The sequence below is a fragment of the Rutidosis leptorrhynchoides genome, chromosome 4 (assembly GCF_046630445.1).
Source record: "Rutidosis leptorrhynchoides isolate AG116_Rl617_1_P2 chromosome 4, CSIRO_AGI_Rlap_v1, whole genome shotgun sequence".
Lineage (NCBI taxonomy): Eukaryota > Viridiplantae > Streptophyta > Magnoliopsida > Asterales > Asteraceae > Rutidosis > Rutidosis leptorrhynchoides.
Genome location: NC_092336.1, coordinates 226,375,249 through 226,447,337, shown reverse-complemented (window position 1 = coordinate 226,447,337; position 72,089 = coordinate 226,375,249).

Here is a 72,089-nt window from a genome sequence, read left to right as displayed (position 1 = left end):
CTTGATAATAAGCATGTGCGACATTTTGTAAAACTGAGCATAGTCGTCTTTATGTATATTTGTTGACTTATTAAGAATGGGTAGATATATTCACCTCACTTTTAGATAAATTCACTACGCATATATATTAATGAGTTGTACAATGCAACTTTTTAATGTATGTATGTTGTGAATTTATCAGAAACAGTGGTGAATTTATCATTAACCATTAAAAAGTTTTCTTTTTGATTATCTTGGTGATTGTTAAATACTTAATAATTAAATGATACACTAACTTCTTTTTTAAATCAAACTTACACACTCAAGGTGGTGGATATATTTTTGTAGGGGTTCACTCGAAAACTAAATTTCTTTTAACATCGAAATATTATAACCACCTCCCTATTGAGTAAATAGGAAGGGGAGAAACACCAAAACACACCTTATGTCGGCAATTTCCATCCCACGAATGCAAAACTTGAGCCGAGTGGGTAACCTATCGAGTGCAACCCTCCACAAAAAAGATGTTCACCTTACGAGGCAAAGTTTTCGACCACGTCCCTGAAGGTAAGTTTAACTTATCAATGTATCTCCTTGTATAACCCACATTAAATAACCCACTGTCAGATACATTCCATTTCCAAGAATCTTGTTCATTAGATAATCTGACATCATGAATATCAACAAACAAACTATCCAACTGTTTAGACGATCTAGAGGCATGAAAGTCACGTATCCAGTCCCACGTCCAAACGCCTTCGAACAGCCTATCAGGAATAACACATTCTTTTGTAGCTTCCAAATGAAAAGGCTGAGGGTACTTGTGTTGAAACGAAACCTCTCCTTTCCATATATCCAACAAAAATCTTATAGAACTACCGTTCCTAACCTTTAACTGAAGTGAATTATGAGGCAATAAACCTTTATGAACAGCAGAGGTAAACAACTTTACATTTGAAAACCATACTCCTGAACCAGTGCTTCTGTCATCGTATAAACCTATTGTGGGCCTATGAACAGCATAAACAACCTGCACCCATATAGCATTCGAGTTCGATTTGAATCACCATAACCATTTACAAAGGAGAGATTAGTTAAATGCTCTTAAACTACCAATATTGAGCCCGACTTATTCAAAAAAGCCAAGATATTTTCCCATCGAACACAATGCATTTTTATATTATCTTCCGTTCTACCAAAAAACACTAGCACGAATGCCTTCCAACTCCCTAATAATTGTTTCCAGGTGTAAGTAACTAGAGGGGGGTGAATACTTACTTAGTGTAATTTTTAAAACTTTTTCCGATTTAGAACTTGAGATTACTATAGTGTGATTTGAATAGTTTGTTCACAAGTATAATAAATAAGTAGATAAAGGATAAGAGAACAAACATGGAGATTTATAGTGTTTCGGGAAGATGTTAACTAATCTTCCTTAATCCACTCCTCAATTCTAACTAATTGAGAGTTAATTTCACTACTATGCCCCAAACTCGGTAGAGTGTCCGGATACAACACTAGCTCCTTGATAAGCTACAACTTATGAACCTTTACATTTCGTTGAAGAATTCACAAACACCAAATGCTCTTACCACAAGATCCTAATGCTATCACTAAGTGAAACATCACTTATCTTCTAGATCCCTTTAAGAAGATAATCTACAAGTAAAATCACAACTAAGTTTACACACACTCTTGCTTGAATCACTCTAAATTGATTAGAATGAGATTTGAATGATATCAGTTAATATATTGAAATGTAAGTGCAAGAGGTGAGTCTTCAAGTGCTCTAAGGTTCGCTTTTATAGGCAAGAGAAATTCAAACCTGGATAACTGTGGCTCACCCCACGGTCGACCATGGGTCGACCGTGCAGCCCTGTTCTCTGAATTTTATAGCTGTTTAAGATCTTTTACTTTGAATTTTTCCCTAATTAGATGGCTGTAATTAGATGCCAAAAACATCTGAAAAGACCTGCATTACCCCTTTTATCTTGGAGGCATTTTTTGAAGTTGAACTTGGCTTGAAAGAGGTAAGTCACTTTGTACTAGAAGGATGTCATTGATTTCCTTTTGAGGTAAATGCAGAATTTTGATCCCATGACAACCATATGCTTCCAAACTTCAAGTCACAAGTCTTCAACTCTTTTGTCACTACTAGTTTTGCAAGTATGTGCTCTTATTGGTTACTTGCAGGATTCTAATTTATACTACCTTGTTTTTATGTGAAGAATTTTGGGAGTTTACACTAAACTCTTATTAAACACATAATTAATACTTAATGGTTAATGAAGTAGAGAGCATCTCCTTAATTAGGACTTAATAACCATCTTTAAGTTCTGCTATTTTTAATTAGATTTATAAAAATATACTTTGAAAAAGAACTTTTAGCCATACTTGAATGTTTAACATTTATCATAAGCTAAAAGTATCATTAAGGTGTCATTAAGTGTGATTAACCAAGATTAGTGTTTTAGTGACCAAAACTCATTTGAATATGAAGAAGGCAACTATTCTAAGTATGTTTAAACAAGTTTTGTAAATTATAGATGCCCCAAAGTATTTAAACATTTTTCGATCAAAAATCAGCAATGGGTTTCTGCGGTCGACCCACGGCTGACCGTGGAGTCGACCGTGTACCTTGTTTCGAAGAACAAAGGTACATGGTATCCACACTCTGGCCTACGGTCGACCGTGGACCGACCGTGATCCTTCAGTGTGTTTTCAAATGACTCTTTTGACTTATCAGTTTTGTGTATTGGTCATTTGCTAGAGATAGTGTAGGCTTATGAACATGTGTTGTTCTATACCTTGGTGTAAGCACACGAGACTTTGTGTCATCATAAAAACAAAGTGTTTAACATTTGAATATTAATATTGGATTAGTAACCAAAATTCACCCTCTTTTTGGTGATGACAAACCTATGTAAGTGTGCTTAAGCATATAATACAACACATGTGTTAACATCACTTACCACCATACACTTTCTCCCCCTTTTGTCGAAGCAAAAAAGTTAGCTCCCATTGGAACTAAGCGCGCCCTAGAGTAATGCTCCCCCTTGAATTAAACGTGACAGTTGATGATATAGCTCCCCATTGAAATGTGCAATATAAAACTCATAGAAAAGATCATTAGTACACATAATTCATAATAATAATGCATTACACATCTCAAGCATAAGTCTTAATCATGAACTAGATTTAACATAACAACCCGCCCTTAAGACAATTCTAACCAACATTTTTAAAGATAATTAGCATTGGTGCTGACGGCGTTCGAGATACCCGAGTCCTCAGAGTCGGAAGAGAGGATAGTGATAGGAGTGGCGATCCAAAAGGTAAGTGGAATGGTTGACACTGAGCGAGGAATCTCTAGAGGAGTTATCATCTCTAGGTGGCGGAAGATGCGATTTAAGTGAATGGAATAAGGAAGCGGATGATTAGGAAGATTTCAAAAAGTTTCCATTCATTGAGTTACAACAAAGGCTAGGTTTATGGCCACATTTGAACGAAAGGACCATAGGATGGCTACCTCGGTTCCCAAGAGATGATCAACCGAATTCTCCCTACAAAAGATATTGTGTCGAATGACGGTTAGAAGGAGTTGAAGATCATGTCGGATCTCGGAATCTTGACTACTGATAATGCTAAAAACAAACATATATTTCATAGCATTATCTCTCAAGAAAGACAAGCTTTTAGTTGCAATTGTTCTATTTACAAATGATATTCGTTTAAATAATAAGAGGTGAAGATAAAAGACAGATTCGACGAATTGAAGACGCAAACGACCAAAAAGCTCAAAAGTACAAAGTACAATCAAAGTGGTTCCAATTATTGATGAGAAACGTCTCAAAATTACAAAAGTACAAGACGCAAAATGCAAAGTACAAGATATTATATTGTGCGCAAGGACGTTCGAAAAACCGGAACCGGGACCAAAGTCAACTCTCAACGCTCGATGCAACAGACTAAAAATTACAAGTTAAGTATGCACATAAATAAAATATAATATTTAAATAATTCTTATAATTATTTATATATTAAATTATTATTTATAAACATCGGCAAGCAAGAAAACAAAGGCATGTGAACTTCACTAGCTGGCCATGCGATCGCATGGCCTGGAAGAGTTAATTCCATGCGATCGCATGGCTGAAAAATCCAGCCCAGGTCCTATAAATTCAACGTGTTTTGGCCAAAATAAACACATCTTTTTCTTCTTCCTTCATACGTAAACATATATATATATATATATATATATATATATATATATATATATATATATATATATATATATATATATATATATATATATTATAATTTTAATTTTAATTCTAATTATAAGGGTATGTTAGCGAATGTTGTAAGGGTGTAAGTCGAAATTCTGTCCGTGTAACGCTACGCTATTTTTAATCACTGTAAGTTATGATTAATGTTATTTTTAATTTAATGTCTCATAGCTAAGTTATTATTATGCTTATTTAATACCGAAATAATCATGATGTTGGGCTAAAATATTTAAAATTGGGTAATTGGGCTTTGTACCATAATTGGGGTTTGGACAAAAGAACGACACTTGTGGAAATTAGACTATGGGTTATTAATGGGCTTTATATTTATTTAATTAAATGATAGTTTGTTAATTTAATATGAAGATTTACAATTGGACGTACCTATAAATAACTACATACACTCGATCGGACACGATGGGCGGGATATTTATATGTACGAATAATCGTTCATTTAACCGGAAACGGGAATGGATTAATAGTCTATGGAATTATTAAAACAGGGGTGAAATTATGTACAAGGACACTTGGCATAATTGATAACAAAGTATTAAAACCTTGGATTACACGCAGTCGATATCCTGGTGTAATTATTAAACAAAGTATTAAGACCTTGTTATAGTTTAAGTCCCCAATTAGTTGGAATATTTGACTTCGGATATAAGGATAATTTGACGAGGACACTCTCACTTTTTATTTATGACTGATGGACTGTTATGGACAAAAACCAGACGGGCATATTAAATAATCCAGGACAAAGGACAATTAACCCATGGGAATAAACTAAAATCAACACGTCAAACATCATGATTATGGAAGTTTAAATAAGTATAATTCTTTTATTTTCATATTTAATTGCACTTCTAATTATCGCACTTTTATTTATTGTCATTGTATTTAATTGCACTTTTAATTATCGTACTTTTTAATTATCGCACATTTATTTATCGCAATTTCATTATCGTTATTTATTTTACGCTTTAAATTAAGTCTTTTATTTATTTAATATTTTACATTAGGTTTTAACTGCGACTAAAGTTTTAAAAATCGACAAACCGGTCATTAAACGGTAAAAACCCGCTTTTTATAATAATAATATTACTTATATATATATATATATATATATATATATATATATATATATATATATATTTGTTTTTTTATAAATTAAAACTAATATAGCGTTAAGCTTGTTTAAGTGTATCCCTGTGGAACGAACCGGTCTTACTAAAAACTACACTACTGTACGATTAGGTACACTGCCTATAAGTGTTGTAGCAAGGTTTAGGTATATCCATTCTATAAATAAATAAATATCTTGTATAAAATTGTATCATATTTAATAGTATTTCGTTATAAAAATAATACTATTTCCTAGTACACCTCGCACACATCAAGTATTTTTGGCGCCGCTGCCGGGGACAATTCTGCTTAAACGCCGGAAGCGCAACGCTATATATAAAAAAAAAGATTTTTATTAATTTTTAGTTTACTTTTATAAAAATACGTTTTTGTAAAAATACGTTTTAAATATACAAAAATATAAAAGAAAAACAATATATATATATATATATATATATATATATATATATATATATATATATATATATATATATATATATATATATATATATATATATATATATATATATATATATATATATATATATATATATATTTAAGAGTTTGTTACATATATATATATATATAAAATTATAAAGTTTCTTTATTTTTATTTTAGTTTTTAAAATTAAATTTTTATTTAAGTTATATAAATATTATATATATATTTAAAACAGAAAACTGAAAAAGAAAAATATAAAAAAAAAACTCCCGGCCCGATCACTGTAGCAGCCCAGCATTTGGCCCGGATCCAAGGCCCATGTGATCGCATGGCTCCGGAACAGAAAACTCATACGATCGCATGAGTTGACTGGACAGGCCTGATACCTTAGCTGTATCGAATTAGGGTTTTAATTAATATTAATTATTAATATAAACCCTAATTAGGTTTTTAGTTTTTAATTATTAGTTTAGTTTTTATTATTAATTTGTATTTTTAGTTTAATTAGTTTTATTAAATTATAAAATTAATACTTTTATAAAATAAATAATATAAAAATAATATTTTTATAAAAATTATACTTTTTACAACTTTAAGTATATTTTTATATTTTGTACCTTTTTATTCGTTTTAGCGTAATATTTGTATTTTTCGCTCGTTTTTAGTTTCAAGTCATAGTTTTTGCAATAGTTATTTTTACTTCTAGATTTTTAGGCTTTGCCGTAAATCCCTTAAGTGCTTTTTCTTTAGACTAAGATTTAAGTGCTTTAGAATTTTGCGATGCCGTTTTTATATTTTAGTACCTTTTTAAGTTATTGCCATTTGGGATATAGAATTTCTTTTAAGCTTTAATATTTTTAGACGCAACTTTTAATTTTTAGTTTTTAGTTCCTTTTTAAGTTTCGACGCGCTACATTCTTATTTTTATTTTTCGACTTTTTATTTTTTGACATTTTTCGACGCGCTCTTTTTCTTTCTTATTTCTCGACATTCTAGTTTTTAGGACATAGAATTTTTCTATTTCTTCTCTCCAAATTTCTTTAAACTTTAACGAAAAATTATTTTAAGTGGTTAAATTGATAGACATCAAAATTTTCTGATTCGTAGTAATAGTTGGATTTGTACGTGGACCGGGTTATTGGAGCCAAACAGTACTCAATTATATTGAGACCAAACAAATCCTGCCCCTCTGCTGCATCTTTTGGCTATTCGAAACGTGGGCAAAATCAGAAAAGTCTATTAATTTGATAACTTATATAATTTTTCTTATTTTTATAACTAATAGGATATTCAGTGAATGCACCGAGCAAAACGTTCACCACCTTTTGTACGTTCACCACCTGTAACTCGATCAAGACATCTAACAAATATTGTCGCCGTTGATTTTTCTTTAGAATCGTCATCCAGTCGACCAATTACTCCAATTCAAATTTCCGATAATCCATTTTTTGAACCCGACCTCGCAATTGAGAATCCGGAGAATATTCAGGGACGATTCATAGATCCTGAACCACTAATCTTTCCTCCGGAACCACCAATCATTCAAACGGAGATTGTCGAGGAACGAACCATTAAATCAGAATCCTCTAGTGATTCCGATTCAACAAATTCAATTATGGAGAATCTGGAACCTCTAAGTATGGAAGACCGAATGAGAGCTAAACGCACTGGCCAAGGTCACGCAATTACTCAACCTGACATTAATGCGCCAGATTATGAAATCAAAGGATAAATTCTACACATGGTAACTAATCAATGCCAATTTAGTGGTGCGCCGAAGGAAGATCCAAATGAACATCTTTGTACTTTTAATAGGATCTGTACTCTATTTAAAATAAGAGAAGTGGAGGATGAACATATATATCTCATGTTATTTTCCTGGACTTTAAAGGGAGAAGCCAAAGATTGGTTAGAATCGTTACCTGAAGGGGCGATTGATACATAGGATGTTTTAGTTGAAAAATTTCTTAAACAATTATTTCCGGCATCTAAAGCCGTGATACTTCAAGGAGAAATTGTTACGTTTACACAAAAGCCAAATGAAACTCTATATGAGGCGTGGACCAGATTTGGAAAATTATTAAGAGGATGTCCGAAACATGGTTTAGACACCTGTCAAATAGTACAAATATTCTACCAAGGATGCGACATCACTACAAGAAAAGACATCGATATAGCAGCTGGTGGTTCCATTATGAAGAAAACCGCAACTGATGCTTATAAAATTATTGATAACACTGCTTCCCACTCACATGAGTGGCACCAAGAAAAAGATATCATTAGATCATCTAAAGCAGCTAGAGCCGATTCTAGCCATGACTTAGATTTTATTTCCGCAAAGATAGATGCTGTTGAGAGACGAATGGAAAAGATGACTAAAGATATTCACTCAATACAAATTAATTGTGAGCAGTGTGGAGGACCACATTTGACAAAAGATTGTCTCAGTATTGAACTAACAATGGAACAAAGAGAGAATGTTTCATACATAAACCAAAGGCCTGGAAATAATTATCAGAATAATTATCAACCGCCAAGACCAAACTACAATCAAAACCAGAATTATAACCGAAATGTTCCATACAACAACCAACAAGGTCCTATCAATCAACAAGTATCTAACAATACTTACAATCAGCAAAGACCTATTTTTCAAAACAAACCACCACAAACCGATGATAAAAAGCCAAATTTAGAAGATATGATGTCGAAGTTAGTTGAATCTCAAACACAGTTTTTCACATCTCAGAAACAAACCAATGAACAAAATGCTCAAACATTTAGAAATCAACAAGCTTCTATTCAAAATCTGGAACAAGAAGTGAGCAACCTAGCAAGGTTGATAGGCGAAAGAAAACCGGGTAGTCTACCTAGTGATACTAATGCTAACCCCCGGAATGAAACAGCTAAAGCCATTACCACAAGAAGTGGTATTACACTTAAACCACCTGAAATACCTATAATTTCTGATGAAGCTATTCCTACTCTACAAGAACCACAATCTGATCAAGATAAGAAAAAAGAACCGGTAGTTGAAAAGGTTAATGAAGATAACACAGTTATGGTTAAACCTTATGTTAAACCATACCAACCACCACTTCCTTACCCTAGTAAAATGAGAAAAGAAAGACTTGAAGCCGAGCAATCCAAATTCTTGGATATGTTTAAACAAATAAATGTAAATCTTCCTTTCATTAATGTGATTTCAGGAATGCCTAGATATGCTAAATTTATGAAAGATCTAATCACAAATAGAAAGAAAATGGAAGAACTCTCGGCTGTTACTATGAATGCTAATTGTTCTGCAGTGCTGTTGAATAAGATACCAGAAAAATTATCAGATCCAGGAAGTTTCACAATTCCATATTTTCTGGGTAGTCTTAGTTCAATAGAAGCATTGGCAGACTTAGGTGCTAGTATAAATCTAATGCCGTATTCACTATACACTATACTAGACCTTGGAGAATTGAAACCAACAAGAATAAGCATACAACTAGCCGATAGATCAATAAAATATCCTAGAGGGATAATGGAAAACATGCTAGTTAAAGTTGGTACTTTAGTATTTCCAGTAGATTTTGTTGTTCTGGACATGGAAGAAGATTATCAAGTTCCTCTCATATTTGGAAGACCATTCTTAAACACGGCTAAAGCAATGATAGACGTGTTCGGTAAGAAACTGACCCTAAGTATAGAGGACGAGAGTGTTACCTTTTCAGTTGATAGAGCAATGCAACAACCGCAATCTGCGGATGATACATGTTATTATATTCAAACTATAGATTCACATGCAGAATTATTAGAAGAATTTACAGAATTACAAGGAACAGGAGAATGTTCTTTAGGAGAAGGAACTGAACCAATTAATGAAACTGAAATGTTAGCTACACTTATGGCTAACGGATATGAACCAACAACAGAAGAAATTCAAATGCTAAAAGAAGAAGACAGATATCGATATAAATCATCGATAGAAGAACCACCGACATTAGAGTTAAAGCCACTTCCAAACTATTTGGAATACGCTTATTTACATGGTGAGTCTGAATTACCTGTAATAATTTCGTCTTCTCTTACTGAAAATGAAAAATCACAACTCATTTCTGTGCTAAAAGCTCATAAACCAGCTATTGCATGGAAAATTCATGATATTAAAGGAATAAGTCCTTCGTATTGCACACATAAAATCCTTATGGAAGAAGGTCATAAAACGTATATGTAACGCCAACGAAGACTAAATCCTAATATGCAAGATGTTGTTAAGAAAGAAATAATTAAACTGCTTGATGCAGGTTTAATTTATCCAATCTCTGATAGTCCATGGGTAAGCCCAGTTCAATGCGTACCTAAGAAGGGTGGCATGACTGTCATCACAAATGAGAAAAATGAGCTTATTTGTACTAGGACTATAACAAGATGGCGTGTTTGTATTGATTATAGAAAATTAAATGACGCCACCAGAAAGATCACTTTCCCTTACCTTTTATTGATCAAATGTTGGAAGATTAGCCGGAAATAGTTACTATTGTTTTCTTGATGGTTTTTCCGGATATTTTCAAATTCCAATAGCACCCGAGGACCAAGAGAAAACCACATTCATGTGCCCTTATGGTACTTTTGCTTACAAACGCATGCCATTTGGACTTTGCAACGCCCCTGCAACCTTTCAAAGGTGCATGATGGCGATCTTTCACGACATGATAGAAGAATGCATGGAAGTTTTCATGGACGACTTTTCAGTCTTCGGTGATACATTTGAAACATGTCTATTTAATCTTGAACGAATGCTTATTAGATGCGAACAATCAAATCTAGGACTTAATTGGGAGAAATGCCATTTCATGGTTAAAGAAGGCATCGTTCTTGGACATAAAATTTCAAAGGAAGGAATTGAAGTAGATAGAGCTAAAGTAGATGTAATTGCTAAACTTCCACATCCCACCAATGTTAGAGGAGTTAGGAGTTTTCTAGGGCATGCCGGTTTTTACCGACGTTTCATAAAAGATTTTTCTAAAATTGCCACTCCTATGAATAAACTCCAAGAAAAGGATGCTCCATTTATCTTTTCAGATGAATGTATCAAATCTTTTAATATTCTTAAAGAAAAACTCACTAATGCGCCGATCATGATAACTCCAAATTGGAATCTACCGTTTGAACTTATGTGCGATGCAAGTGATTTTGCAATGGGAGCCGTTTTAGGACAAAGGACTGAAAAACAATTTCAACCTATATATTATGCTAGTAAGACGTTACAAGGAGCACAAAAAAGTATACAACTACTGAAAAAGAACTCCTTGCTATTGTCTTTGCTTTTGACAAATTTCGTTCATATCTCGTTCTAGCAAAAACGGTGGTCTATACCGACCATTCTGCTCTTAGATACCTATTTTCGAAACAAAATGCTAAACCAAGATTAATCCGTTGGATCTTACTCTTACAAGAGATCGATATTGAAATCCGAGATAAAAAGGGAGCAGAAAATCTCGCCGCTGATCATCTTTCTCGTCTTGAAAATCCCGAATTAGAAGTTCTAAATGAATCGGCCATACAAGACAACTTTCCTGATGAATATCTATTGAAGATAGATTATAATAAAATTCCATGGTTTACAGACTATGCAAACTACTTAGTATGTGGATTCCTTGAAAAAGGATTATCGTACCAAAAACGAAAGAAATTCTTTAGTGATATAAAACACTATTTCTGGGAAGATCCACATTTGTTTAAAAGTTGTCCCGATGGAATAATACGCCGATGTGTATTCGGAGATGAAGCTAGTCAAATCTTAAACCATTGTCACACAGGACCAACATGAGGGCATTATGGGCCTCAACTTACAGCAAGAAAAGTTTACGATGCTGAATTCTATTGGCCTACAATTTTCAAAGACGCACACCTTCTTTGCAAATCCTGTGATACTTGTCAAAGGGCCGGAAAAATAAGTCAACGTGATGAAATGCCACAAAATGTCATTCAAGTATGTGAAGTATTTGACATTTGGGGTATTGACTTTATGGGTCCATTTCCAAAATCTCATAATAATCTCTACATTCTCGTTGCCATTGATTATGTATCTAAATGGGCGGAAGCACAAGCTCTCCCAACTAACGATGCACGAGTTGTAATCAATTTTTTAAAACGTCTTTTTGCAAGGTTCGGAACACCGAAAGCTTTAATAAGTGATCGGGGTACTCATTTTTGTAATAATCAACTTGAGAAAGTTCTCAAAAGATATGGAGTAACTCATAAAATCTCCACCGCATATCATCCACAAACAAGTGGACAAGTTGAAAATACCAACCGAGCTTTAAAACGTATTCTAGAAAAAACCGTAGGATCAAATCCGAAGGAATGGTCCATTAAATTGGAGGATGCGCTCTGGGCTTTTAGAACAGCCTACAAAACTCCAATTGGAACCACACCTTTTAAACTCGTTTACGGAAAAGCATGTCATCTTCCAGTAGAAATTGAACACAAAGCATTTTGGGCTTTGAAGACATGTAATCTTGATTTACATAAAGACAGACATCTACGATTAAGTCAGCTAAATGAATTAGAAGAATTAAGACTTGAAGCATACGCAAATTCGTTAATCTATAAGGAAAGAACGAAGAAATGGCATGATAAAAGAATCAGAAGTTCAAAAGAATTTAAAGAAGGAGATAGAGTTCTTCTTTTCAATTCACGATTCAAGCTATTTCCTGGAAAATTGAAATCAAGATGGTCTGGACCATTCATAGTCAAAAGAGTTTTTCCATACGGAACAATAGAGTTAATAAATTCAAATGGGATTGAAATTAAAGTTAATGGTTATAGAGTTAAACATTACATAGATAGTCCAATGGAAGTCGACAACGAAGTTAATCACAATTTCGACACCACAGCTAACTAAGTGTGGGGAGAATCAAGTGTTTAAAGGATAATATGTATTTCTGTTAGAGTTAGATGTTCTGTTTTCGTGTAGTTTCCGAGAATGGAACCCGAATGGTCTTTCCCTAGCAGACCCTAAAGAACTAGTCTTCTCCCCCCATTCTGATTTTTTTTTTAGGTTTTACGAGATGAAGACTTCCTGTGAACTAAACCATGGTCTAATGCTACACGCTTTGATCACTAAACGTAATAATGACACCCTTCCAAGTGAAATAATATCATTAATCAGAGGTAAATTGGACGGAGTAAGAAAAGAATCCAGGAACGAAAATAATAAGTTACAATTTGGTAAAGGAAAATCAAAATTCGCAGCGAAAAGAAGAGCACGACACCTTGAAAGATGTCACAAATGCTGAAAATGGTCACAGAAGGTAAATGTTCAAATAATCAAACCTATTCAAATACCGAATTTGTTACGCTATGCAGAGATGGACCATTCATATGTTTAAAAGAAAAAACGTTGAATGCTCGAGGTTACGCCTATGTTGCTATGGAAAACCAATTAGTCCGACTATCTTATGAGTGAGCTAGAGCATATCACTAAGAAATCTATCTCACATGTAAGTATGTACAGTTTTCATTTTTATTTTTATTTTTAACCTTTTGATAATAAACGCTAAATTGTTCGCTATAAAGTATTAAATTGGTATTCAATAAAATTAGGTCTTGCGACCGAAATTATTGATATCATACAAAAATTTATTACATCACTGCGAAATTTACCGTTTATTCTTAAGGTATAAATATCTTTAATCAATCAACCCAAAATATTTCAAAAATTCGGTATGAGTTAAACTAGGTTATGAAACCGAAATTACTTTACCGAAAAGAGGGGCGTATATTTTTGATAATATTTGATTGATTAAAGTGGGATAAAAGACCAAAAAGATTTTTAATTTTATTTTTACCATGATTTTAAAATTAATATTTTAAAATTAAATTAATATTGTAAACTTCTTTTTAAAAAAAAAATTATTAATATATTTAAAATTGTAAATATTTGAAAAATTAATATTTTTAATATAAGTTTGTATGTATAAAAACAAAAATATAAATTTAAGTTTGGTGTGAATTTTTAATATAAATTTTTAATTTTATGCATTTTAAATTTAAGTTTGGTGTGAATTTAAAAACAAAAATTTACTTTATTTCGCTAAGTTAAAAATATGATTTTTAAAATTCGTCGTGAGTTGAAGACTAGGTCGTTGAACCGAAATTGCTTTACCCGAGGGAGGGACGAGAACTTTTATTATCATTATTTTTAATCTTATTAAATTAAAGTATGCCAAAAACATTTAAAAAACCCAAAAAAAATCTTTACTTTTAAAACCGCGCTTTGAATTGACAAATTTTAAAATTTTGTCGAGGGATGGACTAGGACAACGATCCGAAACACCCTCATCCTAAAAAGAAACAAATTTTTAAAATTTTATTAATTATATATTTTATAAGTTATAAGGTTTTATATATATATATAAAAAAAAGGGGCCAAAGTACTGTACCCGGACCCCCATGCGATCGCATGGGTTTTGAACTCCAACTCCATGCGATCGCATGGAGCTGAAAAACAGGCCAGATAGAAAAATCTCAGCGAGCTGTTCTTCACCACAATACACACACACATACACGAAAAACACTCAAAATCCTCTCAAATTTCATCATTTTTTCACCGTAATTCGTCAAATTTCTCGCTCTAATCATGAAATTGTTCAGAAGTTTATCAAAAAAGGTAAAAATTACACCCCTAAAATCATAAATTTTCTAGTTTTTGTGATAATTACCAATATTTTACCTAATGTAATTTTGTTAATTTCTAATGTAATTAGTGTTAAATTGTTAGTATTTTATGCATGTATAACTTAGATTGATGCTATTTAACATGATTTGAAGCCAAAAACTTCAAAATTTTTAGAAATCTAGGGTTTGTGTTCTTGAGCAATTTGGGGCTTTTTGATATAAATAGGTTATGGCCGATTTTTGTCATGAATTATTGCTAAATTGAGTAGTGTAACATGTTTAGGTAGCTAAATGATCCAAACTTTAATCCTTAACATGATTTTTGAAGATTAAAGTGGACTTTTTAGTTGCAAAATTCATGAACTTGATTAATTTGATATAATTGCCAATTGAGACTTGTTTAATTGTTAGTAATGACTATTTTGACATGTTATTTGAGTTAAATGCTTATGAACTTTGTCTACATTTTCATATGTGCTTATTTGAAAAAGTGTAGAATTGTAAAAATTGTGAAAATGCGTATAAGTTTAAGTTTGATTTAACATGTTATTGTGGTCAATTTAAGTTGTTATTTTGCTAACACTAATGTATATTTGGATGCACAAATTTTGTGTTTAATGTGTTTTGCAGAGAGCCGATACTGGAGGTTCATCATCATCATCATCTAGACGACCTGCTCAAGAACCAGAACCCGAACCAGAACCACAACAGGAACAACAACATCAGCCTGATCAACATGTACCTTATTATGATCCGCTACAGTTTGTTACGGAATTCATAGTATTTTCGATGCATCCACCTGTAGAATACCCAACGATTCCTGAACACACGTTTCATCCTAATCTGAGATTCGATAGATGATGGAGAGATTACCCGGCATATCAAAGTAATAAATTCAAATTAATAACAAAAGATGTAGAGGTGCCTAGGGTAATTGATTGGGATCCTTTGGAAAGGGTCCAACTTGCTGACCGTGTTAGGGAGCATTTGATCCAAAGGTATGGCAGTTCTTCTTTTACCGATTGGGAACGTCTATTCACCATTCGTAGACCTGTATATAAGGAATGGTGTGTTGAGCTGATGAGTACTATAGCATTAAATGTAGATGTAGATAGATTAGATGATAGAAGTTTTCTTAGGTTTATACTAGGTGGTAGAATGTACAGGATGTCCATGCTGGACATGGCTAGGGCATTACAGATATATACGCCCGCTGAATTACTACTACCCGATTGTATGAGTTTGATTTATCGTGGTGAAAGGGGAGATAGGAATTTTGAAGCGAACGCCGTCTGGAGGCGTATGTCAGATTATAATGTTTTTGGGCGGGGAGGAACACATACCTACTTACATATTAACAAAGCCGAGCTTTGTATAATTCATATATTTTTGGCTAACTCGATTACACAGAGAGGTCACAACAAGGAAAAATTGACCTTACATGATTTATTTTACCTAAAGTGTATTCGAGACCCAAGAGGCTTTGCTAATATCCCCTACTGTGTTGGTTTTTATTTATCTAAGATGGTTGAAGGAATACAGGAAGGGGGGATGTGATGCCCCGACCAAATCCATATGGACGAGAACATTACATTTGGTTACATCGCGAGGTACTTGACCTCTAAATGATACATTTCACAAACATTGCATTCGTTTTTAAAAGACAAACTTTCATTTCATCGAAATTTGTTCGTTTTTAAAAGACAAACTTTCATTTCATCGAAATTTGACAGGTATGCATACCATTTCATAATATCCAAACTATAAATGACCTAATCTGTCATTTACTTAATAATAATCTCTAATGAACTTCAACGACTCGAATGCAACGTCTTTTGAAATATGTCATGAATGACTCCAAGTAATATCCTTAAAATGAGCTAATGCACAGCGGAAGATTTCTTTCAAACCTGAGAATAAACATGCTTTCAAGTGTCAACCAAAAGGTTGGTGAGTTCATTAGTTTAACATAAATAATCATTTCATAATTTTAATAGACCACAAGATTTCATATTTCCATTTCTCATAAACATACGTCTCATGCATAGAGACAAAAATATCATTCATATGGATTGAACACCTGGTAACCGACATTAACAAGATGTATATATAAGAATATCCCCATCATTCTGGGACACCCTTCGGATATGATATAAATTTTGAAGTACTAAACCATCCGGTACTTTGGATGGGGTTTGTTAGGCCCAATAGATCTATCTTTAGGATTCGCGTCAATTAGAGTGTATGTTCCCTAATTCTTAGATTACCAGACTTAATAAAAAGGGGCATATTCGATTTCGATAATTCAACCATAGAATGTAGTTTCACGTACTTGTGTCTATTTTGTAAATCATTTATAAAACCTGCATGTATTCTCATCCCAAAAATATTAGATTTTAAAAGTGGGACTATAACTCACATATCAAAAGGTTTTCGGTTTATGAAGAAACAAAATAAAAAAATCCACGTCCTCCCACAAACTGTCGGCCATGAGTGGTACTTTTGTTCCACTTGATATTTAAATAACGCTTTCTAAGTTACTAAACTATATCCCATTTGAAAAAGCTGTAAACATGTCCATCTCTTTTCCTTTCATTAAAGTGTTCAAAGATTTTGAATTGTAGGTTGTTCTTCGGACAAAAAAAAATACAAAGGTTTCGCTGACTGAAAAACAGGTTGCAGGTTCGTAGTAGTAGGTTGTTTTGGGTTTGGTTCGAAACAGAAATAATCGTGGTAGCAGTGAATTGAGAAAGAAGATAAGAAAAAGGAAAAGGTGGTCTGTGTGTAAGGTGAATGGTTTTCCTTTCAAACAACAGAAAATCAAAACGAAAAATGGAAGAGAGAGAGATGAGAGAGAATTAGTTTAAGGTGATTAAATGGGTGGGTTCGATGGTTGTTAATGGCGGTGTTTTGAATTGAAATAGAAAAATACAATGGTGGTCATGAGGTGTTTATCTGGAACAGAAGGGTAGCAATAAACTAAAGTGGGTTAGTGATCAATCAATAGTTAAGTGGTTGTCATCGTGTAGCAACAAGTGTTTGTTGCTAAGGGGTGATCGAAGGAGGCTCAATGGTTTTATGACGGTTTAAGGTGGTTCTCGGGTGTTGATTGTTGAACAATTTGCAGTTTAAAACAAGTGGGTTGTGATGGATTTGTAATCGAAGTAAGATAGCCAAATAGCAGCACATATATGGCAAGACTCTTGGTGCCTTTTGGACAGAAAATAATAAACAGAAAAATGAACAACAATGCCAGTTAGTGGAGGTGGTTGTATAGAGTATAAATGACATCTTTACAGCTCACTTGATTCGATTGGTGTTTGTCTGATAGTTTCATCGAATCCACAACTTATCACGTAGATACAGAAAAGATATATAAAACATAAAAGGAGAAAGGGATTGGTAACTACTTTGTACAATATTCGATCTTGATAATTGACAAAACAGACAGGAACAAGATTAAGCACAGTTGATTTTTATACGTAATAGATGGGATTCTGAAACTTTGATTTCATGTATTATATATATATATATATATATATATATATATATATATATATATATATATATATATATATATAAAATTAATTAGTAAATATTAATAATAATACTAATAATACTTTTAATTATAATAATAATAACTAATACCGATAATAATAATAATAATTTTGATAATAATAGTTATAAATATGATAATAATATTATTTATAATAATAATAATATATATTGTTTCTTTTATAATAATAGCGATAATTATAAAATAATGATTTTCAATGATAATGGAAATAATAATCTCTACAATAATATTAATAATAATACAACTTAAACATCTCAATTTTTATTTATATATATATTTTATATTAGAAGTAATAATATTACAAATGTTAATATTAATATTAACAACAATAATAATAATGAAAGTAATGAAAAAATAATATTAATATATCAATTATATTCAAGCTTGTAATTTGATATAATACTATTTATTATTTATGTAATTTTATATTATGTGATGTCATTTATTGAATAGTTAATATTCATATATTTTATGTATTTATTTACTAGAAATTTTATATAGATTCATATTAACATATATTTATATTTTTATTATTTTCAATATTCTCATTTAATTTAGATATATATATTTATATATAATTACAACACTTGTTCGTGAATCGTCAGGAATAGTCGAAGGTCAATTGAATATATAAACATAGTTTCAAAATTTTCGAGACTCAACATTACAGACTTTACTTATCGTATCGAAATCATATGAAGATTAAGTTTAAATTTGGTCGGAAATTTCCGGGTCATCACAGTACCTACCCGTTAAAAGAAATTTCATCCCGAAATTTGATAGAGGTCGTCATGGATAACCATTAGAATGTTTTCATGACGAATATGAGTCGATGAATATAGTTTTATCATCATTGAGCAATATAGATCAAACAATTTGATTATACGAAGAGTATAAGTGAAGCTATCGCAAGAGAGTGAAATGAGTAAATGTAGAATCGTTTTAACTGATGACGTGGTTATGATTTATTTTCCGGAATTCATGGGATTTAAAGAAAATCTTCGTAATAAGATTTGATTCTTTGGTAATCAAGGAAATTAGGATCCTCTTTGATTAAATGCGATGATCTATCTTGATTGCTTTGTCAGATATTTCACTATAAATCCACCCCCTTCGTTTCCTTACAACTCACACCTTCTATCCTTTCTCCTCAATTCATACTTTAAGACATTCGTCAATATGCTTTATCCCGTTCTGATCCTTGATATACTCTTAACTTATATATCTGTCATTCTTCTTTTTCATTTACCACCGGGAGAATCTATTTACTTCTACTATACTCTTGGGTTTATAGTGTTTTTAATTCTCCCGTGCCTTTACGTGGCAATACGTATTGATATGCACGGTTTGTAATTTATGTGTTGTTGTCGAGCTTTATATTTTCTTTTATATTCAAGGGTTACATACTTTTGTCTCCTCTTCCCGACTTCAAGTCAAACGAATAATGGTCCAGAATTCTTAGGTATGGATTTTGAAATGAACATAGCTAATGCTCTAAGAAGGAAATCGTAATGGCACGATCTTGACTTGACAAATTACCATAATATCCGAAAAGATAGAACTATCAAGAAGATATGCTCTTAATATGTTTAGAGATTGGGTAGAATGTTAGAGTCGTGTAAATGGCACATGATGACGGTATGTTCTGTGAATCATCACGTTCCATTAGAAACTCAACATGAATTACTGTAATATAATCACGTTGATCAAGTGTCATTATATTATACTAACTCATGCATGAGTTCCCAACATTACTTCAAAAACATTCATATTTTAAATTCGAAGGTTCGCAGAATATAGAAACTAAAACAGTTTCCTTTTATGATATAATACGGATAGCGCAGAGAGATAATTAATATCGAACGAGAATATTTATGAAGATATCTTCAGAAATATTGAGGATATTAATAAAGAAAGGTACGATGATATCTTAGGATTTCAGAATCAAATTGTGATGAAGAAATTCATTCACGATGATTTAGAGTGGTTAAGGAGTAAGGTATTCGCTAAAGATTTCGTCAGAAACAGAATCATCTGGATTCTTTATGTACAAGTTTAGTCCCTGTAATTTGTTCAGAGTCTCCTTCCTGGTTTGCTCAATCCGGTTTCCAGTTCCAAAATTTTTTTTTTTTAGCTTTGCCAATATACTATTCTTTATATTTATACCTTCGACGGTTAAGGTCGTGTACAGTTTTTGCTGCTGTATTCAGCTTGTACAGTTTTTGCTGCTGTATTCAGCTTGTACAGTTTTTGCTGCTGTATTCAGCTTGTACAGTTTTTGGAGTATTGATTTGTAGACTGGGTCCTTTCAAAATTTCAGAGTGTAAGATCATAATTCTAAGAGATAAATGTTATATGTGTACATATAACTGTTGATGTAGAAATGCTGCGAGATTCAAAATACCAATTGTTGATTCCCGATAATTGGTACGGCAGTGCTCATTACAAGATGCGGATGAGTGTATGATAAGGTTTTATTGAACAAATATAACAGTTCTTCTGAGAGACTTAAGTCATGAGTAATGAAGTTGCTGGTAAGTTTACTGTTAATGTGGTGGAATATGAACGGTTCTCCGGTAACGATGACGAAAGGTAAACTTATTCATCAAGGTTATAATAGGGCTAATCCGGATGGAAATCGAAGTTGGTTTGCTGGAGCTGTGACAAAATTGGCTAATTTGGAAAAGAATTGCAATATTATTTACGGTAATAACATTGCCAAAGGAGTTAGCACAGATATGTGGTAAACGTTTTCTCAAGTTCCGAGTGTTTTCAGGTGCTGAATTATATGCATAAATCTTTCTCTCCGTAGATGAGATGCAGTTGGTTCATCCTTCCGATTGAGGTGTTTTCAAGAATTACGAAAGGTTTGAACGCACATTGTAATTGTCAATATACAGATGAGGTTTAAGATGAAATCAAGTGGCAAATATAAAGTATTGTTTAGTTTCATATGTTATAATTAATATTTTAATTCGTTTTAATTTTCCACTGTTGGTAGTCCTCAGTTGATTAGTCCACAGTTAGCTAGGAACAGTTAGCTAGGATTTTGTTAGCGTGGATTCTTAACAAAATTTCTCATAGTTAATTTGTTTGTTTCTAACAAATTTTATTCCGTCAAATGTTTTCTTCATTATGCCACTTGTTGGATTCTGATAGGTCAAAATCCAAATATGAAATTTGAATAGAAATGATTATTCTGTGGTGAACGGATTCATTTATCTGTGGGTGTAAGTAGGATAGGAAATGACTGTTGAATCAGATTTGAAGAATGTACAGTGTAACTTATTAATGTGAAATCTTAAATATTCCTCGGGTATTACCTACCCGTTAAAATATTTTCATCATTAATAGTTTGTACGAAAGAATTTTTAATCACAATCTTTATGAAAATATATATACATATATATTTTCTTCAGATGTAATTATGGATTTAATGATTCAATATAATATTAGACTCATTTGATTTTCGATTTGAGCAAGAATAAGTAACCTCTAAAACTATTAAGAATCACATATTCTTCGCAGAATATTAATGAAGTTATGGTTCAATACTTCATTGTTAGTTGCTGTTGGTACTTCTTGGTATCTATGGTGCGTATGATGTTGATGTTCGTGGAACAGATTGTGAAATTGAGGCTTGGGATGCGAATGTTGTTGTGGTGGTACTATTGATGCCGGTAATGTTGCTGAAGCTGGTACATTTTGCACCATATTTTTCAAGGCTACAACTCGGGTCCTAAGCTCGTTGACTTATTACCCCGGGATGATTGTTGGTAGGGACGAGCGAATGAATAAGGTTTAAAATTTTAGATAGAATATAATTGTGGCAAGGTATTCGGGAAATGAGGGTGAAAATGGTGTTTCGGATTGGTTTGCCGGTGAGTGCTTCAGGTTCATCGCCAAGAGGAAAATTCGGTTGATGGAAAGGATCGCCTTCTTCTTGTCTCCAATGATTGAGTAGACTATGAACTCATCAGATGATTTGGAGATGGCTGATTGATTGATTCATTCTGGTGACGCTGCTTTCGGAGCTGGAGTGGGACTCCATGTCAGAATCCGAGGGACTTGAACTAGTGGTGAGTTCCATTGCGTACGATTGAATAAAGGATTTTTCGATATGAAATGATTTTCGGATATCGGATGATATTCTAATTACATAGAATACCTATACATAGTACAGAAGATCCCGCAGATTACGAGGGAAATTAAGGAAACGTGTCAGATAAAGTCTACAGTAACAGATACGCTAAGATAAGAATTAGCAGATTCGCTAAGATATGAATTTTGTCTATACACTATTCATGCAATCAATGCAGTAAGATGTGTCTAGACTACGAATGATAAGCAGGTAATTTTCGACAAGAAATGATAAGCAAATCTTTTGACATGCAGACCAGGTTCAAGTCCGGACTTATTAATATAACCTAACAACTACTAGGTCGAAGTCCAGACTTCACTAATGCATCCTAACAACTACCGGTTAGACACACTAATGTTGACCTGGTTCGCTAAGACCACCGCTCTGATACCACCTGTGATACCCCGACCAAATCCATATAGACGAGAACATTACATTTGGTTACATCGCGATGTACTTGACCTCTAAATGATACATTTCACAAACATTGCATTCGTTTTTAAAAGACAAACTTTCATTTCATCGAAATTTGACAGGTATGCATACCATTTCATAATATCCAAACTATAAATGACCTAATCTGTCATTTACTTAATAATAATCTCTAATGAACTTCAACGACTCGAATGCAACGTATTTTGAAATATGTCGTGAATGACTCCAAGTAATATCCTTAAAATGAGCTAATGCACAGCGGAAGATTTCTTTCAAACCTGAGAATAAACATGCTTTCAAGTGTCAACCAAAAGGTTGGTGAGTTCATTAGTTTAACATAAATAATCATTTCATAATTTTAATAGACCACAAGATTTCATATTTCCATTTCTCATAAACATACGTCCCATGCATAGAGACAAAAATATCATTCATATGGATTGAACACCTGGTAACCGACATTAACAAGATGTATATATAAGAATATCCCCATCATTCTGGGACACCCTTCGGATATGATATAAATTTTGAAGTACTAAACCATCCGGTACTTTGGATGGGGTTTGTTAGGCCCAATAGATCTATCTTTAGGATTCGCGTCAATTAGATTGTATGTTCCCTAATTCTTAGATTACCAGACTTAATAAAAAGGGGCATATTCGATTTCAATAATTCAACCATAGAATGTAGTTTCACGTACTTGTGTCTATTTTGTAAATCATTTATAAAACCTGCATGTATTCTCATCCCAAAAATATTAGATTTTAAAAGTGGGACTATAACTCACATATCAAAAGGTTTTCGGTTTATGAAGAAACAAAATAAAAAAATCCACGTCCTCCCACAAACTGTCGGCCATGAGTGGTACTTTTGTTCCACTTGATATTTAAATAACGCTTTCTAAGTTACTAAACTATATCCCATTTGAAAAAGCTGTAAACATGTCCATCTCTTTTCCTTTCATTAAAGTGTTCAAAGATTTTGAATTGTGGGTTATTCTTCGGACAAAAAAAATACAAAGGTTTCGCTGACTGAAAAACAGGTTGCAGGTTCGTAGTAGTAGGTTGTTTTGAGTTTGGTTCGAAACAGAAATAATCGTGGTAGCAGTGAATTGAGAAAGAAGATAAGAAAAAGGAAAAGGTGGTCTGTGTGTAAGGTGAATGGTTTTCCTTTCGAACAACAGAAAATCAAAACGAAAAATGGAAGAGAGAGAGATGAGAGAGAATTGGTTTAAGGTGATTAAATGGGTAGGTTCGATGGTTGTTAATGGTGGTGTTTTGAATCGAAATAGAAAAATACAATGGTGGTCATGAGGTGTTTATCTGGAATAGAAGGGTAGAAATAAACTAAAGTGGGTTAGTGATCAATTAATAGTTAAGTGGTTGTCATCGTGTAGCAACAAGTGTTTGTTGCTAAGGGGTGATCGAAGGAGGCTCAATGGTTTTATGACGGTTTAAGGTGGTTCTCGGGTGTTGATTGTTGAACAATTTGCAGTTTAAAACAAGTGGGTTGTGATGGATTTGTAATCAAAGTAAGATAGCCAAATAGCAGCACATATATGGCAAGACTCTTGGTGCCTTTTGGACAGAAAATAATAAACAGAAAAATGAACAACAATGCCAGTTAGTGGAGGTGGTTGTATAGAGTATAAATGACATCTTTACAGCTCACTTGATTCGATTGGTGTTTGTCTGATAGTTTCATCGAATCCACAACTTATCACGTAGATACAGAAAAGATATATAAAACATAAAAGGAGAAAGGGATTGGTAATTACTTTGTACAATATTCGATCTTGATAATTGACAAAACAGACAGGAACAAGATTAAGCACAGTTGATTTTTATACGTAATAGATGGGATTCTGAAACTTTGATTTCATGTATTATATATATATATATATATATATATATATATATATATATATATATATATATATATATATATATATATATATATATATATATATATATATATATATATATATATATATATAATTAATTAGTAAATATTAATAATAATACTATTAATACTTTTAATTATAATAATAATAACTAATACCGATAATAATAATAATAATTTTGATAATAATAGTTATAAAGATGATAATAATATTATTTATAATAATAATAATATATATTGTTTCTTTTATAATAATAGCGATAATTATAAAATAATGATTTTCAATGATAATGGAAATAATAATCTCTACAATAATATTAATAATAATACAACTTAAACATCTCAATTTTTATTTATATATATATTTTATATTAGAAGTAATAATATTACAAATGTTAATATTAATATTAACAACAATAATAATAATGAAAGTAATGAAAAAATAATATTAATATATCAATTATATTCAAGCTTGTAATTTGATATAATACTATTTATTATTTATGTAATTTTATATTATGTGATGTCATTTACTGAATAGTTAATATTCATATATTTTATGTATTTATTTACTAGAAATTTTATATAGATTCATATTAACATATATTTATATTTTTATTATTTTCAATATTCTCATTTAATTTAGATATATATATTTATATATAATTACAACACTTGTTCGTGAATCGTCAGGAATAGTCGAAGGTCAATTGAATATATAAACATAGTTTCAAAATTTTCGAGACTCAACATTACAGACTTTGCTTATCGTATCGAAATCATATGAAGATTAAGTTTAAATTTGGTCGGAAATTTCCGGGTCATCACAGGGGATAATTGGAGGAGGTATTTTTGTTACTCTCATTGGAGAGTATTAAGGTGTAGATAAGGACCAAGGGGGTCCACTTATGGAATGTAGGGAACAGGTTGAGCTTTTAGGATTGAAGGTTTATGCGGGTGCTAAGGTATTGAAGAGTAGACGCAACCAGGCAATACCCTATGTAGGTACTCAACCTCAGGTAGAGAGAGGCTCAGATGAGGAGATGGAGGAAGCGGATGACATTAGGGATGTCATTCGGGAGGCTATGACTGATGTCTACCAGCGTGTAGATGAGGTAGACATGACAAACGCGGAGAGATTTCGTCGGATGGAGCAGTGGCAAGCCCGGAATGATTACGAGCATTCCAGGCAATGACAGCATGATAGATGGGACTATCATCAGCGTTAGATTATGAGCCGACTGTCACCTCAGGAGCCCTACATCCTGACCCGACCAGCTTACTATCCTCCACACCAGCCTGAGATGAGACCGCCTTATACTCTCTACGACCCTAACCAGGTATACCAGTACACCTATCACCAACCATGGAACCCGGACGATGACATGAACTGGAACCCCTATCCATGATTGATATAGTTCCTGTTAGTAATTTATATGATTTTTAATTTTTATTATTTCTGTTTATTTATGTTTAAACACATTATATTATGATACTTTATTGTAATGTTTAATATTTTTACTAATGTTTCATTTTTGATTTGAAAGTGGGATTTTAAGTCCCATTTCAAATTGCCATGCATGTTTATATTTGTATGTATGTATATTTTCAATTGTACAAAACAGGGTAAAACAACGCATTTTCAAAGACTGGCATTAAGTTCAGCAAAAGCTAGTATTTTTGACTACAAAACGAAAAACAAATGTGATGTAACAACAAGACGGAATGAACAAATGATATGCACCATTTATCATTCAGCAAACAAACGCCAATATGTTTGGAAACTTTGGTAAAATTTAATCATTTTTCTACGCTAATCACCCTCAATAATTTAAATTGTTACTGATTTCTTGCAAATGAGGGCATTGCAAGATCTTAAGTGTGGGAAGGGGTTAAATTCTTTCGGATTTTAAAAATTTTTAATTTAAACACTTGGTTACCATTAAAAATACTAGTAAAGCAGTAGTTGTATTAGAATTTAGTGCTCTCTGATAATAAAGAACAACCCTAGTCTTATATACTGACTACCCAATTCTAGTAAAATTTTTCAAAATTTTCAATTAAATGAACTCAAAATCATGTTTATACATATTTATGAACAATAAAACTAGGTGTTAACACCGAAATTATTGTTACCTCGGAAAGGACATAAATTGAGAAACAAACCAAAATGTTAGAATTCATTTAAAATGGAATAGAGGACAATAAAAAGGAAAATATAAGCCAAGTGTGGAAAAATTTACCAAGTTATTTAAAACATATATCACATATTTTTGTACAAATAACTGAAGATACTTTTGCTTTGGACTAATCTAAACAGTTTTACCCAATTTACTGTAATATATTTGAAAGAAAAGATGGATCTACACGATGAATCAATTCCATCATTAAAAGGAAGTAAAGTCTTCCGAAAAAGAAACGCGCTTCTTGATTTAGGTCATGAAGTTGTCGTCCAGACCAGCTGTAGGTTGACGAAAAATCTAGAAAAGTCATCTCTAAAATCAGCAGGAAATCCACGGACCTCAGCATCAAACAGGGTCGCCAAGTGGTCAGACTTATCCTAACCATGAGAGAATCTTTCTTGTAAAATGGGGAGAACGTCGTGCAAATTAGCTGGATAAGACTAATGAACCAGATCCCTAGAAAGGATAATCTCCTTAAAGATCAAAAATCAGCTTTTAAGTCTGATATTACTCAATCCTAGAGATTGACCTTAAAGATTGAGAATTACAAACTCATGGAATTCGATGATATCTAAACTTGAGCTTGAACGAGAAAATAGTTTGATCAAAATTACAAACCGATTTGTTTTCTGAAAACTCATTTTTAATGCGTTCATTACCATTGAACGTAAAATCCTAGGAATTCACCTGGAATTCATTAGGTCACCTGAACCAAATCGGGTGTCAACCGTAAGAACGGTGGTTGCATAGCATGGTCAAAGACAGGACCTTGTGCCAGACCGGAAAATTATAAGGGTGAGCTTTACTATTGCTCCTACCAAGGATAGTAATTGCATCCGACACGTTATAGACCATAATTAAAAGCATGTCAGGGGACATTGCCTTAACAGTTACTTGTTCAACGCTTTCCTTTACAACCGGACGGTAGTTTACCGAAAGGTAATATACGGAACAAGTATACTGGACGTGTTGCTTTCTTAATACAAGGTTAGCAAGTGGGTGACACAAAACCGTAAGTTTTGAGCTAAAATTTTCAAATCTGAAACCCACCAAACCCACAAAAATAATTTGCAGACACCGGTGAAGGGTTATTCTGGAAAACTTATCTAGGGTAAAAGCTAGATTTAATTTTCAAAAGATCAAATGTTTTCATAAAGATCCAATTTCCTTAATGGATCTAAATTTTCATAGTCATGTGGGACTGTAAACCACAACGTTACTACCATTGTTTATACCGCCGTATAGAAATCACTGATGTACAAAGTATGAAGAATAAAGAAGTGATTCTAGTATATTTCAAGACTATATTACTTGAGGACAAGTAACGCTCAAGTGTGGGAATATTTGATAATGCTAAAAACGAACATATATTTCATAGCATTATCCCTCAAGAAAGACAAGCTTTTAGTTGCAATTGTTCTATTTACAAGTGATATTCGTTTAAATAATAAGAGGTGAAGACAAAAAACAGATTCAACGAATTGAAGACGCAAATGACCAAAAAGCTTAAAAGTACAAAGTATAATCAAAGTGGTTCCAATTATTGGTGAGAAACGTCTCAAAATTACAAAAGTACAAGACGCAAAACGCAAAGTACAAGATATTAAATTGTACGCAAGGACGTTCGAAAAATCGGAACCGGGTCCAAAGTCAACTCTCAACGCTCGACGCAACGGACTAAAAATTACAAGTTAACTATGCACATAAATAAAATATAATATTTAAATAATTCTTATAATTATTTATATATTATATTATTATTTATAAACGTCGGCAAGCAAGAAAACAAAGGCATGTGAACTTCACCAGCTGGCCATGCGATCGCATGGCCTGGAAGAGTTAATTCCATGCGATCGCATGGTTGAAAAATCCAGCCCAGGTCCTATAAATTCAACGTGTTTTGGCCAAAATAAACACATCTTTTTCTTCTTCCTTCGTACGTAAACATATATATATATATATATATATTTATATATATATATATATATATATATATATATATATATATATATATATATTATAATTTTAATTTTAATTTTAATTCTAATAATAAGGGTATGTTAGCAAATGTTGTAAGGGTGTAAGTCGAAATTCTGTCTGTGTAACGCTACGCTATTTTTAATTACTGTAAGTTATGATTAATGTTATTTTTAATTTAATGTCTCATAGCTAAGTTATTATTATGCTTATTTAATACCGAAGTAATCATGATGTTGGGCTAAAATATTTAAAATTGGGTAATTGGGCTTTGTACCATAATTGGGGTTTGGACAAAAGAACGACACTTGTGAAAATTAGACTATGGGCTATTAATGGGCTTTATATTTATTTAATTAAATAATAGTTTGTTAATTTAATATGAAGATTTACAATTGGACGTACCTATAAATAACTACATACACTCGATCGGATACGATGGGCGGGATATTTATATGTACAAATAATCGTTCATTTAACCGGACACGGGAATGGATTAATAGTCTACGGAATTATTAAAACAGGGGTGAAATTATGTACAAGGACACTTGGCATAATTGATAACAAAGTATTAAAACCTTGGATTACACGCAGTCGATATCCTGGTGTAATTATTAAACAAAGTATTAAGACCTTGTTACAGTTTAAGTTCCCAATTTGTTAGAATATTTGACTTCGGATATAAGGATAATTTGACGAGGACACTCGCACTTTATATTTATGATTGATGGACTGTTATGGACAAAAACCAGACGGGCATATTAAATAATCCAGGACAAAGGACAATTAACCCATGGGAATAAACTAAAATCAACACGTCAAACATCATGATTATGGAAGTTTAAATAAGCATAATTCTTTTATTTTCATATTTAATTGCACTTCTAATTATCGCACTTTTATTTATTGTCATTGTATTTAATTGCACTTTTAATTATCGTACTTTTTAATTATCGCACTTTTATTTATCGCAATTTCATTATCGTTATTTATTTTACACTTTAAATTAAGTCTTTTATTTATTTAATATTTTACATTAGGTTTTAACTGCGACTAAAGTTTTAAAAATCGATAAACCGGTCATTAAACGGTAAAAACCCCCTTTTTATAATAATAATATTACTTATATATATATATTTGTTTTTTTTATAAATTAAAACTAATATAGCGTTAAGCTTGTTTAACTGTATCCCAGTGGAACGAACCGATCTTACTAAAAACTACACTATTGTACGATTAGGTACACTGCCTATAAGTGTTGTAGCAAGGTTTAGGTATATCCATTCTATAAATAAATAAATATCTTGTGTAAAATTGTATCATATTTAATAGTATTTCGTTATAAAAATAATACTATTTCCTAGTACACCTCGCACACATCAACTACGAATGAGGCAATTGAGACTTTGAGGTGCTTCCGAATGGGAGGTGATACTCACACACTTCAAATTGATCCATTAACACTTTTTAACACAAAATTGACAGTTATAACCCTAAGTTTATCTAGGGAGTTGAACCTCCATAATTATAAATTAAGGGTATAATAGTAAGTTGGTGTGTATGGATCAATTTTGGTGTGTGAGTATCATAGAGTGATGGTAAAGAGTACTTCTTATACGAGATAAGTTGGGTGCAAGGATCTAAGGTCGGTTCGAGGGGTGTAGAAATCACGACCTTGTGAGGGAATTTTCATGACTGAAGCAAAGTATGAAAGAGGCCAAGTGTGAAATCCCTATTGAGTTTAAATTTAACTTGATTAGTGTTGAAAAGTTCAAAGTTGGCGTAAAATTCTCGGATAAGAGTGGGTAGATAACCTCATCTAGATTTAAGAATGAAAAACATTCTTTTTGAGTGAATGTTTTGTAGACGTTTGGAAATTCGTCATAGTGAACAACTCTTTCTTCATGAAGTGGTCGAGTTTCCATTTGTCGTTGGTGATACGCCGCACATTGCCCTCGTGTGTTAGTCATTTCCAAGCAACATAAGTATTTTAGCAAAATCAATGTTGATAACATGATTTTGAAAACCTATATGACGGACATATGTCGATTAATTCTTGTCTAGACACATTTTCTAAAAACAAGTAAGGTGTGCCATTTTGAAAAGTTAGACAAGGTTCATCATTTCAATTTTGGTTTACCATTGCATGATAAGTATCATGAGATTGATAATTATCATATGATCTTGATCAAACATTTGTGTGTGCATGAGTGGTTTAAAAAGAAGATCAACTTGTGGATTATGCAAGAAAAAGTTCCTACTTGTCACTCTATAAGTTGAAACTTGTATAAGTTAATTTTTCACACAATTGATAGGTTATGCATCAAAACAAGTGTTCCACATGAGATGACCCGTCCTAATCCATAAGGATGAATACAATAACATATGGTTATATTGCGAGGTATTTGACCTCTATATGACACATTTTACAAACATTGCATTCGTTTTTAAAAGACAAACTTTCATTACATCGAAAGTTGACAGGCATGCATACCATTTCATAATATCCAAACTATAAATGACCTAATCTGTCATTTAATTAATAATAATCTTTATTGAACTCAATGACTTGAATGCAACGTCTTTTGAAATATGCCATTAATGACTCCAAGTAATATCTTTAAAATGAGCAAATGCACAGCGGAAGATTTCTTTAATACCTGAGAATAAACATGCTTTCAAGTGTCAACTAAAAGGTTAGTGAGTTCATTAGTTTATCATAAACATTCATTTCCATCATTTTAATAGACCACAAGATTTCCAGATATTTAATTGTACACGTAACCCGAGTACAAAATAATACGCGTAACCTGTGAATTAAAAATCATTCATATGGTGAACGCTTGATAACCGAACTAACATGATTGTAACAACCCAACCCAATATACAATCGAAAACGCATAAGAAATTTTTTTTTATTACAGGGGAGTGCGCCTCGCGCACCACCTCAGGGTGCGCGGCGCGCACAGGTCTATTTTCAGTTCTGTCCGATTTTTCAATTTTTCAAATAAAGATCTCCCACTTCCCGACATATTTAGACGAAACGCTTTTCACAACATGTTCTAATATGAAAAACTCATACGATTCAAACATAAAAAGAGTTTTACAAAAAGGGGCCCAAATCGGCCGTTTTACGAGTTTCATACAAAAGTTCGAGTTTTGACCCCACTAGTTTAAATTCCAAACGACACTATGAGCATGGTGTTTGGGGTTAAACTGTAGTGACCCGAACTTTTCCATGTTTATATATATTAATTGAGATTGATATTTACATGGTTAAATGTTTCCAACATGTTAAGCAATCAAACTTTTTAAGACTTGATTAATTGAAATATGTTTCATATGGACAATTGACCACCCAAGTTGTCCGGTGATTCACGAACGTTAAAACTTGTAAAAACTATATGATGACATATATATGGATATATATATATATATAGTTAACATGATACTATGATAAGTAAACATATCATTAAGTATATTAATAATGAACTACATATGTAAAAACAAGACTACTAACTTAATGATTTTTAAACGAGACATATATGTAACGATTATCGTTGTAAAGACATTTAATGTATATATATATCATATTAAGAGATATTCATACATGTTTATATCATGATAATATAATAATTTAAAATCTCATTTGATATTATAAACATTGGGTTAACAACATTTAACAAGATCGTTAACCTAAAGGTTTCAAAACAACACTTACATGTAACGACTAACGATGACTTAACGACTCAGTTAAAATGTATATACATGTAGTGTTTTAATATGTATTTATACACTTTTGAAAGACTTCAATACACTTATCAAAATACTTCTACTTAACAAAAATGCTTATAATTACATCCTCGTTCAGTTTCATCAACAATTCTACTCGTATGCACCCGTATTCGTACTCGTACAATACACAGCTTTTAGATGTATGTTCTATTGGTATATACACTCCAATGATCAGCTCTTAGCAGCCCATGTGAGTCACCTAACACATGTGGGAACCATCATTTGGAAACTAGCATGAAATATCTCATAAAATTACAAAAATATGAGTAATCATTCATGACTTATTTACATGAAAACAAAATTACATATCCTTTATATCTAATCCATACACCAACGACCAAAAACACCTATAAACACTTTAATTCTTCAATTTTCTTCATCTACTTGATATCTCTCAAGTTCTATCTTCAAGTTCTAAGTGTTCTTCATAAATTCTACAAGTTCTAGTTACATAAAATCAAGAATACTTTCAAGTTTGCTAGCTCACTTCCAATCTTGTAAGGTGATCATCCAACCTCAAGAAATCTTTGTTTCTTACAGTAGGTTATCATTCTAATACAAGAACTTCGAGCCATCCAATGATCCATTGAAGCTAGATTCATTTTTCTCTTTTCCAGTAGGTTTATCCAAGGAACTTAAGGTTCGTGAATCAACCAGTGGCCAAGTCTTACTTCCCGACGAAGTAAAAATCTGTAAAAGTGAGTTATAGTCCCACTTTTAAAATCTAATATTTTTGGGATGAGAATACATGCAGGTTTTATAAATGATTTACAAAATAGACACAAGTACGTGAAACTACATTCTATGGTTGAATTATCGAAATCGAATATGCCCCTTTTTATTAAGTCTGGTAATCTAAGAATTAGGGAACAGACACCCTAATTGACGCGAATCCTAAAGATAGATCTATTGGGCCTAACAAACCCCATCCAAAGTACCGGATGCTTTAGTACTTCGAAATTTATATCATATCCGAAGGGTGTCCCGGAATGATGGGGATATTCTTATATATGCATCTTGTTAATGTCGGTTACCAGGTGTTCACCATATGAATGATTTTTATCTCTATGTATGGGATGTGTATTGAAATATGAAATCTTGTGGTCTATTATTATGATTTGATATATATAGGTTAAACCTATAACTCACCAACATTTTTGTTGACGTTTTAAGCATGTTTATTCTCAGGTGATTATTAAGAGCTTCCGCTGTCGCATACTTAAATAAGGACGAGATTTGGAGTCCATGCTTGTATGATATTGTGTAAAAACTGCATTCAAGAAACTTATTTTGTTGTAACATATTTGTATTGTAAACCATTATGTAATGGTCGTGTGTAAACAGGATATTTTAGATTATCATTATTTGATAATCTACGTAAAGCTTTTAAAACCTTTATTGATGAAATAAAGGTTATGGTTTGTTTTAAAATGAATGCAGTCTTTGAAAAACGTCTCATATAGAGGTCAAAACCTCGCAACGAAATCAATTAATATGGAACGTTTTTAATCAATAAGAACGGGACATTTCAGTTGGTATCCGAGCGTTGGTCTTAGAGAACCAGAATTTTGCATTAGTGTGTCTTATCGAGTTTGTTAGGATGCATTAGTGAGTCTAGATTTCGACCGTGTTTACTTGAAAAATGATTGCTTAACAAATTTTGTTGGAAACTATATATTTTTAACATGTGAATATTATGTGATATATTAATCTCTTAACGCGTTTGATATTATGTGATAGATGTCTACCTTTAGAACAAGTCCCATTAACTCACCTAATAATAATGAAGGGTCAAATGTAAATTGGAATGATTCGTGGACTGATTCACAAGTTCCCGAAGAGGAACCAGAAGAAGAGTCGGAACCGGAAGAAGAATCGGAACCGGAAGAAGAATCGGAACCGGATGAAGAAATAGAACCGGTGGGGGAAATAATAAAACGGTTAAGTAAAAGAAAATCCTCAACCAACCAACCAAGGTTAATTATGGTCAATGGTGTTTCCGCCAAGGAAGCAAAATATTGGGAGGATTACCAATTCTCCGATGAATCGGATTCCGACGAGAATTCCGACGATGTTATAGAAATTACCCCAACTGAATTTAAAAAGGCAAAAGAAAATAATAAGGGAAAGGGCATAAAAATAGAGAAATCTAATTCCAACCCCGATGAACTTTATATGTATCGTCAACCCCCGAAGTCCTTAAGTTGTAACAATGACCCGGGAACCTCTAAACCACCAGGTTTTTCTAAACCAATGTGGAAAACGACGGCTCGTATTAGGGGAACATCATATATCCCTAGAAACTTGGCAAAACAAACCAAAACCGAAGAAGAAGAAACAAGCGAGTCGGAATAAGATAGTTGTATTCGTGTGGTGTAATATATGTAATATAGTGTGCTTATGCTTTATGATATATGTAAAAATTGCTTGTATTAATAAGTATTTTTTTTTTATGAATCTAACTCTTGTTTATTTTACAGTATAAAAACACAAAATGGATAGACAACCCAATATTTTAAGAGACCTACCCGGAGACATGATTGATGAAATCTTGTCTAGAGTCGGTCAGAATTCTTCGGCACAACTATTTAAGGCGAGATTAGTTTGTAAGACATTCGAAGAACGTTCCAAGAATGCCTTGGTTTATAAAAGGCTTTCGTTCGAAAGATGGGGGATATCACATTGGGAAATCCATAAGTTACGATGTGTTTACTTTAACGCATATATTGCGGGGAACCCAAATGCTATTTTATGCAATGGGTTAAGAAATTATTTTGACTCAATATATCCGAATATTGGACTTCGTGATTTAGAAAAAGCGGCTAACATGCAACATAAAGAAGCATGTTATGCTTACGGATTAGTAATGTTCGCTTCTCACCAAAGTGAGAACAAGAACATCGGGCTACAACTATTAAACAAAACGTTCCCACAAGTGACGGAGTCGGTAATTGGGGTAAGAAATGAGGTTTTTAGATTGTTACGGGACTGTTGGGCATTACGTAACCCTCGTCCCTTTGATGACGTTACAACACGCTGTCTTATCAACGTCCATAATGGTTATGTTCCACAAGACCAAGGATGGGAAGTAATCCTAGTAAACCCAGAATGCATGACTTGTTTCTGGACGTATGAATTACGTGTCTTTATTGCCTTTGCTGAACGACTTGTGTACTAGCTAGAATTATCTTCACAACCATCTTGTATCAAATTTATTGTGTGCTATATTTCATGCTATATGTAAAATAAGCGGTATTGTAAGTTTGTAAAATATTGTGTAAAAGTTTGAACGCGAAATATTATTATAATCAGTTTTTCATATAGAATTGTAGTAGTTGAATTGTATATTAGCTACTAAGTATGAACTTAACGGGTAGGTACTACCCGAATTTAAACTTATAAAATGCTAATATGAAGAAAAAGCTTTTATAAATGAGTTCATATTATGCTACGAAATACTATTAACTACTCTTAATATTCTGTATGATTAACTTGTTCCATTTGACTATTTTGAAGGAAATGGCACCGACTACTCGACACACCGTGAATATGAATGAAGAGGAATTCCGTACTTTTCTAGCTTCAAACATAGCCGTAGTACAGGCTGCGCTACATACCAACAATAACCTTGGATCTAGCAGTACAGGAAATCGTGTAGGATGCACCTACAAAGAATTCACTGCCTGCAAACCTTTGGAATTTGATGGAACCGAAGGACCGATCGGATTGAAACGGTGGACCGAGAAGGTCGAATCGGTGTTCGCCATAAGTAAGTGTACTGAAGAGAACAAAGTGAAGTACGCTACGCATACCTTCACAGGTTCTGCGTTAACATGGTGGAATACCTATCTAGAGTAAGTGGGACAAGACGATGCGTACGCACTACCGTGGTCAGCATTCAAGCACTTGATAAACGAGAAGTACCGTCCCAGAACCGAGGTCAATAAGCTCAAGACAGAACTTAGAGGGTTACGAACCCAAGGATTTGATATTACCACGTACGAAAGACGATTCACAGAATTGTGCCTATTGTGTCCGGGAGCATTCGAAGATGAGGAAGAGAAGATCGACGCGTTTGTGAAATGATTACCGGAAAGAATCCAAGAAGATATAAGTTCACACAAGCCCGCCTCCATACAACAGGCATGTAGAATGGGTCACAAACTAGTGAACCAGATTGAAGAAAGAATTAAAGAACAGACTACTGAAGAGGCCAATGTGAAGCAAGTTAAAAGAAAGTGGGAGGAAAACGGTGATAAGAATCACCAATACAACAACAACAGCAATTACAACAATAATCGCAACAATTATCCCAACAATCGCAACATCAATCGCAACTACAACAAATGTCCCAACAACAACAACAACAGCAACTACAACAATCATCCCAACAACAATAATAACCGCAACAACAACAACAACAACAATCAGAAGCAGCTATGCCAAAGGTGTGAAAAGTATCACTCGGGGTTCTGCACCAAATTTTTCAACAAGTGTAAAAGAAATGGTCATAGCGCGGCGAAGTGTGAGGTCTACGGACCAGGGGTTAATAGAACGAAAGGAACAAATGGTTTCGGAACGAGTAATGGCGGAGCAAGTAGTGTCGGAGCAAGTTATGCCAATGTAGTTTGTTATAAATGTGGAAAACCGGGCCACATTATTAGAAATTGCCCAAACCAGGAGAACACGAATGGACAAGGCCGCGGAAGAGTTTTCAATATTAATGCGGCAGAGGCACAGGAAGACCCGGAGCTTGTTACGGGTACGTTTCTTATTGACAATAAATCTGCTTACATTTTATTTGATTCGGGTGCGGATAGAAGCTATATGAGTAGAGATTTTTGTGCTAAATTAAGTTGTCCATTGACGCCTTTGGATAGTAAATTTTTACTCGAATTAGCAAATGGTAAATTAATTTCAGCAGATAATATATGTCGGAATCGAGAAATTAAACTGCTTAGCGAAACATTTAAGATTGATTTGATACCAGTAGAGTTAGGGAGTTTTGATGTGATAATCGGTATGGACTGGTTGAAAGAAGTAAAAGCAGAGATCGTTTGTTACAAAAATGCAATTCGCATTATACGAGAAAAAGGAAAACCCTTAATGGTGTACGGAGAAAAGGGCAACACGAAGCTACATCTTATTAGTAATTTGAAGGCACAAAAAATAATAAGAAAAGGTTGCTATGCTGTTCTAGCACACGTCGAGAAAGTACAAACTGAAGAAAAGAGCATCAATGATGTTCCCGTCGCAAAAGAATTTCCCGATGTATTTCCGAAAGAATTACCGGGATTACCCCCACATCGATCCGTTGAATTTCAAATAGATCTTGTACCAGGAGCTGCACCAATAGCTCGTGCTCCTTACAGACTCGCACCCAGCGAGATGAAAGAACTGCAAAGCCAATTACAAGAACTTTTAGAGCGTGGTTTCATTCGACCAAGCACATCACCGTGAGGAGCTCCTGTTTTGTTTGTCAAGAAGAAAGATGGTACATTCAGGTTGTGTATCGACTACCGAGAGTTGAACAAACTTACCATCAAAAACCGCTACCCACTACCGAGAATCGACGACTTATTTGATCAACTACAAGGCTCGTCTGTTTATTCAAAGATTGACTTACGTTCCGGGTATCATCAAATGCGGGTGAAAGAAGATGATATTCCAAAGACTGCTTTCAGAACACGTTACGGTCATTACAAGTTTATGGTCATGCCGTTTGGTTTAACTAATTCACCAGCTGTGTTCATGGACCTTATGAACCGAGTGTGTGGACCATAACTTGACAAGTTTTTCATTGTTTTCATTGATGACATACTTATTTACTCAAAGAATGACCAAGAACACGGTGAACATTTGAGAAAGGTGTTAGAAGTATTGAGGAAGGAAGAATTGTACGCTAAGTTTTCAAAGTGTGCATTTTGGTTGGAAGAAGTTCAATTCCTCGGTCACATAGTGAACAAAGAAGGTATTAAAGTGGATTCGGCAAAGATAGAAACTGTTGAAAAGTGGGAAACCCCGAAAACTTCGAAACACATACGCCAGTTTTTAGGACTAGCTGGTTACTACAGAAGGTTCATCCAAGACTTTTCCAGAATAGCAAAACCCTTGACTGCATTAAAGCATAAAGGGAAGAAATTTGAATGAAATGATGAACAAGAGAAAGCGTTTCAGTTATTGAAGAAAAAGCTAACTACAGCACCTATATTGTCATTGCCTGAAGGGAATGATGATTTTGTGATTTATTGTGATGCATCAAAGCAAGGTCTCGGTTGTGTATTAATGCAACGAACGAAGGTGATTGCTTATGCGTCTAGACAATTGAAGATTCACGAACAAAATTATACGACGCATGATTTGGAATTAGGCGTGGTTGTTTTTGCATTAAAGACTTGGAGGCACTACTTATATGGGGTCAAAAGTATTATATATACCGACCACAAAAGTCTTCAACACATATTTAATTAGAAACAACTGAATGTGAGGCAGCGTAGGAGGATTGAATTATTGAATGATTACGACTTTGAGATTCGTTACCACCCGGAGAAGGCAAATGTGGTAGCCGATGCCTTGAGCAGGAAGGAAAGAGAACCCATTCGAGTAAAATCTATGAATATAATGATTCATAATAACCTTACTACTCAAATAAAGGAGGTACAACAAGGAGTTTTAAAAGAGGGAAATTTAAAGGATGAAATACCCAAAGGATCGGAGAAGCATCTTAATATTCGGGAAGACGGAACCCGGTATAGGGCTGAAAGGATTTGGGTACCAAAATTTGGAGATATGAGAGAAATGGTACTTAGAGAAGCTCATAAAACCAGATACTCAATACATCCTGGAACGGGGAAGATGTACAAGGATCTCAAGAAACATTTTTGGTGGCCGGGTATGAAAGCCGATGTTGCTAAATACGTAGGAGAATGTTTGACGTGTTCTAAGGTCAAAGCTGAGCATCAGAAACCATCAGGTCTACTTCAATAACCCGAAATCCCGGAATGGAAATGGGAAAACATTACCATGGATTTCATCACTAAATTGCCAAGGACTGCAAGTGGTTTTGATACTATTTGGGTAATAGTTGATCGTCTCACCAAATCAGCACACTTCCTGCCAATAAGAGAAGATGACAAGATGGAGAAGTTAGCACGACTGTATTTGAAGGAAGTCGTCTCCAGATATGGAATACCAATCTCTATTATCTCTGATAGGGATGGCAGATTTATTTCAAGATTCTGGCAGACATTACAGCAAGCATTAGGAACTCGTCTAGGCATGAGTACTGCCTATCATCCACAAACTGATGGGCAGAGCAAAAGGACGATACAAACGCTTGAAGACATGCTACGAGCATGTGTTATTGATTTCGGAAACAGTTGGGATCGACATCTACCGTTAGCAGAATTTTCCTACAACAACAGCTACCATTCAAGCATTGAGATGGCGCCGTTTGAAGCACTTTATGGTATAAAGTGCAGGTCTCCGATTTGTTGGAGTGAAGTGGGGGATAGACAGATTACGGGTCCAGAGATTATACAAGAAACTACCGAGAAGATCATCCAAATTCAACAACGGTTGAAAACCGCCCAAAGTCGACAAAAGAGCTACGCTGACATTAAAAGAAAAGATATAGAATTTGAAATTGGAGAGATGGTCATGCTTAAAGTTGCACCTTGGAAAGGCGTTGTTCGATTTGGAAAACGAGGGAAATTAAATCCAAGGTATATTGGACCATTCAAGATTATTGATCGTGTCGGACTAGTAGCTTACCGACTTGAGTTACCTCAACAACTCGCGACTGTACATAACATTTCCACGTCTCGAATTTGAAGAAATGTTTTGCTAAAGAAGATCTCACTATTCCGTTAGATGAAATCCAAATCAACGAAAAACTTCAATTCATCGAAGAACCCGTCGAAATAATGGATCGTGAGGTTAAAACACTTAAGCAAAACAAGATACCAATTGTTAAGGTTCAATGGAATGCTCGTAGAGGACCTGAGTTCACCTGGGAGCATAAAGATCAGATGAAGAAGAAATACCCGCATCTATTTCCAGAAGATTCGTCAACACCTTCAACAGCTTAAAATTTCGGGACGAAATTTATTTAACGGGTAGGTACTGTAGTGACCCGAACTTTTCCATGTTTATATATATTAATTGAGATTGATATTTACATGATTAAATGTTTCCAACATGTTAAGCAATCAAACTTGTTAAGACTTGATTAATTGAAATATGTTTCATATAGACAATTGACCACCCAAGTTGACCGGTGATTCACGAACGTTAAAACTTGTAAAAACTATATGATGACATATATATGGATATATATATATATATAGTTAACATGATACTATGATAAGTAAACATATCATTAAGTATATTAACAATGAACTACATATGTAAAAACAAGACTACTAACTTAATGATTTTTAAACGAGACATATATGTAACGATTATCGTTGTAAAGACATTTAATGTATATATATCATATTAAGAGATATTCATACATGATAATATCATGATAATATAATAATTTAAAATCTCATTTGATATTATAAACATTGGGTTAACAACATTTAACAAGATCGTTAACCTAAAGGTTTCAAAACAACACTTACATGTAACGACTAACGATGACTTAACGACTCAGTTAAAATGTATATACATGTAGTGTTTTAATATGTATTTATACACTTTTGAAAGACTTCAATACACTTATCAAAATACTTCTACTTAACAAAAATGCTTACAATTACATCCTCGTTCAGTTTCATCAACAATTCTACTCGTATGCACCCGTATTCATACTCGTACAATACACAACTTTTAGATGTATGTACTATTGGTATATACACTCCAATGATCAGCTCTTAGCAGCCCATGTAAGTCACCTAACACATGTGGGAACCATCATTTGGCAACTAGAATGAAATATCTCATAAAATTACAAAAATATGAGTAATCATTCATGACTTATTTACATGAAAACAAAATTACATATCCTTTATATCTAATCCATACACCAACGACCAAAAACACCTACAAACACTTTCATTCTTCAATTTTCTTCATCTAATTGATCTCTCTCAAGTTCTATCTTCAAGTTCTAAGTGTTCTTCATAAATTCTACAAGTTCTAGTTACATAAAATCAAGAATACTTTCAAGTTTGCTAGCTCACTTCCAATCTTGTAAGGTGATCATCCAACCTCAAGAAATCTTGTTTCTTACAGTAGGTTATCATTCTAATACAAGAACTTCGAGCCATCCAATGATCCGTTGAAGCTAGATCCATTTTTCTCTTTTCCAGTAGGTTTATCCAAGGAACTTAAGGTTCATGAATCAACCAGTGGCCAAGTCTTACTTCCCGACGAAGTAAAAATCTGTGAAAGTGAGTTATAGTCCCACTTTTAAAATCTAATATTTTTGGGATGAGAATACATGCAGGTTTTATAAATGATTTACAAAATAGACACAAGTACGTGAAACTACATTCTATGGTTGAATTATCAAAATCGAATATGCCCCTTTTTATTAAGTCTGGTAATCTAAGAATTAGGGAACAGACACCCTAATTGACGCGAATCCTAAAGATAGATCTATTGGGCCTAACAAACCCCATCCAAAGTACCGGATGCTTTAGTACTTCGAAATTTATATCATATCCGAAGGGTGTCCCGGAATGATGGGGATATTCTTATATATGCATCTTGTTAATGTCGGTTACCAGGTGTTCACCATATGAATGATTTTTATCTCTATGTATGGGATGTGTATTGAAATATGAAATCTTGTGGTCTATTATTATGATTTGATATATATAGGTTAAACCTATAACTCACCAACATTTTTGTTGACGTTTTAAGCATGTTTATTCTCAGGTGATTATTAAGGGCTTTCGCTGTCGCATACTTAAATAAGGACGAGATTTGGAGTCCATGCTTGTATGATATTGTGTAAAAACTGCATTCAAGAAACTTATTTTGTTGTAACATATTTGTATTGTAAACCATTATGTAATGGTCGTGTGTAAACAGGATATTTTAGATTATCATTATTTGATAATCTACGTAAAGCTTTTTAAACCTTTATTGATGAAATAAAGGTTATGGTTTGTTTTAAAATGAATGCAGTCTTTGAAAAACGTCTCATATACAGGTCAAAACCTCGCAACAAAATCAATTAATATGGAACGTTTTTAATCAATAAGAACGGGACATTTCATAAACTACCCATATCTCGGTCAAACTCCAAAAGCTATCACATCCCAAAAGCGTCCCCTAAACAACAAGCGAGATCTCTAATCCAATCGAAGGCCCTTACCCTTGTCAACCCGGAGCCTATAAAAAGATAAACAACGAGAGGGTAAGCAAAGCTTAGTGAATGCAATAATTATACACATACATATATAATATACCTACTTGCAAACACTCAATACACATACCGAATACATGCTAGCAACACAATTAGCTTATCATCAATACGAGGCTACTAACCTCCAATACCACAAGCTAGCATAACAATCGCATAAATATATATAGCTTGAACGATATAATATGCTTTCGCTTACAACACAATAACCATTGTTAACCATAACACACACAAGGGAACGGTACTCGCACAATGACCGTTGGTACTCTTACAATGACCGTTAGTATGCACTAACCCCCTAGGTGGACGTCTGCACTTACCGAACCACCCTTCAAGCACATGTGGTCCCCATCGTACAAAAGAGTAGTGAATCCACACGCCCGAATAACACTATAGTGAATCCACACGCCCGGATAACACTAACAACAAGCTCGCAAGCAAATACACTATATACGCACATATATAATTATTCCACTCTCCTTAACGCCTTGGTGAGAAATCAAACTCGTAACCTTCAACGCGACGTACCTATTACATTAGGCATACAAATCAATCACCCAATCAAGTTGGTCAACCAACTCACACACCATTCAAGGGTCATTTTGACCCATTTTAAGATCAACACACCCTTTTGGGTCACCCATATACCCAAATAACAACCATTTACCAATTAGCTAGGTGTGTTAGTAATTTACTAACCAATTGGGACTCATAAACATCAATTAACACTTTGAAACCTTAGGTTAGTTACCATTGAGTCTTTATGAATCCATCTTACCCAAGAACACCCAAAATCACCAAATATGGGTTTTATGTTCTTCATTTACCCAAATCCTAACCCTTACACAAAATCAAAGTAAGGAAATTAAAGTTAGAACATACCACTACAACCACAACGGAGCTAGAGAGGAGATGAACAACTCTAATACCCGCACTTTGGTCCGAGAACAACTTCTTCCTCTTGGATTTAAGCTTTCTCACTCAAGAATCACACTCTCTCTCTAAAATTTAAGTGAAGAGGATAAGGTTGTTGATAATGGAGTTAATGATGCTCCACAAACTCACCAACTGGCCTTTAACTCGTCCACAAGTGAAATTACCAAAAAGCCCATCAACTGGCCTTTAACTCGTCCGGCTACAGTGAATAGTGCGCGGCGCGCACCATTAGGTGTGCGCTGAGCGCATCTAGCCCAGCTCAGCTTCTGACTTCTGTTAGATTACACAACTTCACCCACACGCTATGTACCATATATACCCTGCTGTACAATGAAGATTAGGGTCTTATAACTGTCCCCTACTTGAATCGGAGCGCATCCTCGCGATCCAAGGCGCATGACAAGAGGGAAGATAAACCAACACGAATTCTTCGGTCTCCCAAGTAAACTCGGAACCTTTACTATGACGCATTGAACTTTAAAAGTCCTAACCTCTTTATGTCTCAACCTTTTGACCTTCTCATCGAGTATGGCAATCGGCTCCTCAATATGCTCTAACTTATTGTTTAGCTGAATTTCGTCTAACGGCACCCATGTTGAATCATCTGCAAGACACTTGCGGAGATGGGAAACATGAAATGTATTATGGATCCCCGCAAGCTCTTCGGGTAATTCCAAACGATACGCGACTTCACCAATACGAGCTAAAATTTTAAAAGGACCAATAAACCGAGGAGCTAACTTTCTCCGTTTTCGAAACCGAATAACACCTTTCCATGGCGAAACCTTAAGCATCACCATGTCACCTTCTTGAAATTCGATCATTCATCTACGCTTGTCGGCATATGACTTTTTTCTATCTTGAGCCTTTTTCAAATGATCCCAAATCATATCAATCTTGCTATTCATTTCTAAGACCAAATCGGTACTCCCGATTTCTTTTTGACCAATCTCACCCCAACAAATCGGAGTTCGACACCTTCGCCAATAAAGCATCTCATAAGGTGGCATCCCGATACTAGTATGATAACTATTATTGTACGATAATTCCACCAAAGGTAAGTGCTCATCCCAACTACCACCGAAATCAATAATACACGCCCGTAACATATCCTCCAAAGTTTGATTCGTACGTTCGGTTTGACCGTCCGTTTGAGGATGATACGCCGTGCTTAATTTCAATTGTGTACCCATATCTTCATGAAACTTTTCCCAAAATCGAGATGTGAAACTGGTATCTCGATCCGACATAATAGATATAGGAACCCCATGGCGAGCGACTACCTCTTTGATAAACAATTTAGCCAAAGTCTCCGATGATATTGCTTCCCGAATGGGAAGAAACAAGGCACTTTTCGTCAATCGATCAACTATCACCCAAATCATCAAATTGGGTTCTCACCGTTTTAGGTAACTTTGTGATGAAACACATGGTAATATGCTCCCATTTCCATTTCGGGATTTCTAACGGTTGTAACTTACCATACGGCTTTTGGTGCTCGGCCTTAACTTGCAAACATGTGACGCATTGCTCAACATACTTTACAACATCACCTTTTATGCCCGGCCATAAATAATCTTTTCTCAAATCAGGATACATTTTCGTCGCGCCCGAATGAATGGAATACTTTGACTTATGTGCTTCATCAAGTAGCACTCGTCGATAATCTCCCATCTTAGGCACCCACACTCTTCCTTGAAAAGACAACAAACCACGCTAACCCATAGTAATGAATTCCGATTGCCCCACAATTCGTTTTACATGCTTGTTGTGAACGTAAGCTTCAATTTGAATCACACCAAGTTTTTCAAGAAAATCGTTAGTAATAATCATACGTAACAATCCTAATCGTAAAGCCGGGTGGTGACTCTTTCGACTTAACGCATCCGCAACCACATTCGCCTTGCCCGGATGATAAAGTATTTCACAATCATAATCTTTCACCACATCCATCCATCTACGTTGACGATAATTCAAATCCCTTTGGTCAAAAAGATGTTTCAAACTCTTGTGATCCGAATAAATCGTACACTTGACACCATATAATTAATGGCGCCAAATTTTCAACGCATGAACAACCGCCGCCAACTCAAGATCATGAGTCGGATATCTTGTTTCGTGTTCCTTTAATTGTCGAGAGGCATAAGCGATGACTTTACCCCTTTGCATTAGAACACACCCGAGCCCATTTAAAAAATCATCACAATAAACCGTCATGTCTTCCACACCTTCCGGCAATACTAACACCGGAGCTTGACATAACTTCTCTTTTAACAATTGAAAGGCAATTTCTTGCTCGTTCTCCCAATTAAATCTCGCGTTCTTTCTTGTCAATTTCGTCAATGGAGAAGCGATCTTAGAAAAGTCTTGGATAAATCGACGATAATAACCGGCCAATCCAAGAAAACTTCGGATTTTCGTAGGCGTAGTCGGTCGTCCCCAACTCTTTACCGTCTCAATCTTCCCCGGGTCCACTTGAATACCATTTTCGTTCACGATATGGCCAAGGAATTGAACTTCCCTTAGCCAAAATTCACATTTGGAGAATTTAGCATACAACTTCTCCTTCCGCAACGTCCTTAACACACACCGCAAATGAAGTTCATGTTCTTTCGTACTCTTCGAATAGACAAGTATGTCGTCAATGAACACAATTACCGACTTGTCCAACATAGGTTGGCACACTCAGTTCATAAGATCCATGAATTCCGCCGGTGCATTCGTAAGACCAAAAGGCATTACCACAAACTCAAAATGCCCATAATGCGTTCGAAAAGCCGTTTTCTCGATATCTTCCTCCCGGAACCGCATTTGGTGATAGCCGGACCGTAGGTCGATTTTGGAGAAATACGTTGCACCTTGGAGTTGGTCAAACAAATCGTCGATCCTAGGCAATGGATAACGATTCTTGATCATCACTTTGTTCAACTCTCGATAATCGATGCACATCCGCATACTACCATCCTTCTTCTTCACGAATAAAACCGGAGCGCCCCATGGCGAAGCACTCGGTCGAATAAAACCCTTCTCAAGCAACTCTTGGGTTTGATTTAACAACTCTTGCATTTCCGTTGGCGCTAAACGATAAGGAGTTTTAGTAATGGGGTTAGCCCCCAGAACCAACTCAATGCGAAATTCAACTTGTCTTTCCGCCGGAACACCCGGTAACTCATCCGGAAAAACATCTTCGAATTCACTAACCACCGAAATTTCACGAATGGGTGGTGGCTCATCATGAGTATCAACAACATGGGCAAGAAAATCCATGCCACCACTATCGAGGAGACGACGTGCCCGCGCAAAAGTGCATATCGGCACAAGTCTTCTACGCTTATCACCGTGAATAATTAACTCTCCCCCACTTGGGGCCTTTACACGAATAAATTTTTCATGGCATGCAATATTGGCTCTATTATGATCGAGCCAATCCATACCAACAACGATATCGAACTCGCCCAAAGTCATCAGGATAAGATCAATCTTAAAGTTTTCCGCACCAAAAATGACATCACAATTTTTACACACATCAACCACTAGCACCGTCTTGCCGTCCGCTATTTCGACTTCTACCGGACAACTTAACTTAGCTAACGGTCTATTAAGTCTGGGCACAAATTTTGGAGATACAAACGACAAGTTTGCACCACTATCAAATAGGATCCTTGCCGGATTAGAGTTAACCATAAAAGTACCTGAAACAACTTCGTTGGATTGCTTGGCCTCATCATTGGTCATCAAGTAATTGCGACCCCTAGACGTAGCTTTCTCCAACTTCTTCACATGATCACCCCGCAACTCGGGACACTCCGACTTCCTATGTCCTTCTTTGTTACAATTAAAACAAGTGAACTTTGTCATTGCCGGGTTCGTGCAATCACGGGATAGGTGACCGTATTACCCACAATTATAACACCAAGGGTTGAACTCTTTAGAACCGCCCTTCTTTACAATACCAACACTCTCGGAGCCCTTCTTGTTCCTCTTGCTTGAAAAGTTCGATTGGCTCGAACCTTCGAATTTTCTCTTAGAAAAGGAGAAATCACTTTGTCTTGGAACTTCCGGTTCGAAGCCCCGGGCTAACTCAAACAATTCGTCAAAAGACTTAGCCATACCCCGACTAATCTTACGCTTTAACTAGTCGCTTAGCGTACGATAAAAATGTAGCGACCCCGACAAATCGTCAAGTGACGGCGTCGGCTACGTGGGTCCCATTACCTGATTATAAGTCTTTAAGATAACGTTTGACCAAAATATGTCGCCTTCATTTCAAAATAAAGATTGTTTCAAAGTTTACAAGAATTGTTCAACCAAAAGTTAAGTTACAACGTTATAAGTACGATTGAAATCTAGGCGACACGGTTTAAAGTAAAGTCAAAAGGCGCTCCATGAAATGCATGTATACTCGACATCGGATGCAAGTATCAAATAGTGAGCGGAAGCATGTATCACATATCGTGCAAGACCTGAGAAAAACATAGAAATCTGTCAACGAAAACGTTGGTGAAATCATAGGTTTAGTAAGTATTAAACGTTGTTTTTGAACCACAAGATTTTGTATTTCCATAACATAGATTATCCAAATCATTTGCATTCCAAAAGTGTTGTTATACGCGAGCACTCAATTATCAACACTTAACCAACGTTACCCCATCACACAGTGCTAGAACCCACACTAAAACACAAAAATATATTTCATCCGCATAACGGTAGCGAACCGTCCGAATGAGGGTTTGTTAAACCCGTATGGCCACACAATATAAGTTCTCGCTTACACCCTGCAAGTGTAACTAATGATAATCGAATTGAGGCATTTTTGTTCTAACTCGCACGTGGAATGTTTGTTTTCACACTTGTGTTCAAAACATAAAAGTAAGTAGTACAAGATGTAACAAAGTATATGTTTTCTCAGCCCACAATTTAAAAGTATAAAAGTTGTTGAAAAGGTGGGACTATGATCTCACCTCGAGTGCACGAGTATAAAGGTACTTCAACAAGTAAACGTGTGCATGAAAGTTGCTTAGCCTTGACCTAAACAAGTAAGTTATATCAATTAACCGGTTACGACACAAGGTCGGGTGAAATGTGTTCAATTAGTCCTATGGCTCGTTACGACTCGATTATATTAACATGTGAATCAACTAGTCAAGTTTCATGCAAGTTACAAGTAAATAATCATGTTAGAAAGGTTGCATAAGTATTTGGTTAAGTTTGACAAAAAGTCAAACTTGGTCGGGTCAAAGTCAACGGAAAAGTCAACGGGGTCGGGTTGGGTATCCGACAATTTTTCTAAGTTATATAATCATATATGAGCATGTTGGCCAAGTTTCATGTTAATCGGAGGTCCGTAGCATAGCAAACATTTTACGTCAAAAGATCAAAGCAAACAGCCCATTTTAGTGTATCAGGACGGGGTCCCAAAAATCAGGACGGGGTCCTGATATGAAGAGTGGGACGGCGTCCCAATTGTCAGGACAGCGTCCCAATATGAAGGGTGGGACGGCGTCTAGGTTGTTGGGACGGCGTCCCAAAAGGCTTACAGGTCCTGTTTGCAGAAAACACAAGGCACGAGCCAAACTTCAATCAATCCTAGTTTATGATCCGCAAATAATTAAGACATGTATTTTATATCACCGGAAAGCTCTTTCGACAAGGAACACAACTAGATACATTTCCTAAATCAAATTTATCATTTTAGACAACAAAAATCTCGTCGAAAGTTCGTTAAATGTTCCAAAACAAGGTTTCAAGTTCATCAATTGCAATTCAAGTTTCGGGAATCCAATTTATACATATGATATGCCGTTTTGAAGGTAATGAAATGTGTAATACAACTAAACACTTATCAATAACATTAACAAGCATTCAACGCATCAAAAGTTCGTTTTAAGAGTTGTCAAACCCTAACCAAACCTCAAAATCACTAATCATGTTAATGTAAGGTTTTCATGTCAATCAACACACCAAAACGAAGCTATTGAAGTAACTAACACTTTGAACACACAAACATTAACATCTAAACACATTTCATCATCCAAAATCAAAGATTAAGCATACACTTTTCATTATCAAGCTAGTTACACCTAAACATCAAGATCGAGCATACAAATCATATGTTCATGTTATACACGAGCCATAGACACTAACTAACAACATATCAAGTCAAAAACACGAATTTGAGAAATCTAGAGTTTTAGAAATGTTACCCAAAATCGATGAAGTTAGTATCAAATCGTAGAGAATGACGAGAGGATTAAGAATATGTAGTCGGATTTGTTGTGAGCTTCCAAGATTGAATTTAGATGATGAATGAATGGAATGGGTTTGTGTGTGTGTTCTTGAGATGGAGAGAAAAGAGATGAGGGAGATGATGGAATGAAAAATGGGTTGACTAGTTGACCTAGTCAACTAGTTTGCCCATTTGGCAACTCCGGTCCCTCGAGTTTCAAAGCGGGTGCGGGATTTAACCGATCGAATATTTTAAGTTACACGGGAGTACGGGAGATATTGAAATCCGATAACGAGAATATTTAAAACGTTACATAACAAAGGATACGAATCTAGATACGAAGGGTATTATTTAAAAAGAAAAAGACGGCGTTAAAAATAATTTAACGCAAAAATGCGGGATGTTACATTATCCACACCTCAAAAGAAATTTCGTCCCGAAATTTAGTTGGAAGTAATAGTCGATGTCTCTTACTCGAGACTTAGTGTAGTAACTCTACGAATGATTGAAGGTACTTTCTTGGACATTCCACGAATCCGGATAGTCGGGGTGTTACGTTGTATTAGGGCTTGGTTTTACGATCCAAAAGTTCAGCCGGTTTTTCCTATGAGGAGGAGTTTGTCATCAATAGTTGGTGCATCTAGAAGGATTGCACGTTCCTGTTCCGCAGGACACGTTTCTAAGTTTGTTACACGAAATGTAGGGTAAACGGAAACTTAATTGAGTCGGCCGTTCTAAATGGTAGGAAGCGGCTCCAATACGCCCCAAGGTTTCAAAAGGTTCAATATTGCGGATATAACCTTCCTCAATTTCCCAAAATGAATTACACCTTTCCAAGGTGCGGTTTCTCAATATTACGCGGTTACATACTGGGATTTGTGAGATTTTCATCTAAGTTTGGTATGACTCTTTTGGGCGACTACGGGTCGTCTCGAGCCCTCCTCGGATATGAATGATTTCAATTGTTGTTTCTTGATGGAGTTCAGATTTCGGTGGTTGATGCTTTGGTTAAATGAACAGGGGTATGACATTAGCGGTCATATAGGGTTTCGGAAAGTGCGCGTGAACACACGAGTGGTAACTACTGTTGTAAGAGTGATCTACTAAAGGTGACAATACGAGTTTGTGACATGTCTTTCCAAGACGTAAATCGTTCGTTTGCTCGGTTCGTCGGTTTGTGGGTGGTACGTGGTACTCATGTCTAAGCGGGTCTCCAGGGTTTCTTGTAAAACTAGAAGTGAAACGAGTATTTCGATACGGGATAATTGACAAGGATACACCGTGTTGGAATAGAATCTCTTAAGATATGTTTGAACAAGTTAGTTAGGGTTCAAAAAAAAAAATGTTCGTTAGGACTATTCACCCTCGTGGCGAATACTAATGTAATGTGAGGAGTTTCTCTACCCATGGAGAAATGTCACAAGGAGTTTCCTTAAACGGAAATGCGAGCGATAAAGATAGGAGTGAAATGAGGACTGAGAATAGGATGAGCTTACATCTCGAGGTTGCCATAACGTGCCTCTAGTTGGCAAAAGTTGAAGTCTGAAAGAGAAACGAGGTAGTACACGTAGTTGTATAGTTCGGGGTTGAATAATAGTTGACCGATTATCAGAAACACAAGGGCGTTAAGTCAAAGAAGAGTGAAGTATCGTTGGATTGTGTGTTATCTTAAATTCCAGTAATATCAGACGGTGACGGTGAAATAACAGAGGTATGTGGTGTGGTACGTGATGACGAGAAGTTTGATCGGATCCACAATTTAGTATTCGAATTCTTCGTGTAAAATAATGAATTTTAGTTATGTTTTTTTTTTTTTTTTTTTTTTTTTTTGTGTCGAGAGAGTATGCCTTTCGGCGTTCAAATAGAAATATTTCCATGTTCGAGTTCCATCTGTTGCTATACGATTTTAACTAGAAATGTTGGTGTGAAGAATCACGTTCAAGGCTCAGACATGAAGAGGTTTAAAGTTGTGTAACACGAGAAAAGTCAGAAATGAATCTTTGGTAACAACCGGTGAGATCTAAGATTTTTACGAATACAAGTCTGAGTTGGGAGAGTTTCCTGATTACATGTGGCTTGATTTCGAGATTGATTGTAATGTCTTGACCATTAACATCATGGTCTAGAAAATTGGACTTCGTTCAACAGAAATTCTCACTCGGAGAATTTGGTATAAAGTTGCTCTTTTCTCAAAAGTTAGAGCGTAAGATGGTGATGTTGTTCGTTTTCCTTCTTTACTTGAATAAGTTAAGATGTCATCTATAAATACGATAACAGATTAGTCTATATGAATTTGCATACGCGGTTTAGGAGGTTCATGAATACGGACGGAGTCCTAAATAAATCAAACGGTACTAAGAGGGATTTACAACTAACGTTGCGAGCTCGGAAAATGGCTTAGGAGACATCGTCTCCCTTAACCCCCAATTGGTGATAACCGGAACGGAGGTCGATTTGGAACATACGGGATTCGTGCAAAAATCATGAGGTCATGGATGCGAGGGAGAGGGTATCGGTTTCCAACCGAAAATTTCTTAGTTCACAATAATCTATACATAAATGTAGGGCAACAATTTCTCCTTAATGAATAGGTTTTGAGTTCCTTAGTTCTATTGGTGTCGAGTTCAATTTCTTAACGTATATCCTCCGATAATATTTATAGGCACACAATATTTTTCCATTGGTCGCTTAAATCGCCTAAATAGTATCTAGGGGAAAAGATGGAAGGTAATGAGTACAAGTCAAAGTATTGGTTGTAAAACGTCTAGCGGTAATCGAATCGAACAAGTATGAAATATACGGTTTGTTGTGAAGAAACGTACCCGTGATTAGTCCATCATCGTCGCGGGCATCCTAGGTGTCGATGTTGTAAGTTCAACGGCGCGCGTTGGTTTTTGCTTTATTCTTTGGGCATTCATTCCTAAAATGACCCGATTGGCCACATTTGTAGCAAATACTCGGCTTTGGTGCGTCGGGCCCCTTTTGAGTGACGGGGGTGGTACTTCCACAATACTTGGCAATATGACCACTACCTTGGCACCGATGGCAAATTAGCTTGCCACATTCACCAAAATGATGCTTGTGTTGCAAAAAGGTCGTGTCCCGGCATAACTTTTCTTGCCGACGGGGGTGAGAGGTTCCTTGGAAAAGTTGTTGTTGTAGTTACTCGATTGGGGGGCTTCCCTTTTTCTTTTGTTGTCACCCGACTCATCCTCGGCTTTAGGTGCCGGCACTTCAATCTCGTCTACCGTTTCGATCAATTGACGGGCCATATTCAGGGCCTCTTGGTGATTATTGGGTTTGGATGACATTACTCCTTGTTTGATGCTCTTGGGAAGACCATCCATGTAAAGTTCAACCCTTAGAGGTTCGGGGGTCACGAGGTTTGGGCACATCAAGGATAGCTCAGAAAATCGTTGATTATATGCCTTTAGGTCATTCCCGACCGCTTTTAAAGTTCTTAGTTCGTGTTCGAGCTTACGGGTCTCTTCGCGCGGGAAGTATTCGGTGATCATCTTTTTCTTTAAGTCGGCCCATGAGAGTGTGTGGGCTTCATCGATACCCACCGACAGCACATACGTATTCCACCATGTGAGGGCGATACCGGCAAAAGTGTGGGTGGAATATTTGACTTTGTCTTGGTCCCGACAACCGCTTATGCTAAAAACGGCTTCTGTTTGCTCAAACCATCGGGTGAGCACAACCGGTCCTCCGGTCCCATCGAAGGTGTGAGGTTTGCACCCCATGAAAGTTTTGTAGGAGCAACCCTCGTTTGAATTACCGGTTCCATGGTTGTTGTGGTTGTGGTTGTTATTGATGTCGGAGGAGATACTAGCCATAGCCGCACCTATGGCGGTGGCTATCATGCGTTGAAAAGCTTGTTCGGAAGTTTCATTACGTGGTCCGCGACGGGGAAGCATTGTTCCTTCAAGACACAAGAATATCGTTGATTAGTATTCTCAATAATACTAATCATGATAGGGAATGATGATGTAGAGAAAATTTTCCTTGACTCGCCTTAAATTCTTTATGTCATAATGTCGGAACGTCCATGTGAATCACCGTAATATAATCCCGGAAATTATATTACCCTGATTCTCATGTGCATTTAACATTACTTCATAAAGTCAAAGTGGCGCGTCAACCAAATTTATCAACGTAAGATCAAGATCGAATACGAGTTAGATATGATAGAAGAGTTCGAGTATAAATGCACAATTAGTCAAGTAATCCCTACTTCAGTCTATATGCCGGTTGTAGTCTAGATTCACCTATGTACCCTATGACTCGGGGTGGACACAAATGAACTCTAAATCCCTACAACCAAGGCTCTGATACCACTTGTAGCGACCCTGACAAATCGTCAAGTGACGGCGTCGGCTACGTGGGTCCCATTACCTGATTATAAGTCTTTAAGATAACGTTTGACCAAAATATGTCGCCTTCATTTCAAAATAAAGATTGTTTCAAAGTTTACAAGAATTGTTCAACCAAAAGTTAAGTTACAACGTTATAAGTACGATTGAAATCTAGGCGACACGGTTTAAAGTAAAGTCAAAAGGCGCTCCATGAAATGCATGTATACTCGACATCGGATGCAAGTATCAAATAGTGAGCGGAAGCATGTATCACATATCATGCAAGACCTGAGAAAAACATAGAAATCTGTCAACGAAAACGTTGGTGAAATCATAGGTTTAGTAAGTATTAAACGTTGTTTTTGAACCACAAGATTTTGTATTTCCATAACGTAGATTATCCAAATCATTTGCATTCCAAAAGTGTTGTTATACGCGAGCACTCAATTATCAACACTTAACCAACGTTACCCCATCACACAGTGCTAGAACCCACACTAAAACACAAAAATATATTTCATCCGCATAACGGTAGCGAACCGTCTGAATGAGGGTTTGTTAAACCCGTATGGCCACACAATATAAGTTCTCGCTTACACCCTGCAAGTGTAACTAATGATAATCGAATTGAGGCATTTTTGTTCTAACTCACACGTGGAATGTTTGTTTTCACACTTGTGTTCAAAACATAAAAGTAAGTAGTACAAGATGTAACAAAGTATATGTTTTCTCAGCCCACGATTTAAAAGTATAAAAGTTGTTGAAAAGGTGGGACTATGATCTCACCTCGAGTGCACGAGTATAAAGGTACTTCAACAAGTAAACGTGTGCATGAAAGTTGCTTAGCCTTGACCTAAACAAGTAAGTTATATCAATTAACCGGTTACGACACAAGGTCGGGTGAAATGTGTTCAATTAGTCCTATGGCTCGTTACGACTCGATTATATTAACATGTGAATCAACTAGTCAAGTTTCATGCAAGTTACAAGTAAATAATCATGTTAGAAAGGTTGCATAAGTATTTGGTTAAGTTTGACAAAAAGTCAAACTTGGTCGGGTCAAAGTCAACGGAAAAGTCAACGGGGTCGGGTTGGGTATCCGACAATTTTTCTAAGTTATATAATCATATATGAGCATGTTGGCCAAGTTTCATGTTAATCGGAGGTCCGTAGCATAGCAAACATTTTACGTCAAAAGATCAAAGCAAACAGCCCATTTTAGTGTATCAGGACGGGGTCCCAAAAATCAGGACGGGGTCCTGATATGAAGAGTGGGACGGCGTCCCAATTGTCAGGACGGCGTCCCAATATGAAGGGTGGGACGGCGTCTAGGTTGTTGGGACGGCGTCCCAAAAGGCTTACAGGTCCTGTTTGCAGAAAACACAAGGCACGAGCCAAACTTCAATCAATCCTAGTTTATGATCCGCAAACAATTAAGACATGTATTTTATATCACCGGAAAGCTCTTTCGACAAGGAACACAACTAGATACATTTCCTAAATCAAATTTATCATTTTAGACAACAAAAATCTCGTCGAAAGTTCGTTAAATGTTCCAAAACAAGGTTTCAAGTTCATCAATTGCAATTCAAGTTTCGGGAATCCAATTTATACATATGATATGCCTTTTTGAAGGTAATGAAATGTGTAATACAACTAAACACTTATCAATAACATTAACAAGCATTCAACGCATCAAAAGTTCGTTTTAAGAGTTGTCAAACCCTAACCAAACCTCAAAATCACTAATCATGTTAATGTAAGGTTTTCATGTCAATCAACACACCAAAACGAAGCTATTGAAGTAACTAACACTTTGAACACACAAACATTAACATCTAAACACATTTCATCATCCAAAATCAAAGATTAAGCATACACTTTTCATTATCAAGCTAGTTACACCTAAACATCAAGATCGAGCATACAAATCATATGTTCATGTTATACACGAGCCATAGACACTAACTAACAACATATCAAGTCAAAAACACGAATTTGAGAAATCTAGAGTTTTAGAAATGTTACCCAAAATCGATGAAGTTAGTATCAAATCGTAGAGAATGACGAGAGGATTAAGAATATGTAGTCGGATTTGTTGTGAGCTTCCAAGATTGAATTTAGATGATGAATGAATGGAATGGGTTTGTGTGTGTGTTCTTGAGATGGAGAGAAAAGAGATGAGGGAGATGATGGAATGAAAAATGGGTTGACTAGTTGACCTAGTCAACTAGTTTGCCCATTTGGCAACTCCGGTCCCTCGAGTTTCAAAGCGGGTGCGGGATTTAACCGATCGAATATTTTAAGTTACACGGGAGTACGGGAGATATTGAAATCCGATAACGAGAATATTTAAAACGTTACATAACAAAGGATACGAATCTAGATACGAAGGGTATTATTTAAAAAGAAAAAGACGGCGTTAAAAATAATTTAACGCAAAAATGCGGGATGTTACAAAAAATCTAGCATCAACTTGTGGTCATCACCAACATACTCCGGACAAAAATGAGTCTTAGCCAAGAAGGTAGACTTGAGAGTAACCAAGTCCATTGAACCTTGTTGCAAATTGTGTAACTCGTCCCGGATTTTATCAAGGTCAGAAGGAGTTCGGTATTCTTGGAAAAATTCGTTCTTAAACTCCTCCCATGTCAAGCTCATGCATTGCTCTTCACCATATAATTTGATTTTATCGTCCCACCACAACTTTCCCTCTTCGCGCAACATGCTAGACCCATACCTCGTCTTCTTCTCGGGAGGACACTCCGTGGTACAGAACGCCCCCTCGATATCGGAAATCCAACAAGTGCTTTTCAATGGATCCCTCACCCCATTAAACATCGGAGGTTGAGTATCCTTGAAATTTTTGTAGTGGAAGTCCCGCCTTCCACCCCCACCATTACCTTCACCCCCTTCGCCTCGAGGATAATTGTTTCTAGCTTCTAAAGCCTTCTCGATCGCGGCTTTCATTCATTCATTGATCATTTCGGTCACTTGTCCATCAACCGACTCTTGGAAGACCTTTCGAACATCGTCGATAAAATCCTTTTTTAGCCTTTTAAAGATGGCCTCAACCTTGGCCGTGAGTTTAACGTCCTCACTCGTACTTCCGTCATTGGTGTCGTGTCTATTTCTCATCTTCATTCTATAAAACGAAGTAAATTAAGCACAAAACGAAAGGACGTAACACATATGTATATACATCTACACCACACTACCCCATCTTGCTCAAAAATCATCGTACATCGCTTGTTTGACACGATTTGAACCCGTAACAATGGTAGCTAATCATTGTTACGCGAGCACGTCGCATTAACTTGCTAGTACAACGCCTATCTCGCTTGATGATCGCTAAAACAACACAAAACAATTAGTGCAAGGTTAATTCACATAAACCTAAGCACTAATCAACTCCCGGTCCGACCCGTCTCCTACAAGTCCCGCATAAAGCGCGTAAACAAATAAGTCTATCTCTAGGCACCTATCTCAAGTCACCTAAATCCCTTAGACCATGCTCTGATACCACTTGTAACAACCCAACCCAATATACAATCGAACACGCATAAGAATTTTTTTTATTACAGGAGAGTGCGCCACGCGCACCACCTCAGGGTGCGCGGCGCGCATAGGTCTATTTTTCAGTTCTGTCCGATTTTTCAATTTTTCAAATAAAGATCTCCCACTTCCCGACATATTTAGACGAAACGCTTTTCACAACATGTTCTAATATGAAAAACTCATACGATTCAAACATAAAATGAGTTTTACAAAACGGGGCCCACATCGGCCGTTTTACGAGTTTCATACAAAAGTTCGAGTTTCGACTACACTAGTTTAAATTCCAAACGACACTATGAGCATGGTGTTTGGGGTTAAACTACCCATATCTCGGTCAAACTCCAAAAGCTATCACATCCCAAAAGCGTCCCCTAAACAACAAGCGGGATCTCTAATCCAATCGAAGGCCCTTACCCTTGTCAACGCCGGAGCCTATAAAAAGATAAATAACGAGAGGGTAAGCAAAGCTTAGTGAATGCAATAATTTTACACATACATATATAATATACCTACTTGCAAACACTCAATACACATACCGAATACATGCTAGCAACACAATTAGCTTATCATCAATACGAGGCTACCAACCTCTAATACCACAAGCTAGCATAACAATTGCATAAATATATATAGCTCGAACAATATAATATGCTTTCGCTTACAATACAATAACCATTGTTAACCATAACACACACAAGGGAACGGTACTCGCACAATGACCGTTGGTACTCGCACAATGACCGTTAGTATGTACTAACCTCCTAGGTGGACGTCCGCACTTACCGAACCACCCTTCACGCACATGTGGTCCCCATCGTATAAAAGAGTAGTGAATCCACACGCCCGGATAACACTATAGTGAATCCACACGCCCGGATAACACTATCCACAAGCCCGAAAGCAAATACACTATATACGCACATATATAATTATTCCACTCACCTTAACGCCTTGGTGAGAAATCAAACTCGTAACCTTCAACGCGACGTACCTATTACATTAGGCATACAAATCAATCACCCAATCAAGTTGGTCAACCAACTCACACACCATTCAAGTGTCATTTTGACCCATTTTAAGATCAACACACCCTTTTGGGTCACCCATACACCCAAATAACAACAATTTACCAATTAGCTAGGTGTGCTAGTAATTTACTAACCAATTGGGACTCATAAACATCAATTAACACTTTGAAACCTTAGGTTAGTTACCATTGAGTCTTTATGACTCCGTCTTACCCAAGAACACTTAAAATCACCAAATATGGGTTTTATGTTCTTCATTTACCTAAACCCTAACCCTTACACAAAATCAAAGTAAGGAAATTAAAGTTAGAACATACCACTACAACCACAACGGAGCAAGAGAGGAGATGAACAACTCTAATACCCGCACTTTGGTCCGAGAACAACTTCTTCCTCTTGGATTTAAGCTTTCTCACTCAAGAATCACACACTCTCTCTAAAATTTAAGTGAAGAGGATAAGGTTGTTGATAATGGAGTTAATGACGCTCCACAAACTCACCAACTGGCCTTTAACTAGTCCACAAGTGAAATTACCAAAAAACCCATCAAAATATCTGAATAAAAGAGCTGGATCCGGCTACAGTAAACAGTGCGCGGCGCGCACCATTAGTTGTGCGCTGAGCGCACCTAGCCTCAGCTTCTGACTTCTGTTTGATTACACAACTTCACCCACACGCTATGTACCATATATACCCTGCTGTACAATGAAGATTAGGGTCTTACAAGGATGCATATAGAATATCCCCATCATTCCGGGTCTCTCATCGGATTTGATAATCGAAGTACTAAAACATTCGTAACCTGAATGGGACTTGTCAAGGTCCATAGATCTATCTTTAGGATTCGCGTCAATTAGGGGCCATTTCCCTAATTCTTAGGCTACCAAACTAAAAAGGGGCATATTCGATTTCGATAATCCAACCATAGAATGTAGTTTCGATTACTTGTGTCTATTTCATCAAACATTTATAAAACAGCGCATGTATTCTCAGTCCTAAAAATATATATTGCAAAAGTATTTAAAAAGTGAGTAATGAAACTCACAATACTGTATTTTGTAAGTAAAAATAAATATGACGGCATTGAACACGTGCAAGGTTGGCCTCGGATTCACGAACCTATATTAATTATTTATATTTATATGTTGGTCAATATCTGTCTAACAATTTAGATTAAGTCGTAGTGTAGCACAATCCTAATGCTCGAGATCGACATGCAAAAGTTAACAAAAATCATCTAATCCAAAAATGACTTTCAAAATCTATACATGTGTATTATATAATTTTATTACTATAGTATAAGTCTTAATAGTTGAATGAATTGATAATTTACAAAAATCAATTTATCACATAACTGACTAAATTGTCATAGTCGGTAATTTTTAGATAAATCAATGTAACAAGTTTATATATAACTATTTGTAATCTAAATGTTATTTTAATGAATTATATGTTATAACTTATATTTATTCTACATATTTTAAGTAATTAATATTTATATAAAAAATATTTCTTAAATTATTTCATCGTTTCTTATAATATATTAATGATAAAAATTTATGTTAATATATGGTAAAATATATTTTTATATATTATGTATTATGATTTGTATAACGTTCACATAATATCATTTTAACGATAAAAGTGTAGTGATATATATCATAAATATATTTTCGTATCAAATATTTATTTGATTAAATAATAATATTGATAATAATAATAATGAACCAAAAGTTGTATTATTTCGTAATAATAATAATATTAATTATTTTAATAATAATAACAATATTAATAATAACATTATTTATATTTACTAATGATAATAATAATTTTGATAATAAATAATATTCTTTTGTAATACTAATGTCATAATAATAATAATATTACTAATAATGATGAAAATGATATTTTTATCTAAGTCATAATCTTAACAATAGTTTAACTAAATCATGATACTTATACTTATTATTTCCTAATCTACATGTTTAATATCATTTAGTCCTCTTTTATATCGTATTTATAATAATGATAATAATAGTAATCATAATAATTAGATGATACTAATATTAATTTTAATGATAATGATAAATATTATAATAACATTAATGATAATACTAATAACTATTTTAATGATAATAATAATAAAAATAATAATAATAATAATAATAATGATAATGTTAATAATAATCTTAATGATAATAACGATAGTAATACTAATAATGACAATTTTTAATGATAATATTTATAACGATAATGATGATGATAATAATAATAATAATAATAATAATAATAATAATAATAATAATAATAGTAATAATAATTAGATAATAATAATAACGATGATAATAACGACGATAGTGATAATAATAATCATAATATTAGCATTAATAATAATTCAGTTGATCATAACTTTTAATCCGTTCATCGAAACCACGCGATTTCTAAATGAAAAGTTATTAATTTTTCGTCAGCTTTCCAACGACATGCATATCATATACCTTATCTCAGTATCATATGTATCAAATTCGTGATTTATCATAAACTATTTAACGACAAAATTAAGCATATAAGCATGCATAATCATATATACTCGAGCACTAGTCAGGGATACACTATTTGTATATAAAAGATAAGATATGAATGCTCACGTATCAATATTGTGATTCAATATTGCAGGAAAGTACGTAGACGCGATGAAAATGATAAACACTAGTTTGACCTCATGAGCATACCCCCGAACAATACTCATAACCTCCATAGCTATAACCCATAATTTCCTTAGCTTTAACCCGCTCGAAAAATCCGTTTGAAATAACTCGCTCATGACTTCGTCGTAGTATTTTATGTATAATACTAATAATAATACTACTCAATCATACTAATACCGATAATAATTTATAATCTTAATAATAATAATAATAATAATAATAATAATAATAATAATAATAATAATAATAATAATAATAATAATAATAATAATAATAATAATAATAATAATACATATAGAGAGATCGAGAGATATGAGATTGAATGGATTCGGCCAAAAATTGATCAAGCTTTATAGCCCCTTTCTCAACCCACGAGCACCGCGATTGTTGAGCTTTTCAAGCATACACCTCTGCAATTGCGGAGGTTCCTGTTTCCAGCTCACTTACAAACAAAACGTGGGCTGCTGACGATTTTATATATATATTATAATATATTTAATTTATATAATTAATTAAATATTATTAAATATTATATTATATTTATGTACATAGTTAACCTGTAAATTTAGTTCCGCTGATTTGTACGTTAACGCTCGACTTATGTCTCGGTTTCGGTTTCTTGAACGTCCTTTCGTACGCTTAAGAAACTTTTACTTTACGTTTCGCGACGTGTACCTTTATCAATAATTAGACTTAAATCAATGAAAACAATCCCACTCGAAATGTAACTTGAACATTCGAGTGTTTTGGTCATTTGATTCTATAAATCGACGTCTCGTTATTTACCAATATATATTATAACAATATTATTTTAAATCCAAAACGTTTTACGACTAAGTTAATATTATATTTTTTCACTTTGTAAAATAATTATATTATCATTTAGAAATATAAACTTTTATATTTTAGAAATATTTATTTACTAATATAATATTTAGTTTTTCAAAAACTAATTATATTTCAAAGTTTAATATATTTAAAATCGTTTAAATAATAGATATTATTATATCACCTAACGTTTTACACTCTAGAACTTAATTTGATATGATTCATTTATGCGCCAACGTTTAATTTAACTTCTCAAACGTTCTAAATAACATATCTAAAAATCAATCGAATCAATAAATAAGTGTTACCATCGTTTACTTAACTAATTTGAAATCATATATATTCAATATTCATAAACACATTTTAAATATACGTTGCGAGTTATTTGTATATTAATATTAAATCACGGACCGTTATCATTTATAAGTTGTCAAAAGGTTTCTAGAAAGATTCTAAATTTTAAGATAACGTTAAAACCTTTATTCTTATTAAAATGGCTCGGTAACAATTTTTCAAAAGTGGTTCCAGATATTTATAAAGTTATATTCTTTTTAAAGAAGACGTGACACTCAATCATTTTATATAATTTCTAAAATTTATAACAATAAAAGATATTGATAATAACTTTAATAATCTTAAAGTTTTATAATATGTTTATACTTATTTGACATTTATATTATTTAGTTTTTTTATTACGAGAATAATTAATATTGTTTTCTTTTATATATTCAAAACTTTTTAGTAAAAAAATTCTTACTTATAGATCACATTACCATTTTTCGAATGTTGTCAAAAAGAACAGATTTCTTAAATCACAGTGGACCTCACAACAGAGACCCGTAATCATATCACAATGTATCTGATAATTCAATCATTTGATATTATCTTTTAATTCCATCGATAAATATAATAAACATATATTGAAACAAATACGTTCATGTAATGTATTATACATCTAATACTTTGTTAACATTTTCAATTAATATTACTATATATTATATATACATATCTATACACATAAATGTTCATGAATCGCCGAGCACGGTCAAAGGGTAATTGAATATATAAAAGTAGTTTGAAATTTTTGAGATTCAACATTACAGACTTTACTTATCGTGTCGAAATGATATAAAGATTAATTTTAAATTTGGTCAGAAATTTTCGGGTCATCACACCTATTAGTTTTGAAAGACACAAATAATTAATCTCATGTGAGATTATGCAAGTGATTGAGGATTACATGAGATAATTTGAAAGTAAGCAAAATAAACAAAATTTGGAAGCTTGCCTTTTGAGGACCACTAGATGTTGGAGAGAAGGGAGACAATGAATGTCTGGAATCTAGTGGTTGGGGTTTAAGAAAGGAGTGTGGTTGGTAAAAAGGTGGTTTAGATAATAAAGATGGTGAGGAAAAGGACAAAATAGCCGTCAGCTGTTGTGCGGTTGACCCCACGGTCGACCGTGGTTCGACCGCACATCTTCAGTAAGCTTATTTAAGGTACAAGTTCCATAATACCCAACCCATTCATAAGTAGAGTGAAGGTCTCCTTTTTCAGAGGTTTAGTAAAGATATCAGCAATATTTTTGGTGGAGTCTACCTTATCAATCACAATATTCCCTTTTTGGACATGATCACATAAAAAGTGGTGCCTAATATCTATGTGTTTAGTCCTAGAGTGTAATATTTGATTTTTAGATAGGTTTATAGCACTCTTATTATCACAACAAATAGGTATTTCAGAATAAATGATACAGTAATCGTTGAAGGTTTATTTCATCCATAGCACTTACGCACATGCTCTTTCTACGGCAACATATTTCGCTTCGGTAGTAGATAGTGCAACGGATGTTTGCTTCTTAGAGAACCATGATGTTAAGCAAAGCCCGACAAATGCACACACAACACTTGTGCTCTTTCGCCAACCAACGATCCTCCATGGTCGGAATCCGCAAAGCACATAATGTCAACATCGGTGAACTTTAGATACCATAGACCGAGGTGCATGGTACCTTTCAAATATCTAAAGATTCACTTGACCGCTTCTATGTAATTTTGGGATTCTCTTGGAATCTTGCACATAAGCACACACTATACATGATATCGGGTCGGCTTGCCGTTAAGTATAGAAGAGATCCAATCATTCCTCTATACTTCGTGCTATCGAATGAATCTCCTTCTCCTTCAAGAGTAAGCTTAACATTGGTGGCTATAGGAGTGGCCATAGGTTTTGAGTTCTCCATTCCAAACTTTTTGAGCATATCATGTATATACTTTTGTTGATTGATGAATGTTCCATCTTCTAGTTGCTTAATTTGAAGTCTGAGAAAAATCTTGAGTTCACCTATCATGCTCGTTTCAAACTCATCATGCATTAACTTAGAAAACTCATTGCTAAGAGATTTGTTAGTAGAACCAAATACAATATCATTAACATATATTTGAATAATAACCAATTCATTTTCATGCTTTTTGACAAATAATGTATTATCAATTTTCCCATTTCATATCCATGATCAATAAGGAAGGTTTTAAGTCTCTCAAACCAAGCTCTAGGTGCTTATTTGAGTCCATAAAGGGCTTTCTTAAGTTTGAACACATGATAAGGTTTTTCAAAGTCTTCAAAGCCCGGGGGTTGTGACACATACACTTCTTCATTTATGACCCCATTTAGAAAAGCACTTTTAACATCCATTTGATATAGTTTTAAGTTATTAGCACATGCATATGCAAGGAGTATTCTAAAGGACTCTAGTCTAGCTACGGGGGCAAAGGTTTCATCATAATCGATTCCTTCTTGTTGACTATATCCTTGTGCAACCAACCTAGCTTTATTTCTAACAACCTTTCCATCTTCATCTAGTTTATTTCTATATATCCATTTGGTTCCTATAATATTTTGCTCACTTGGTAAGGGAACCAAATCCCATACATCACTCATTTGGAATTGGTTTAAATCCTCTTGCATGGCTTCTACCCAACTTTCATCTAATAATGCTTCCTTGATATTTTTGGGTTCTATTTGGGAGATGAATACATAGTTTGCAACTAGATTGGAGATTTATGATCGTGTGGTTCTAGTGTTGATGTCTCCTATAACTTGTTCTATTGGATGATCCTTAATATGTTTAAGGTCGGTTGTGGATTCTAAGTTGTCTTTACTAGTATCGTTTTCCAAGTGAGATTCTCTCTCATTGGTTTTGTCGACTTCTCTGGACTCATTTTGGTTTGTGTTAGTCACAATGGCTTCTTGTTCAATCACATCATCATCTAAAAGTAGTTTGGACTTAGGTGGAGGAGTTTCATCAAAGGTGACATCTAATGACTCTTCTATGACATTAGTGTATTTGTTTAGAACACTATAGGCTTTGCTTTCTAACGAATATCCTAGGAATACTCCTTCATAGGCTTTAGGTTCAAACTTTGTTAAGTATTCCTTTTTGTTCAAGATGAAACATTTACATCCAAATACCCTAAGATGACTTACGGTGAGTTTCCTACCATTTAGAATTTCATAGGGTGTTTTATCTATTGAAGGTCTAATTAGGACTCTATTTTGAATATACGTAGAGGTTGCGAATGCTTCACACCAAAATTTTTGAGGGATTGATTGTTCATTTAACATTGTTCTACTCATTTCTTGAAGAGTTCGGTTTTTTCTTTCAACAACCCCATTAGATTAAGGAGTGCGAGGAGCAGAGAAATTATGAGAAATTTCATTTAAATCACAAAAGACTCCAAATTAGGCATCATTATCAAATTCTCTTCCATGATCCATTCGTATGGTGACAATTCTACACCCAAGCAAGTTTTGTATTTTTGAAGCAAAAATTACAAATCTTTCAAAAGCTTCATTTTTGTGTTTTAGAAAAAGTGTCCAAGTATATCTTGAAAAATCATCAACAATTACTAGGGTGTAGAAATTCCCACCATAGCTTTGAACGGATGATGGACCAAACAAATATATGTGTAAGAGTTCTAGATATCTTATGGTTGAAATGAAGTTCTTAAGTTTATGACTAGCATAGACTTGTTTTCCTACTTTACATGCATCACAAAAATGACTTTCATATTTTAGATTGGGTAAATCTCTAACCATTTCTTTAGAAGATATATTGTGAATTAATTTCATATTAGCATGCCCAAGTCTCCTATGCCACAAAGTGGTAGTGTCATGAATGGAAGTGCGACAAATATTTAAATATTTAAAGTCATTTAGTTTACATGTGTAAAGGCCCTTTTACCTAATTTCGTTTATAACATTTTTACCATATTTGGTTATATGTGAAGATAACTTAGTGAATGCCATGTTATACCCTTTATAACATATTTTACCAACACTTAGCAAATTAAAACTTAGGTTCTTAATATGCAAGACATCTTCAAGTGTAAGTTTAGAGTTAATGATGTTACCTTTACCGATGATTTTACCTCGTACGTTGCCACCAAAGATTACGTCACCACCATTATGAACTTTGTACCTTGTGAAGAAGTATTTGTTCCCCGTCATGTGCGTTGTACATCCACTATCAATAATCCAATCTTCTTCTTGTACAACGCCATTTAGGCAAACCTATATTTGGTTGATTAATGACTTTGGTAGCCAATGTTTATTGGGTCCGGGATGATTAGCATTAAAAACTCCTACTCTAACCCATCTTTTCACTACTTTAGCGTTGTAGTTTCCTTTTGGTTGAGCCCTTGTTTCAATGATTTTCTTCCTAGGGTTTCTATAGTGATTAGTCTTATTTTCTAAGAAATTCCCTTTATATTCTACCCTTTTTGGTGGTCTAGTTTTTGAGAAAGGACCTGCGGTCGACTTCACGGTCGGGTGCTTCGACCGCGTACTTCCTGTAACATTGTGATTTTCTTGAGACTTAACAAACACTATAGGTTGTTTTTTCGATGGTTTAATTTTGAGGGTGCTTTCTTTAAACCCTAACCCATGTTTGTTATCGCTAGATCATTGAACACTTAAGATGTCTTCTAGTAGTTTTTCACTTTTATTAAATATTGAAAACTTGATTTTATTCTCAACTAGCTTGACATTTTTGTTAAGTGTTCTATTTTCATGCTTTAGATCATCACAAGTAAGGCATTCATGTGAGTTAACTATTCTTTCCTTTAGCCTAGACACTTCTAGCTTAAGTGAGCTATTTTCTTCTTTTAAGTTGGTATTACTAGTGCTAACTCTACTACTTAGATCACAAAGCTTAACGAAATTATCAAAATTGAATTCAAAAGAGTTTGGAAGAACCTCATTGTTGATTTGTCCGACTAGGAAAGCTTCATCATCTCTTTCCGATCTTGGTGCATCGATGTCCATGAGACATTTTCCTTTCCTTCTTCTTGTGTCTCATTTTCTTCATCGTCCCAAGCACCTCCTAGAAACGCCTTCTCGTTCTTTCTTTTGGGACATTCACTTATCAAATGATTTGGATCACCGCATCCAAAACATTTCTTACGAACTTCTTCTTGGAATCAAAGGGTGCCTTCTTTGAGTCCATTGGAGTTCGGAAATGATTCACGGGTCTTAGTTAGAACTTCTTGAATGATCGAACAATAAATGCAAGTTGTTCATCGTCATTTAGGATATCATCTTCATCCTCTTCGTATTCACCTTCTTCACTTGCTTTGGCTTTCAAAGCAATTGACTTATTCTTTTCTTTCTTGACTTTGTCCGCTTCTTCATCTTTGTCTAAGATGACCTCATGGACTTTAAGATTTCCAATGAGTTCATCAAGTGACAATTCAAGTCCTTTAACTCATCTATTGCCGTCACTTTGGGTCTCCCTTTGGAAGGTAATGCTCTTAAGAATTTACGAACATATTGCTTATTCATGTAGATAGTACCTAAAGATTTAAAACTTGAACAAATATTGTTAAATCTAGAATAGGCAATATAAATTTTCTCATCATCCGATATAACAAATTGTTCATATTGAGCTACTAGTAGTTCAATTTTATTTTCAATTACTTGCACATTTCCTTGATGAGTAACTATTAAACTATCTCATATTTTCTTTGCATTATTAAGCATAAAGACTCTTTCATATTTTTTTCTAGGCAAAGCGTTAAATATGACTAGTTTATCTAGGTAATTTTTCCCTACATCCATTTTATGTTCTTTGGACCAATTTTCTTCGGGTACAATTATTCTAGTTTTCCTATCCTCACTTAGAGTGAATGAGACATAATCGCCCTTAGTAATAATGTTCCAAACGTCTATATATTTAGCACGAACATATATTTCAAATCTTTATTTCCAATAGCAAAATCCTTCATTCTCAAGTAGTGGAGGTCTTTGCATAGAAGAACTTTCACTATAGCTCACGTTCTCAAATTTTTGTTCCATGATCTTTAACTCAAAAGTTTGTGAAAATTAATTTTTATCTCAAAAATAGTAATTTTAGCAAAACTTTTATAGCAACCGCTCTGATACCAATTGTAAGTACCTAGAGAGGGTGAATAGTTACATAGTGTAATTTTTAAAACTTTTTCCGATTTAGAACTTGAGATTACTATATAATTATTAAATAAATGTTATTACATAAGTATTAGTATTAATAATAATGATGAATGTAATAATTAATATATAACAATTTACATGTTTTAAATTTTTATATCAATATATTATATATAATATAATATATGTAATAATAACAGTACAGACATTAATGTTAATATTTACTGATAATAATGCAAGTAATATTAGTATAACATTTATATTTTATTTCCAAATAAATTTAATACATATACATTACATATTAATTAATTATGTATTATTTAATACTTAAACATGGAGATTTATAGTGGTTCGGGAAGATGTTAACTAATCTTCCTTAATCCACTAATGAATTGAGAGTTAGTTTCACTCTGATGCCCCAAACTCGGTGGAGTGTCCGGATACAACTCTAACTCCTTGATAAGCCGCAACTTATGAACCCTTATGTCCTGTTGAAGAATTCACAAACACCAAATGCTCTTACCACAAGATCTTAATGCTATCACTAAGTGAAACCTCACTTATCTTTTAAATCCCTTTAAGAAGATAATTTACAAGTAAACTCACAACTAAGTATACAACACTCTTGCGTGAATCACTCTAAATTGATTACAATGAGATTTGAATGATATCAGTAAATATATTGAAATGTAAGTGCAAGAGGTGAGTCTTCAAGTGCCCCAAGGTTTGGCTTTTATAGGCGAGAGAAATTCAAACCCGAATAACTACGGCTCACCCCATGGTCGATCGTACACCCCTCTTCTCTGAATTTTGTAGCTGTTTGAGATCTTTTACTTTGGATTTTTCCCTTATTAGATGGCTAAAATTAGATGACAAAAACATCTAAAAAGACCTGCATTACCCCTTCTATCTTGGAGGCATTCTTTGAAGTTGACCTTGGTTTGAAAGAGGTAAGTCACTTTGTACTAGAAGGATGTCATTCATTTCCTTTTAAGGCAAATGTAGAATTTTGATTCCATGATAACCACATGCTTTCAAACTTCAAGTCACAAGTCTTCAACTCTTTTGTCACTACTAGTTTTGCAAGTATGTGCTCTTATTGGTTACTTGCAAACTTCCAATTTAGACTACCTTGTTTTTATGTGAAGACTTTTGAGAGTTTACACTAAACTTTTATTAAACACATAATTAGTGCATAATGGATAACCAAGTGGAGAGCATCTCCTTAATTGAGACTTAATGACCATCTTTAAGTTTTACTATTTTTAATTAGATTTATAAAAATATACTTTGAAAAAGAACTTTTAGCCATACTTGAATAACATTTATCGTAAGCTAAAAGTGTCATTAAGTGTGATTAACCAAGATTAGTGTTTTAGTGACCAAAACTCATTTGAATATGAATAAGGCAACTATTCTAAGTATGTTTAAACAAGTTTTGTAAATTATAGATGCCCCAAAGTAGTCTGATATCGGCCAAAAAATCACGTTTTTACCCCCGATATTGAGCCCTAAAATCATAAAGTTCCAAACTTTATCGCCAAAATAATCACTTTATTGGTTAATTTGGTAGATTTAGTCATTACAAAGGCTATGTTTCAAGAATAACTAAAAACGGATGAGAAACGAGGAAAAACGAGCAAAACCGGCTAAGACGATTAACTCGCGTTTAAATAACTTATTTTATAATTTTTGGAAAAGTTTAATTACTTAACCTCATGTTGTAAGATATTCAATTACGAACGCGTGGGCGCAAGAATCGTCAAAAAACGGAGCTAAAACGAAAATTCTAGAGCGAAAATGGTGAAAGACAAGAAATCAAGTTACGATCCAGTGAATCAAGGCTGACCAGTACCAAATACGGCCTGCCATATAGGCTGCCATACAGCCTGCCAGTATGGGGTACGGCCTGCCAGAGCCCCTTGCCAAAGCCCCTTGCCATACGGCCTGCCAGTATGGGGTATGGCCTGCCAGAGCCCCCTGCCAAAGCCCCTTGCCATACGGCCTGCCAGGCGTTTTTTAGAAAAAAGCCCCTTGCCAAAGCCCCTTGCCAGTGCCCCTTGCCAGGCGTTTTTTGGCCAAAAATTACAATTTTGCCCTCAACCTTTGCTTATAAAAGGAGGTCTTCATTTCTCATTTCAACACACACCATTCTTCACTTTTCTCTCTAAATATCTCTCTATAGTCGCTCTCTAGTGATCTATAGGAGATTAGTTCTCTCTCTACTTTCTCTCTCTAGTTTCTAGAGAGAGAAAAGTACAGAGTTTAGGAAATGTAATTATCTCTTTATTGTCGCTCTCTAGTGATCAATAGGTGATTAGTATGTAGTTAGTAATAGAAGCTTTCAAGCATTGTAACGCTATGGATATTATGAAGAAATACAAGTGTTATTCTGCCGACATTATTCGGTAATATCTATCCTTTCTTTTGTCAGTTTATTATAATATTTTTGTTCGATGTTTATGATTTACTGATGTTAGAAATGCTTGTTGACATGATGTGTGAGTAATTGCTTGATTGTTTGCCATGATTTAATAATGTTAGTTAGGGATAATTATCGTCTCGTACTCGCTTTTTGTCTATGATATTAAACCTCGTTATTATCGTCCTTCCACCAATAAAAGTGATTAAAACCTTTTATAAAGTCGACATTATAAAGGTAATTAGTTATCTGTGTTTATGCATTGGTCAAGGTATGAACCCATCGGAAATACTATAAAGTACATGGGAAATTACTGTAGGACCAGATCAAGACATTGGTCAGGAGTATAAGACTCGAGGAAATACTGTTGCAACAGTAGAGTACGGTGTTGATGTACTATAGGACCACTTGGGCATGGTCAAGGTTAGAAGCTATGGAACCACTATAAGTCTAGTACATGGTTGATAACTAAGGGATTTATTGGGTAGATTTAAGTAAGGGCTGGTTTAAGTCATAAATGGGAATTTAACGCACTACAATACAAACGAAGCTTATAAATCTTTAAGGATGACTGGGAACTATCTGATGTTCTAATTTGTTCTACAAACCCTTAGATTTTACCAAACCATTGACAGAAAGGGATTCAAAACACAATCATAATCACTCATTTG